A 72089-nucleotide genomic window follows, 5' to 3' on the forward strand; every position below is an offset into this window, starting at 1 on the left:
CACCAAATGGATATTCTGTGGCTTGAAAGGATCTTTTTCTTCCTTCCTCCTCCTTCAACATGACTCATCTATTTCTTCTTGCCTGTAGGACACTTCCTTTGTTCCTTCGCCAAAACATTCTTGTAAAGAAGGCAGTGAGAATATAAAAATAAACCACTGGGCGTAGAAATGATGAGAGCCTGTCCTCTTGTAGTAGCCCAACAGCACGGCTCTGGCTGGAGGGTTGCATACAATGAACGACTCTAATGAAAGCAGACAGCCACAGTTCACAGCCTTGCTTTACATGAGAGAGATAAACTGTTATCCAGGGAATGTTGTTTCTTCTCTGCTTTTGTTTTCTTCCATGTAAGCTGATGCTAAGACTGCTATCTCTTAGTGTTTGGTAAAGAATGGAGGTGCAAACACAGAAAAAGCTGTTTGAGTCATGAGAACTACCCAGGATGCTTATTTCTGAGGTCACAATCAGTTCTGAGCTCGGAGCTGCATGCATGCGTGGATGAAGAGAGCTCAGGGACTCAGATGGAGAGCAAAGATGCATGGTATCTATAGACACTTACCCCACTGTCTTAGCTCCTTCTTCCCTCCCCACTACTATGTCAAAATTCATGGCTAATTTGAAGAAGAAACTTCTACATTTCTCTCCCAATCCCTTCTCTCTTTGACGCACAAAGCAACTTCTCTCAAGTGAAGTGGAATACTCTTTTTTTCCCCACTATTGACTCTAAAACCTATGAGTTGATTTTGGTGAAGGAGGCTTCAGAGAGAGAATAGTGTGACAAATTAATTCCAGTTTTAGTCTGTGTCCTTATTCACTCAAAGCCTTTGCTTTTTCCTTGACACCATAGAGTTGAAGGGCACAGAGCTACGTTGCTGGAGAGAGTAAGGCTGTCAGCGGGTCAATGTGGTATGAGCCATGGTCATCCCTTCCCCATTTTAGTTACTTAGTTGCCAAGGAAGTAAATTTTTGGAAAGTATTCATCATGTATTGAAATCTGTGGATGGAGATATGAAAGAAACAAAAGGCAGAATAGTCATCATCCACTGTGTACAGTACAATGAGTGATTGGAGATTTTCCAGGAGAGAGAGCATCACGTTCCATGACTTTGCCCAGATCCTCTGGTTTTACGCATTCTGACTGGCAAACACGTTTCACAATAGGTGATGACTTTGATCGTTTCTGACACCTCCTGATATTTGTGTTTCTCCAGGCCAGAGTGGCTGAAGTGACAGCCTGCATTTTCCTCGTTCCTGATGCCCAAGTGCCAAAGAGCAAGAGCTGATTCTGCAGCTGAACTGCTCAAACAGCAGCTGGGGCAGAGAAGAGAACAGAGATGTCTCTGGCCAATTTCTCTTGGGATGGCCTGATACATTGGATTCACTCAGGTCACATGGAGATGCCGGGGAAGACGAATTGAGGCTTTTTCTATGCCATCTCTTCCTTCGTGCCAGAGGAGTACACCATCAAAGAATACAGTATGACTCTCTCCACCCTGAGCAGCTTGGCAGAAGCATTCTGTAAGCAGCTATGGTGCCCGCAGTTTGCAGCAGCCTCTGCCACAGCAAATCAGCTGTGCTTTAAATGAAAAGCAGCCTAGGGTGTGGCAATTACCCCATGCCACAGTGTTCCCCAAAACAAGAGACTTGATTTTTGCCTCCCAAGCATCAGCGACAGAGCTGATGAACCTTTGTTCCAAATGCTACCCTCTGCCATTAAAATTTGGTCACTTACTTTTTAAGCCTCCATACAGAACAAAAACAGTATGACTCCAGCCCAAGAGAAAGCGAGATTTGGCACTGGCTCAGCAACTAAGACAGCCAAGCTAAGACAAGAAGAAATGGGTCACACCAGGTAAAGCAATCTATTGTCCTCCAAACTTTCTGGGTTGGTTCACCCAATGAAAGAACCACTTCTTTCTCCTATAATAACTCAAAAGTCATCTGGATTATTTAGCCTGTATGGTCAGCTTGTCAAGATATTTTTGGATTCGACATGAGCACCCCCACCTCCGAGTCTGAATAATCTACATGGTCTAAACTAATGAGCCTGTTGTCAGCTCCTCGATCAATGTGCCAACTCACCCATGGGAGGAGCATCAGGAAAAAGAGGGACAAGGGAAGGGTTTGTGCAGTGACTGAGCCTGTCAGTGGGCCAGCTGGAAAGCTGCTTCGGATGAGGCGACTTCATGTTTTTCTGGAGAACAGTGCAGGAGCTCAGCAAGCACATATGAGCATATGTCCTCTCTACCTCCAGCTGAGGGTCTAAGTTTAACTGCTCAGCGTTGCAGATGCAGAGATGCAAACTCTTTAACCTATGAAATAGAGGCAGGGAATACTGGAAGGACAGGAGCTCACCAAACACCAAGAAGAGGTCAGTGCTCTATGTGACGGCTGGTTGTCTTTGTACATTTGCTGGAATTTTCTAAGTGAGGAAAAATAAACCACGCTGGTGTCATGCCATGCCATGAGATGACTGGATAATTGTGCAGCTTTGGATGCCAACTAACTGTGGAGTTTTTATCAAATTACTTTGCTTCTCCGAGCATCAGTTTCCATACCCACAAAATAAGTATAGGTGTCTAAATAATGGGAATGGTGTGAGAATACAACAAGCTAACATACATAAAAAGTCTAGTGTAACGCTTGGCATAACATTTGGCGAATAATCATGGTAATTGGCAAGTGTTGGGGACTTATTACATTATATGCCAAGCACTTGAAGCTTTACAGTGTAATCTGAAACCCTTATGACAATCCTTTAAAGGAAGTGTTGTTATACCCTTTTGAGCCATGAGCCATGAATAGTAATTAAAGGTCAAATGACTACGGCATGAGTGCCAGTCAGTTAATAAACACCTCTTTGGTACAGTCATTGTAAGGATGAACTGTAGGGCTAGGGAGCCTTGGGTTTAATCTCTGCTCTGGGACATGTAACCTGGGGATGACCCTGACCCTCACATTTGTAAGCGAGAAAGATGGGAGGAGGTGGTATTATGCTATTCCATCAAACAACTGAATGATTGTGCAGCCACTGGGCACTGACTAGCTGTGTGATTTCTACCAAGTTACTTGATGCTTTTGAATGCTTCTGTCCACAACTGATCATATAACATTGGTCTTTGCCTCATGGAGGTTCTGAAGTGAGAATTAGTTAAGCTGACCCAATGAGGCCTCTACAGTTGCTCTCACTGCATGCTGAACTAGTTTGAATTTTAAAGCTATTTTTCATCCCTATATGTTTTTAAATATCAGGCTTCAATGCATTCATGTGATGGGGGAGTCCCCTCGGTATGCTGTCATTACCATTAATGAATAAAGAAACTGTTTGGGACTTGTAGCAAGGCAGAATTTAGGTAGGCAGGGAAAGCTGGGCTGAATTTTGGGAGAAAAAGGGCAGAGTGAGAGATATGCCGTGGAGTCGCTGTCAGAGTCAGACATATTTAAATAATATGGGTTCTGTGTGATTATTTCGGGTCTAAGCTAGCCACGTAGCTAGGAGGAACAGGCATCTCTCTCCTTACTACATTCATGTACTTCTTGTCCTTGATTTTTATAGAGTTTCATCATAAAAAATACTACAAAGAATTTTTCATTTATTATGGAGTTTGCACAGAATGCATGATGACCGAGGCTATGAGACAGTTGAAATTTTCAGTAGGCCACATTGAGGGCTTAACAATACATTGATTTGGACCTCCTAGAACATTTTTCCTGAAGAAAACTCATTTTAGAGCACTTTCATATTATGCAACCGTCAGTACTGACTTGGGTTTTTAGGTCTTGCTCCCCACAACCTCACTTCACTGGACAACAGAGGTGTTTCTCACCCAGGTCTGACTCTTGCATCCTCTGATCTTTAAAAGCCTATGACATTTGTGTCGAGAATTTATATACTTATGATATAATTGAGAATTATTATAGAATCAAGAGTTTCATAGTTATTTCCCTATTGCTGTGATAAAACCCTATAGCCAAGGTGACTTTCAGAAGAAAACTTCATCTGGGATTTATGATTCTGGAGAGGAAGGTCCGTAGGGGTGTGAGGAGCAGGTGCCATATATGGCAACTGGACCGAGAGCTGGGAGCTCATATCTCAAATCACAGGAAGGACACAGAGAAAGCCAACTCAAATTGGTGCAAGTCATTGAGCTTTTAAAACTTGCCTCCAGCGTCATACTTCTTCCAGCTAGACGACATCTCCCCAATCCTGTCCAAACAGGCAGTTTAAGCCCTAGTGTTCAGATGATCCAGCACGTGGGAGAAATATAATTCAAACCACCACATTCCACTCCCTGTCTTTCATATGCAATATGCATCTAGTTCAGTTTTGAAATTCCCTGTGGTCTTTAAAAGTCTCAATACTGTTTAAAATTCCAAAGTCTTTTCAGAGACCCAAATCAATCTCTTATTTGTAATCTCCCATAAAAGAATCAAATTGCACACTTTCAACATATGGCACGTAATATATATTGCCATTCCAAAAGGGAAGAATCTGGGCATAGTGAGGACTTATTGCATCAAAGTAATACTGAAAGAAAGCTAGGAAAACTCCATCTCATTTCATCTTATGTCATCTCATTCAAACCACCACATACATTCAATGTGATTTGACTGTATTTATTCCCTAGGCCTCCCCCTTAAATCCCCCAGATCCACTTCCATTTCTCCAACCCTTCCCCTTCTTCCTTCTCCACCTCCTCCTCCTCTCCATTTTCTCCTTCTCCTGTATAATACACTGAGTCCATTTGTGTTTCTCACATATTCATAGGTGTGGGACCATCTACTGGAGGTACCACACTCTTACTAAAGAAAACTGACTCTCCCAGAAGCCATCCCCTTGCAGTAGCTCTTCAGTTCTTGCATAGGTCTTGCAGACAAGCACAGCTGCCGTAAGTTAATGAGCTCAGTGCTCCTTTTGTGCCCAGAGGACAACACTTTTCTCCACTACTTCCTCTGGCTCTTGCAATCTCTCCACCCATATTCTAAGATAGTTCCTGAACCGTGTGGAGAGAATATGGCTTATAGATGTCAAGCTCATGACTGAGCACTTCATAGTCATACTGTATTTTGTTAATTTGTGAATTTCTATGTTAACTGCCATTCACTGAACAACTCCTCTGATGACATCAGAGAGCTAGAAAAATCTACGGTTATAGAAATAGAAATTTAGAGGGCAGTTTTTATTACTATGCCAATTTAGCAGAATAATAGAAGTTAGGATCGCCCCTGGGACCTATGAGCTTCCCAAACATGGGTTTTTGACCAGATTTACAGTACCATACAAAGGTTTCCTCCTGTGAAGCAGGCCTTAAAATCATTCAAACAGTGATTGGCTATTCTCATAGCATTTATGCCATTCTTGCACGTATGGGCACATTATTCTAACACATAGGTTCACAGCTGGGTAGACCTCTTGGTGATTTTTCTCCTAGGAGCTTGAGTAGCAATTTCTATGAAAGCTCCCCAGTATGGAAGAAATCTCTTGTTCAGTACCAACTTGATGTTTCCACGTCCTGTGACCATTGTGTGTGATATCTTCAGCTTGGAGTCTTAACATCAGGTTCTGGTGGAAAACCAAGAACAATGGCAATATGTTACTCAACAAAAACATGTTCTCATGGAGATAAAGACTGTCTCCCCAACAAGACCCCAGATCTGGATAAGAAAACAAACTATACTGAAGCTGACTCCAGGATTTTTCTGTGTGCTCAGCCTTTTCTCCTCTTTAATTAAACTATTTTGGTTCTTCACTGTGGTGCTTTGAAAACAATGGCCCCAAAGGAGTGGCAGTATCAGGACTTGTGGCCTTATTGAAGCAGGTGTTGCCTTGCTGGAGAAAGTGTGTCACTAGAGAGGCAGGCTTTGAGGTTTCTTTTGCTAAAGCTTTCCTCAGTATGACTTTCAGACCATGTCCTGTTGCCTGCAAGATGTAGGACCCTCAGCTACTCTGTCAGCACCATGTCTGCCTGCGCTGCACCATGATGATAATGACTGAACCTCCTAAACTATAAGCCACCACCTCAATTAAATGTTTTCTTTTATAAGAGCTCCTGTGGCCATGGTGCCTCTTCACAGCAATAGAAACCCTACCTATGATATTCATTCCACACATCTCAAAAGTTCAAAAGAAGGACGTTGCACACAATGGAAAGTTTTAAAGAGTGGGACTATAGAGCACACCATATCCTGGGGAGGAGACTCTCACACTAGTGGAGAGAATAGACTGTCTGACCTCTCAAGTTGCCTACAAAGCATGCACGAGGCTTCCAGGATGGCAGCTTTTGTTGCTTTTGCTGGGCTGGGCTTTTGACAATGCAGCTACCTTAAGTGGTTCCTATATCTACAAGTAAGCAATCTCCCAGCCATAGTCTTGTAGGCACTGCACTAAACCCGTTGGTCTGCCAAGCTGGCCTGTGGTAAAATTGTTACTTTGCTCAACAGAATAAAAATTTAAAAAAAATAACAAAACAGGGTAAAAATAGGTTCCCTCAAATTTCACCATCACTGTTCTCTATACAAGAAATGGTTGGAGAGCACAGAAGTCAAACTGAAATAAAAGACTTCAGGAATCCTCCATAGGACATTGTCTAATAGCTCAGAGGTTGTCCTCGTGGTCCATCAGGTGGTCAGAATGATTCTTGATTGTTTAGACCTCTGGCTATGTGGGCTGATACTTCCCCTGGTTCATGACAGTTGCTGAAAGGGCTTTCTAAACCAAAAAGAGTTCTTCCCTGCTCCCTCTCCCAAAGCATACACAAACCCTTCAAATGATTTCTGTAAACAGTATTTTTCATGGACACGCTGCTTGCCCCGGTTCCCCACATTCTCTATGAAAGCTTTCATGTTGCCACCTGGTCACCAAATGTCCTGCATAAAGAAAGTGAAGCTCACACATCTTGTTTGCTAACCATTTTGAAGCTGTACAAACACTGTGTGTGTGTAAACATTAATCCATTTTTTAGGTGAGACTTTGTTCTTTAAATAGCAAATATCTAAGTGGAGTGAGTTAATATTTACATTACAAAAGTCTTCACAAGTTCACGTTCTAGATTTCATGGAAAACAAAATGAAAGTCTACTCAGGCCTCCTGGCTCCAGGGTTTTGGGATCTTGTCTAATTCTGACCTTTATCATGAAAGGCCTCAATAATTCTAGCCACTGAAAGTCACTTACTCAGAATTATTAATTACTTAATGTGGGCCAACATCAATAAAGAATGCTAAGGAAACAAAATTGAATGAGAATCAAGGAACCTGGGGTCAATGTAAAAAGCAGATTTTTAAGATGATATTTAAATTGGTTTATATGTCATACTGGGTTTTTAAGGATATATTTATACACAGACTCGTCAAGCATATTCCCATAACCCCTACTTTCTCAAATTCTTACTCCTCCCATTGATCTTCTTTGTTCCCTAGGCAGATTTGTTTACAATTTATCATAGGTACACATATGATTTTATATATTTGAGTAAAACTAGAATCCACAACTATAATAATACATATTATTTGTGTTTCTGAGACTGATTTCATATGCTTAATGTGATTGGTTCTATTTACATCCAGGTTCCTGCAGTGTACATGATGTCATTCCTCTCTATCTCTGAAATCCCGTTTTGAATATATGCTAAGTTTTCTTTATCCACTCCTCTGATGATGGTTGATTTCAGTGCTTAGTTCCTGTGAAATAGTGTAAATACCATTGTGTAAGTGTATCTGTGATATGATCACCTGGAACCTTTCAGGTAAATACTCAGAGCTGACTATATTTTTGACTTATATTTCATGCTTTGAGAGTTCCCCATACTGTTTCCACAGTGGTTATTTACATTCCCATTAGGGGATTATTAAGGGCACCAACTCTTTTGCTAACATTTTTGCCAGCATTTGTTATTTGTTTTCTTAATGACCTATGTTGTAATGAAGGACCACTTGTTCATCTCAGCTGCTCTGCTGCTCAAACCCGAAATAATCGCAAAGAAACAATATTATTTAAGTCACTGCTTGGCCTATTAGCTCTAGTTTCTTACTTGCTGACTCTTACATCTGAGTTTAACCCATCTCGACTAATCTGTGCATCACCACGAGGTCATGGACTACCAGCAAAGTTTCCGTGTGTTTTCTCTGGTGGAGGCTCCATGGCTTCTCTCTGACTCCGCCTTTCTTTCTCCCCTCATTCAGTTCAGTTTTCCCCACCTACCTCTATTCCCTGTGCAGGCCCAAGACAGTTTCTTTATTAACCAATGGTATTCACAGCATACAGAGAGGAATCCCACATCCCCTCCCCTTTTCTATTTAAATGAAAAGGAAGGTTTTAACTTTAACATATTAAAATTACATAAAACAGTTATCAAACAAAAATTACAGTTACAATATTTATCTTTTATCGTAACTAAGGAAAGCTATAACTATAAATTCTTTAATACCATGGAAAACTACAGAAGGATAATATATTACCTAAGTAAACAGGAAGTACATTGTGAGCAACTTTGACAGAGACTTCTTGCTGCCTGGACAGTCACCCAAAGTTCTTCTGTACTGTTGGAGCATCCATCTTCAGCCTAAAGGCCCATAGTATTCAGCAGACTTTTCCATGAAGCAGGAAATTTCAAAGACAGTTCTGCCTATATTGGCAGTTTGTCAGTCACTTTTTTTCTGTGTTCTGCAGAATGTCTGGCAGATTCTTTCATGAAGCAGGAACCACGAAAGACCATCTCACCTGTACTCAAGTTCAGCAGTCATTTCTTTGCAGGTTCTGCATGTCCAATTAGAAAGTCCAGGCAAGAGCAGTTTCTTACTCAAATGGCTAACGGACTCTATGAGGAGCCTCCTCGGTGCCCAGTTTTTATTCATTTGCCCATTTATTTCGTTATTTCTTGGAATTTTCCTATCTTTATGTAGTCTAGAAGATATCAACCCTCTATCAGATATATATCTGGCAAATTATTCCCTCCCACTCTGCAGACTTCTCACTGTTTCTTTTGAGATGCAGAAGTGGCTTAGTTTCATGAGGGTCCGTCTGCCAATGTCAGCATTATTTCTTATTCAGAAGGCTCTTGCCTATCTGATGATGTTTTTCTTAGCTTTCCGTCTAACTGCTTTAGAGTTGTGGGTCTTGCATTACGACCTTTGACTCATTTGGACTTTATTTTCCTACAGGGTGAGAAATGGGGGTTTAGTTTCACTCTCCTAGGTGTGGATGCCCAGTTTTCCTAGCATCCTTCACTGAAGCTGTTCTTCCCTTAAGTGTATAGCTTAGCATCTTTCTAAAAAAAAATAATAAGGTAGCTGTGGCTATGGAGATTTGTAACTGGACCCTGTATTCTATTCCATCTCTCTGTGTTTCTAGTCTGGTACCAATGCCAAAATATTTTGTTGTTAAGGCTCCGTAGTATAACTTGAAGTCATATATGGTGATACCTCTAGAACTGTTGTTCTTGTCTGCATTGTTTTGTCTGTCTAGGACATTTTGTATTTTCACATGAATTTTAAGATTGCTTTCTCTATTCCTGTGAAATACAGCATTAGACTTTTCAGGAATTGTAATCTTAAAACATTAAGTTTTTTGATCCATGATCATGGGTGATCGTTCCACTTTCTAGTACCTTCTTGAATTTCTTTTTTATGTGTTTTAATGTTTTTAGGTTTAGAGGCCTTTCAGTTCCTTGATTATGTTTAATTCAGAGGTTCTTTTCTGAAACAATTACGAATGAGATTTACCTTATTTCTTTCTCAAGGTGTTTGTTTTTGGTATATAGGAAAGCTACCTGATCTTTGTACATTAATTTTGCATCCAGCCATTTTCTGAAAGTACTTATTAATTCTAAGAACTTTGTGGTGAAGCGTCTAGGGACTCTTAGGCATATAATCATGACATGAAAGAGCAGGTATTTTTAACTCACTGTGGTTGTATTTTGTGGTGCACAAAGGGTGATATCCAAAGACGGGAAGGACCAGCTTTGGATGGGAGGCATGTTTCAGTTACAAGTCTCAGAAAAGAATATGCCTTAGCCTGTAGACTGGAGAATAGGAAGGGAAGTGAGGGGCCAGCATTCCAGGCAGAGAGACAATCATGTGTATCTGAGATATAAAAGAAGATAAAGGCCAAGCTGAAGTGTGTAGAAAGAGGAATGAGAGTCAAGTATTGCCTGTCCAATCTATCAACATTGTGGAACTATGAGGGCATTCTGTCAGAACAGAAACTTGTCCTTGTCTATCTCTGTAAAGATTCAGTTCTGGGTTTAGTGTAGAGAACAAAAAAAGATATTAGACTTATTTCCTATGTCAGATAAGAAGTGGTTGGTGAGCTTCCTTCCTAGTATACCCAAAGATGGCAAAGACAGTTGCATGAAGGGTTACTAATCAAGGCAAACATCTTCCTATGTGAGCCTAGATGTAATACTAACTCTTCAACTCTTCATACAACCCTAACACTCAGGGATGTCACAGTACCTAGTGGGAGCTTGATGGAGGAAGGTCATTGGTTAATAAAGAAACTGCCTTGGCCCTTTTGATAGGACAGTAGCTTAGATAGGCAGAGTAGACAGAACAGAATGCTGGGAGAAAAAAGCTGAGTCAGTGAGTCGCCATGATTCTCCCACTCCAGACAGATGCAGGTTAAGATCTTTTCTGGTAAGCCAGCTCGTGGTGCTACACAGAATATTAGAAACGGGTTAGATCAATTTGTAAGAGCTAGCCAGTAAGAGGTTAAAACTAATGGGCCAGACAGTGTTTAAAAGAATACAATTTCTGTGTAATTATTTTGGGTAAAGCTAACCATGCGGGTGGCCAGGCGCTGGAAACGCAGCCCACCGCAGTTCTTCACAACAGGATCTGACTAGACTGAAATGTGTATGTGATTCCTGGCTGTGGCTTTAGGAATAGATCACCCTGAGTCCTGGTCTGGCAACTTCCTGCTGTGTTTGTCTGTCCTTAGGGTCCTGAGTTCAGTGGGAAGGCCAAGTCACCCGATGAGGTCTGTTATTCCTTTCATGGGCTTTGCCACATCTGATCCTTAGCTCTCTCCAGCATAGTGGACTTGAGACCAAATCTGGGAGATACCCATGACTGCTCCCCATTCCTGGAGCTTCCTGAGTGCCCTTGGGAGAAGCTTCATCACAGGGAACTTCATTTCTCTTTCTGTACATGTAATCATTGTTCCAGTCTTTGGGGTTCCCGGAGTTCTTGGGTTAACTAAAGCAAATCAGTGTTTTGTTAACTTCCTCAAGTGAATTTCTAGCCAGAATTCTTGGCTCTCACAGAGGTCCCAAGAAACATCTTTTAAGATTGGGCTATTGGCTTCCAATGGAGGGACTAGGACCCCAAACAAGACACATAACCTCTGACCTACAGTTTGCCCTGCCTATGAGGCACCAAAGGTGGCACAGAAATTATGGGAGAGGTCAAGCAATGACTCGTTCAGCTTGAGACCCGTGAGACTGTGAGAGGGAGCCCACCCCTGGCAATGCCTGAAGGGTCAGGAACAGTAACTGGACAGTTCAGAGACCTAAGATAGAACCAACTGTGACTGACAAAAAAGAAAAACAAAGTCAATGAAATGATTTCTAATGATATTCTGTCATACTCATACATCATTGCCTAGCTCAGGTTTTTTTTTTTTTCAGAGAGTCTTCACCCAGCAATTGATGGAAGCAGATTCAGAGACCCACAGCCACAAATTAGGTAGATTCAGGAAATCCTGTGGGAGAGGGGGAGGAAGGATTATCAGAGCCAGAGGACCCAAGGACAACTAGAGAAAACACACAGTCAACTGACCAGTGTTCCTGGGAACTCATGAAGACTAAAATGCCAACCAGAGAACTTGTATGGGACCGACCTGGGTCTTCTGCACGTGTGTGGCTTGGTCTTCTTGTGGGACTCCTAACAGTGGGAGCAGGGGCTGCCTCTGATTCTGGTGCCTGCTGTTGGGACTCTTTCCTCCTGCTGGGTTGACTTGTCCAGCCATAATAGGAGAGGAAGTACCTAGACTTGCTTTAACTTAATATCCCATGGCTGGCTGATATACATGGAAGGCCTGCACTTTTCTGAAGGGAAGGGAAATGGAATGGATAGGAGTAGGGGTAAGGATGAGGAGAGGAACTGGGAGGAGAGGAGGGAGGAAAGGAGGAATGGGAAACTGTAATTGGCCTGGGAAAAATTAATTAGTTGATTAGTTTGTTTTTTTTTTTTTAAAAGAAAAAGATTGGATCTTTGGTGCTGTCCTTTTTCAGCTCATGTTTGAGTAGTTGTGTTGGTGAGACTTTATGGAGATAGCTTCTGAGGCTGCTAGGAAATAAAATCTCACAGCAAAGTCCCTGATCCTCTGCCTGCTTCCACAGTGTTTCCTGAGGCTTAGAGGCAGGGATGAATGTTGTCCTTAGCCAACAGGGGGCGCTGTGAGAGAAAAGTAGAAAGAAGCTATGCCTGCGGAGACTGCTTGACCAACTTAGTACTGTGGAGAGACTGGAATACTATAGGTCCAGAGGCAAATCACCTTACTTTGGCTAATTACAGCCCTTCAGAACAACCATTGCTTATCCCCTTCTGTTTAGGAACTTACGCTTTCTGATTAATAAATATAAACCATTTGGAATCTACTAACTTAGCAAGCTACCACACATTCAAAAGCTAAGAATGCCATCAGATAGCATCTTGAGACAAAAGCCAAACCAAACTAAAACAAAACCAAAAAAAAAAAAAAAAAAAAAAAACCCGTCCAGTTTCCCTCATCTCATGGACTCACAAATGTATTTCAATTTTGCCTTGATTTGTGACTTTCTTTTTCCTGTAAAACTATGAAAACTTGGTGAAATTGCTTCCATGTAGGAACATGGAATTTGGGGTAATCTAAATCTGGGTCATAGTCACTCAAACTGGCTCCAGAATAAGCTATCTCTTATTCCCTTTAAGACAAAGTTAAATGATTATTGCATCCAACTGTACAGAAGAAAAGCTCTTGAGGCCACAACCTTACACGAAGACCTACAGGCACCCGAGGAAAGCTTGGAGCAGAAGAGGTGGTCTTTCCTAAGAAAGAGCACACCTATTGATTGTCTAGTGTCAAATGGTTAACACTGAAAATGTACAGTCAAGTAACATTGTATGGACTCAACAGATTATATTTAGGAACATATATCCATATACAAATACATATATGCATGCAATAATGATTACTGAAAAAAGAAGCTGTGCATCTGAAAAAGAGTGGGGGGGAGTATGGGGGAGGGATTGGAGGGAGGAAAGGGAAAGGAGAAATGTAATTAAATTGTAATCTAAAAATAAATATGATTAATTAACTGATTAAAAAGATTGGATCTACTTTATCGTTGTGAGTCACTGAGCCAAAAAGAAAAAAAAAACTTAGTAAATAAAAAGAAACTTATCTGGAAATTGAGGATTGCTGATCCTTAGGAAACTGAATTAAGAAGTCACTCTCTGGTTCCACCTTTGAGGCAATGTTAGATATCTTTGTTGCAAAATATTATTTTAACTAGGCAAAGATGTGTTACATTTGTTTATATGGAAGAATATTACTTTAACTAGGTAAAGGTGTGTTACATTTGTTTATGCTTCATTTGTTTAACTGTGTAAGAATATGTTATATTTGTGCTGTATTTTTTAATTATGTAAATATGTGTTCATTTGTGTCACCATGCCCACCTAAGGCACCTGATTAGTTTAATATGGAGATGAACAGCCCATGGCTAGGCAGAGAAAGGATAGGCGGGGCTGGCAGACAAAATAAATAGGAGGAGAAATCTAGGCTTAGGAGAGAACAAAAGAAAGGAGAGAATGAGAGAGATGCCTGGGGCCAGAAGCCAGGTAGTCACCCACTAGATGGAGAAGCAGTGAAAGTAAGATATACAGAGGGAAAGGAAAGGTAAAAAGGCCCGAGGCAAAAGGTAGATAAAGAGGAACAAGTTAATTTAAGTTCAAAGATCGAGCCAGAAATGAGTCTAAGCTAGGCTGAGCATTCATAACTAATAAGAAGTCTCCGTGTCATGATTTGAGAGCTGGTTGGTGGCCCCCAAAAGAAAGCCTGGTACACATCTCCCTCACTCTGTGCTTTTGCTACTAACAAGATGGGCATGGGCATCAGCAGGCGTTTGATTGACTTTGTTTTCTGCTGCCTCTCTGCTCCTCCCAAAAGCTTCTCACTGAGAACAGAAAGGGGACAGGAAGTAGAAGAAAAGGAGCCAGAGATATAATGAAGTTGTCACCCAATTTGCAGAAGCCATTCTGGGGGTTTCTACCCCTCCCAGATTCCTCCAGGCCAATTTGAAATCCTAATCTAGATAATTTTTCACTACCGCGGCTGCCTTGAACATAATCTTGATGTTCTTATAGCTGCATACTGCTTGCCGGGGAGGCAGGCCAGCAGCCTCTCTCTGAAAGTACCTGGTCTGAGGCTCTCAAAACCATAAACCCAGTTAGAATGGAAAATTCTCAAACTGTGTGGAGAAGAAGTGCTCTCTCAAGCCAGTGTTTTATAAAGGTTTTTATAAGGCTGAAAACAATTGACATTTTGCCAGTCTCCTAGGACCACCACTTCAAAAAAAAAGTACTTTGATGAATATGTATTTGGCTTGAATAGGAAAAAGAAAAATCAAAAACAGAGAAAACCTCCTGAGGTCAGGAATGAAAGATAGCATTGTAAACTTTGCTGACTGCTTCAGGAGAATGAGACCCAAAGATGAGGCAGAGAGAAGACGGGAAGCTGGATGGAGGAAGCTCAACCCCTTATTACTAGATTTCTTTTCTTCTTCTTTGAATGAAATGCTTCAAGTCTTTACTTTGAGTTTTCAATTGATGCAACATGAAACCAAATGTTATCACGCCACAGGAACAATGTTTCCATCTAAGACCCAATGAGAGACTTCCTAGGGTCATTGAGCAGCCATCTTAACGTAGCCGAAACTTTTAGTGTTTGTGAATACACACGTGCAAACACTAGTGAGAGTCAGCATCATGAGGCATAGTAATCAGAGAGAAATGAATGGCTCCCCCTCTTAGCTGACTATCCTTAATGCCTATTTCTTAGGAAAAATGTAGTTTTAAGGAAGAATGGCCTTAACTTTGCTAATGACCACTTCATATTCACAGGTATACAGATCATATCTGTTATAGTTATAATTATGTTGGCCTGCCCTGTCACCTGGGTACCCTTTCCCTTTAAGAGAGAAACTCCACCCACTCCCAATCACCCCCTTTCTGCTGAGGCAAGCTGGTCTCTGCCCTCTTCCCCTTGTCTCTCTGCCTGCCTGCTGTTCATTTGAAGAGGCAGCTCCCTGCCTCCCTCCTTTTTCCCTTCTCCTCTCCTCTTCCCTCTCTCTCTGTCCCTCTATATCCTGCCTACATTTATACCCTCCCAATACCAACTAAATAAACTCTCCATACCCATGCTCTCTCAGCATGGCATATCTGCCCATTCCCTTACCCGCCACAGTCTCCCACAAAAGCCATGTGATCTGCCAGGGTCACTCATGCCATAAATTATAACAATATTCACATTGAGCCTCCCCTATTTACCTTCTGCTGCATGAAAACACACCATCTTACCTAAAACTAGCACGAACCGTTCTATTTCAACTTCTTCAGTGATTTTCTACAACATTGACCTTTCATTCCCTAGATTCTGTAATCTCTTCTTTCTCTATTTGATGCCATCAGATCCACATTCTCTCCAGCTCTTTTCTTCAGTTCAGTAGTGGAGAAGGTATGACTCCACACCCCATGCTACCTTGCATGCTGTAGCTCAAGGCTTTCTTCCTCTCCTTCCTTTTCACAACAGTCTCTTGCCAAATTGTCTTCTCATTTCTCCAGTTGACTTCTGTTTTGTCAGGGATCTCAGAATCCTTTCCTAATGACCATTGAATAGACTATCTGCTCAAGTCAACAGTGGCTTCAAAATTACTAAGTATGGTGAACATTTTCAGCCCTTCCTGAAATCCCATCTGTCATTAGACTCCAGGCAAAATCCTCTCTTAACAGCCTCCCCTCTTTTAGTCCAGTGTCACAAGAATCTCGGGTTTGCCTCCTATTCTTACAATTCTCAGTCCCTCTACAGATGCCTCTTTCCCCTTGAGGATATCCCAGTCCCTCCTTTCTTTGTGAATCCTTTCTCTCAGTAGCATTCCACACTTGATTATGCCTATGACTGGCAGTCTCCACTTGAACATCTCAGAGACTATCTAAACACACTACATCCAAACCAGTCTCTGTTATCTCCTCAGCATGGCATGCTTCTCCCACAGAATCACTTGCATTCTGTTAAATGGCACCTTTTGTTCCCAAGATCCTGTATCCAGAAACCTGGGAATCATCCTCGGTACCTTCTCTCTCGTCTTCCTTATCCTATTGCTTGTTCCTTAATTGGTGCTCATTTAACCGGCCCACTTCCAACCTGTAAATAGGTTTCCAATCCATCCTTTTTCTTATTCTTACAACCACTGTGTTTCTCCTGGACTACTCTAGCAAACTACTCAATCTCAGTTTTGCTCCCCAGTAGTCATGGCAACGCATAACACAGCAGAAGCCCTTGAAAATGTGTACTTTGTCTGGAAATCCATCCTCAATTCAGACCACTCATCTCCTCTATTCAATGATTATAAAAATTTCAAGTCTTTCCTCTTCTATAGTCCTCTTATATAAGAGCAACTGTAGCCTCATATCTTAACCCTAACCCAATTCCAGCCTGACCCTAATCCTAACACTATCCCTGATCCTTACTCTCATCCAGCTCTGACCTTCACCCTCACCATGCCTCCAAAGATAGTCCTGACTTGACTTCCTTCAGGGTCAATGGAGCTGTCCTGAAGGAATATTTGAAAGAGGCAATGAAACAGGAGCCAAGAAAAGAAAACTAGAGAGAGATTGGAGGAGTCATTGAAATACTGACACAAAATGTAGTGAGAGTGGATGGGACACAATGTCTCCTCTGCTAGAACATAAGCTTAGAAGAGGCAAAATAAATAACAAACTTGTGTTCCATGGGATCCCTTCAGACTAGGACAGTGTCGTATGCTTTGAAATTGATCACTTGGTTTGTTTTATAATGAGTACATGAACGTGTTGTATGGGAAAAGACCGCTTGTTCATCTTGGCTGCCAGGCTAACTTACACCTGAAATAACCACATAGAAACTGTATTAATTAAAACACTGCGTGGCCATTAGCTCTAATTTCTTATTGGCTAACTCTTACATATAGTTTAACCCATCTTCATTAATCTGTGTATTACCATGTGGCAGTGGCTTACTGGGGATTCTAACCGGCATCCATCTCCAGTGGAGGATCTATGGCTTCTCCCTCTCTGTCCTTCTTTCCCCCAGCATTCAGTTCTGTTGCCTAAGTCCCGTCTTATCCACTAGGCCAAGGCAGTTTCTTTATTCATTAACCAATGAAAGCAACACACAAACAGAAGGAACTCCTACACCATAAAGGTGCTGACAAATTTACGTGTAACATAATTGATTTTGATCTAATATATTCTGCTACTAAAATACTGTATGGAAATACTCACTCATTTTAAATAAATAAAACTTGGGTCTAAAATTGTCTTAGGCTCCAAGAAACATGAAACAAACCTTGCACAGTTACCAGTGATTGTGCTGTATTAATGCTGGACAGGGCTCATCGAAGTTTACACGAGACTGAGCACTTCAGTTTATACTTGTTCCCCTTTTTTCCTCCATCTAGGATGTCTTCTCTCTCTGCCTGGATCCACCTTTGTAACATCTCTAACATTACAGCCCTGCTTAAAATGCTGGACACAAAGGTTCCAACTGGAGAGTCAGAGAATGAAGAAATATAGCCTGAAGACCTGGTCAAGGTGTGAGGCTACAGAAGACCCAGATGCTGTAGAGAATGCAGAAGTGGAGGTACTTTTGTAATCTGTGTGCCCAGGGGTAATGCCTCTTTACAGTTTGTATAAGGACTCCCCTGAGTGTTAGCTATAGGCATGTGCCATCTTCAAACTTATTCAACCCCCAGTTTAAAACTTGAGTCATGGAAAGAAATAGCAAGGGCTCTTCCTAATATGAATACTCAGAAACATGGATATAGTTGGCCACCAAGGAATCTATCTGAGCAACTTTAAATCCAATCATTTCAGTAGAGATTGGAGTTTGTTTTATGTGGGCCCTTTTGGGTTTTGTTTATTTGTCCTCTTGCTTGTTTTGATCTTTATTTTTCTCTTTTGGGGTGCTGAAATGCATTGCATGGAGAAATAGGAGTGTAAAGTAGATTTGAAAAAACACATTTGCATAGGATTCTTAATAGCAAGATTTACTGAAAGCAAAATATGAATCTCCAAAGATGGGGAGTATTATAAACCATGTTCCAAATCATAGAAAAGAAACCTCTTCAGAATGCATTTCAAGGTCCATGTTCTACAGACCTTCCCTGGAAAAAAAAATGTTGTTCAAAAAATCCCCTTCAGAATTGCCCCTAAACTATTCACCCATATATCTAGAGAACTGTCATTCTGTCCTAAGACTTCCTTCTCCATGATAGTATGAAACCAAACCAAATGGTATTTTGAAAGTTTGATTTGCTAAAAGGTATTTATTAGTGCTTTGTGATAGACAGTGGCAGTGATCTTCAGGCATGATGCAGTTTAGAATCCAGCTGAATTTAGGAGGATGGAGAAAAGTACCGGGTTTGATACCATGTTCCACCTTTCTCTTGATTAGGATAGTTTGTTGCTGCTGCTGCTGCTGCTCCCCTGCCTGCTCTGCTCACTTGCTTTCAATTTGGGGATTTTCTTTTGTTGTGCCTTAAAGCTCTCCATGTTGATTGTGATCATCTTCCCTTCTCCATTTTCCAGCGTTAGAACTAATTTATAATCTCCAGATGTCTGGGCATATGTTTTCCAGTGTCTCTGTAAACTGCTCCATCTTATCTTAGAATGTATGGGAAGCATATTCAGAGACCCCCCCTCGGGGGAACCATGAAGCCACAGGTAGTGCTAACCCTTAGAATTAATACCCTTTTCTTAAGTCTTCATTATGTACTACAATACTAACTTTTAAAGTCTGAGACGTAATAGAAAAACTAACTCAGTTCATTTTTCCTTCTCCATAATTTCACAGATAGAAGGTTTATTCTCAGCCATATCAGCAGATGATTTTTCTTTCTTTGCTTAAGTTGAAAGCTTTCATCCTTTGCCTTAAAACAGCTCCTCAGGGCTTCTCTCTGGCTCATCTGCACTGCAGTATCATCATTACTGCTGTGCTCTGGAGTCATTAGTTAGATAAGGGTTCTTAAACACAACACTGAGCCAATCTGATACTCAAGAAGACAGATATTGTGGACTGACAGGCAGGTAGCGTATACAATGTAGATGCATGGGCATTGTGGAATATATGTTGAAGGTTTGTTACATTTGTTTATGCTGCAGAAAATTTGCTTAATGATGCTGAGATGTGTTGCATACTTTTATGTTGCATTTGTTTAACTTTGTGAAGCTGGGTTACTTTACCTGTCTAAAACACCTGATTGGTCTAACAAAGACCTGAATGACCAATAGCTTAGGTACAAGAAAGGATACGTGGGGCTGGCAGGCAGAGAGGATAAATAGGAGGAGAAATTTGAGAAGAGAGATCTGGGAACAAGGAAAAGGAGGAGAGGATGACATCAGGGGTGGCCACCCGGCATGCAACCAGCCATGGAGGAAGGAGGAAAGAAAGATACACAGAAAGATAAAAGCCCAGAGGCAAAAGATCTGCGAGATAATTAGTTAAGGAAAGCGGGTTAGAAGCAAGCCAAGCTAAGGCTGGGCCGTCATAAGAAAGAATAAGGTTCCATGTGTTTCTTTGGGAGCTGGGTGGTGGGTGGGCCCACAAAGAGTAGAGAGTAGGAAAAAAAACACAAGGGGCAAAGGACTCACTCACCTCCCACAGAACAGGACCCTTTGCTGGATTTCATCTCACTGCTCAGAACAGAATGCAGTTCAAAATTTGTGAATTGTATACGTCTGGAAGTTTGCATTTAATATTTCTGAAGATAGATGAGCATAGGTAACTGAAGCAGCAGACTGTTAGATCACTGATAAAAGGTGGCTACTGTCTGAAAGAATTATGGGTCAGACTGGGGAGGAGGGTGGAGAGGGTGCTTAGCTGAAATGGGTACTTAAACTTCTCAGGCCTCCTCAGCATCATGGACTGATTACATCAGAATCTGGGCATGAGGATAATGAGTCTCCCTTCAGCCTTTACTCCCTTAGGTCTCTGTCAAATTCCTCAGGCCATAATACCCAGGTATAGACAATCATTATTCTAATGTCATGTGATTAACACTGAAACAACAACACATTTTTAGTAAAATGGTTACCCTCCACAATATGGGTGGGGCCTCACCCCATCAGTGACGACAGAGTGTGTGTTGGGGGCAGGAGGGTGTCCATGATTATATGGAGTCTAGAAGAGTGCATCAAGCTCCTGTTTTTTTCATCCTCAAGTTCCCTCCTCTATCCTTCTTTGCCTTATTCCTTTGAAGCAGAGTTTCTCACTGAACTTTGAGGTGGCTGGCAGCCAGGAGATAGTTGAAACACTGTCTCCACTCTCTCCATAGCACTGGGGTTACAGGGAGTCCTGAGCCATGCCCGGATTTTAAAATACATGCTGGGGAGATTTGAACTCAGTCCCTCAGACTTCCCAGGGAACGCTTTTGCCCACTGAACCAGCATCTCCCCCGTGTCATCACAGATGTACAAAATTATGCCTGACTTTTTACAGCAGTATTAGTATTTTTAGGTTCTTGTGTTTGTGTGGCAAGCATTTTACCAATATTTCCCAAACACTCAAACTGACAGTTTTATGAGAAAAGATGGTGGTTGCCAGACAAATAAGGAATTTTGCCTTTAAACTGCCTTAGATTGTCATTGCCATTCCATGGCTCCCCAGCTGCTAGCCTGCCCTGAAGCTGCAAGAGTCGCCAACCTCCACTATCATGTGGGCGAATTCCTTAAAATGAACCTCCCAGAGTAAGCATGGATAAGCAAATAGACAAACAGGCAGGCAGGCAGGCAGACAGACAGACAGACACACACACACACACACACACACACACACATACACACCACTCACTCAACCCTATTGCTTCTGTTTTCCCAAGCCTGAATAACAGTTTTATACTCAGTCTTTCACACTTTTATCAGAATTATGTTTCTTTAATCTGTTAGTCCCAGTCTTCATTATAGTTTGAGAATAGAATAACTTTTATTTTTGCAGAGCTGTACACCGAATTCAAGCCATACAACCCTTATAATTGAACAAGAAGACTAATACACTTTCACTTGACCAAATTAGCCCCTTAATTGCCCTTGCTCTTCCAGTTAAATGTCTCATCTTGATCCTGAACATTTTTAATTAGGAGATTTATATTAGAGAGCAAGTGTTAAAATTGTTTTAACTGGAAAGGCTCCGTTTGCAATGGATTGGAATAGATTCTGGTGGGTGTTTCTGAACTACCAATAAGGATTAATTGAGACTCAAATGTTGTTTATTTTTTTTAATTATGTAATTGCTATTCATCCAGCTGTCTTGACTTTCTATGTTAAATAATCATGCTTGTGTCTCACCCCAGCCTCTCTGTTTAGTTAACCAATTCATTAAGAATTGGGGGATATTCTGCATTCGTTAGCATTCTAATGAGCAGATTGATTCCCAGTAGCCCAAATATCTACACGTGTTAAATGTTTGGGCTCATCTTTATTCCCTTGTAAGTGATTATCGGTCTTAATTGCGGGTGCTAGAAGTGGAAAAACCATGCCCAGAAACATGCAATCCAGTCCACCTTATTAAAACTGCTCTTGAAAGCGAGGTTTGATGTTGGTACAAGCACCTCAAAGGATGGCACGAGCTCAAGGCTAGAGATCAAGGTTGAAGTCGCCAGGGATTCCTGGGCTCTGGGCAGTTTCCATCAGGTGACTGCAGCAGAACTGGAGGTCTAACTGTCATGCAAAGTTTCTCTCCTCTTCTTTTTCAAGAGGCTTCAAAATCAAAGCCATCATCACCATTCACTAAATTGAAATGTATCAGATATTTTGAATTCAAGGAGCATATTATGCGAAGGTTTTGTTGTTGTTGTTGTTGTTGCTGTTGTTTAAAGATGTGAGCACACAGGACACAACGGGATAGTTAGCTTTGCAAAGTAGGGAAAGGAAAAAGAATGTCAAATATTTGAAGTGGTTTGCTTATCTGTAACCTTTGGATTACTTTCTTTGGATTGAAAAAGCCTATTTTTTCATTTTGTTTTATTTAAATGTTTTATTTAAATGTTCTTATGGGCTAATATTTTTCAGTTGAGCACATTCCCTTTTCAACGCCTCATCCCCACCTTCCTTCCTTTTTTCCAACCCTCTGCCCACTAAGCCAGGCTTCTCATCATGCCAGTGTATAATAACCTCTTGATGCTACGACGCCATAATTTTTCTAGATGGAGTGGGTATCAACAGAAGATAAGAGAGAAGGAAAACACAGAAACTAGAAACGGGGTATTTTTTTTATTTATTTATTTATTTTTATTCTTTTTTACTTAAAATTTCCAACTGCTCCCCGTTTCCCATTTCCCTCCCCCTCCTCCCACATATTGCCCCCTCCCCCCGCTCCCCTCCCCCTATCCCCACTCCACTTCTCCTCCCCCTAGTCCACTCCCCTTCCCTCTCGATACTGAAGAGCAGTCCAAATTCCCTGCTCTACAGGAAGACCAAGGTCCTCACACTTCTATCTAGGTCCAGGAAGGTGAGCATCCAAACAGGCTCCGCTCCCACAAAGCCAGTTCATGTATTAGGATCGAAGTATTTCTACAGCAGCACAGAGGAATTCTGATAAGGAAATTGCCTCCCCATGGATTCTTAGCTGATTCTCTCTAGCTCCCTCTACTGGGAAGGTTAGGGCTGCCCCACTGGGGCTAGCCTAATGCCTTGTGCCTTATTCATTTCTCTAGCAGTATCTACAAATTTTGTAAATGACCTCACCTGTCTTTTATAAGAACCCCAGTTCTGCTATTAAACTCTTTTTTTCCTGGTCTATCAAAAGCATATAGTTCTTTTAGGATGGAAGACCCTCTGTAAACTGGAAGGGGTTTAGCACAGCCATTTACTAAATCTTATAAATCATGGGAGGAGCAGGGAAAGTCATGGCTTTCCAAAGATCAGAGAGCCACAGAAATGACACAAACAGTAGCCAACTGTATCTAATGGAAGAACTCACATTTTAGTTCACCAAAGCCAAGGCCATGAAACTGGAGTCCAGACACCTCCCTGCACTGAGCCTGTTTACTATTGCTTAAAAGGGCTAAGAATTCCCCCTCACTTGTGGCAATAGCTCTTGGGTGCTTTTCTTGATAGGACCTTTCCTGGAGCCCTGCTTTCCAGGGGACAGAAGAAATTATTAACCCCCAGCCTTTCTTCTAGGGGTGCAGAAAGAAGAGATAGAGAAAAGCGGTGCTGATCTGACAACAAAGAATTCACAATGAGCACTCACTCAATAGCACATTTGCCCTGGAAAATGCCCTCAAATTGTGATGTCTCCTTTTCTCTCACTTTGGGCAGAGTAAACAATACCAGCTCTTGTTCTGCCCCAAGTAACAGACTACAGGTTAAGCGATGATACTTGTAAAATATTTCTAAATCAGGCAGCTGCCCATTCCATTTCTTTTTCTTCTTTTGAGTTTTGTTAGCCTTTTTGTTTTATTTTTAAATTTTTGTTTTGTTTTAATGTATGCATTTCTTTGAGTCTCTGGTTATGCCTACTAACCTCTTTTCAATAAAGGGTGTGTGTGTGTCTGGTGTGTGTGATGAAATTAAGGATAATGTTTTGAAAGGAAACCAATTATATTTAAACACAATTATACAAATATTTTTATTGTTGTAATAACACAATGAAACAAATTAGATCTGTGCACATAAAATCTAATAGTGGTTCTGGTGATTATCATAAAGTCTGGGTAGCAGACATCACAAATAATTTTCATATTTTAAATTTAAAAGAACCAATATTTTAAAGATGGTCTGAAAATGTGAGATTCCTTTGGTGGCAAAGATGAAGACACTGCTTATAAAACTGTGATTTATTGCCCATTTCTGTAATTAAACAGAATGCTAAATTAAACCAGGTAAGTGTGTGTGATGTAATAGTAATTGTTGATTTAAAATTAATAATCATGTGAAAGACAAATTTTGGGGCAAGACTGTGATGGATGATCTAGAAAAAAAATTATTAAAATGGAAAAACCCACTATAACTGTGGGCGGCGCTGTAGCATACCATGCCCGTCTGCGCTCTATACGCTACCCTACAATTCGTGAGTGGGGCAAGGGGCTAGAGATTGAAACACACAAAGACTCACAGAGACACAGGTCATCCTTGAAACAGGAATGTCCCAAGAATGTCCCCTTTATTGTGTTCAGGGGCAACTTATATAGGGATCTTTAACTGATAGCCACGCCCCAGCCAAACCCACCAGAAATCACACTCCTGCCATCAGGGTCTCGTGCTTAGAGCAGCTGCAGGCTGTTCAGAGCTGAGGAAAACAAGTTGTTTACAAGTAATTCAGGATCTGGGGGTTCACAGCTCCCAACACAGCACTGCTCCATGGGATGGAGTCCCTAGCCTAAATTTAAAAGGAGAAAGCCAGCCAGACATAAGAATTCATCACCCTCTACTTCAGACTACAGATTCAATTTATTTTCTTTTATTTCATTTATTTATTTTGATTTTTTGAGGCAGAATTTCTCTGTGTAGCTCTTACTGTCCTGGAACTCACTCTGTAGACCAGGCTGACTCTGAACTCACAGAGATCCACCTGCCTCTGCCTCAGAGTGCAGGGATTAAAGGCGTGCGCCACCACTGCCTGGCTTCAGATGCAACTGCCTGTAGCTTCTGCCACGTGACATCACTGACACGAGGGACTGTAACCTCAAACTGTAAGCCAAAATGCCCCTCTCCTTCCTTGGGTCTTGTGCCATGTTATTCTTGTCGCAGCATGAGGTAAGGAACTAATACAACACGAAACTCAAAGTCTATATTTTCCCTGCCTTTATGTCTAAGACAAAAGGAAAATCAATGAACCTAAAGAAATTGAGGGAGTTTCATTGTTAGACATTTGGTCCCTACTTATGGAAGGGAGAGTAGAATGGTATTTCCATTGGCTTCATCCTCTCCATCAGGCACACGACACTAGTTGTTCTCCTAAGATAAGGGAAGGGAAATTGGCCATTCTTCTTTTCCCCCTTCTGTGAATTATTTTACTCCACAAGCAGTTTCCCACAGTCATTACTAACAAACTCTAAGGGGCCCAACTACCGGAGAGAACAATGGAAACCATGACAATCTACACACCACTTGGCAGCAAATGAGATCAAGGTAGCTATCACTGAGACCATGGGCCAAACTACCCAAAGCAAGAATTGGGTGCAGAGATTCCAGAGCTTCTGAGCTGTATGAGGCTAATGCAGACGGTAGACCTTGGAGGAGGTTGGGCTGGCAGGCTGGGCTTAGTCATGCTGCAGACTTGGCTCCGTTACTTACTAATTATGTTTCGGGGCAGATGATTTCACGTCCCCAAGCCTCAGTTTGCCCACTTGTAAAAGAGAGAAAGAGAGGATTATAGAATCAGCCACAGGGAGTTCTGGAGAGGATTACGTAGGATGAACCAATGGAAGATTTAGCATAGTACTTGATAGAATAAGTACTCATTCCAGGTAGAAAGAGCACCACTATGTAAAGCCTTTTCTCTCCCCCGTGAGCCCTCTCTCTATTCACACTGTGTGTGTGTAAGTGATCAGATGTAGCACGGCACCTGCCCAATGATGCTGCTAAATTAGATGTCCGACTATACTAAACAACTACAAGCTCACACTACCTCCAGTGCCACGTTGTGAAAGGAGAGCCAGCAGCTGTCTCCTCCGTGACAGCAGTGTCTAACAAAAGCCATGGTCCATTGAAAGACTTCTGCCCTTGGGCTGAACAGACTACATTTTTGTTCCACGTTGGACCTGTAAAATCCTGTCATAGCTGTCTGCTTCACAAATAGAGGCCAGTCCACTGCCAAACTCCAAAATAAGATGCTCAGTAGCTTTACCCAGCTGCTCACTTCAGCTAGCGCATGCCAATACAAGTGAGGTCTATTATGGTTCAGTGATTTTCCATCACTTGTCAGTCAGCACAGTGTTTCCCCCATTCTCTCACCCTCCCTGAACTTCTTAAAGAATTTCTTACCACTCTGCTCAGCTTCTGTTTCCCTTCTTTTGCATTTGAATGTTTTATGAAAAAAAGCAGCAACACATCTGAACATTGGCCAGAAGAAGAAAGGCACACGAACTTAGAAATAGAAAAGTACATATGGTCCCCTCAAAACAGAGGCTGGAGCCAGAAACATCAGTTCCCTGAGAAACTTCTGTTTACTTTCCCCCATGTTAAGCTAATATGTCCACCAGCCTGTGAGCCAATGATCTTTAAGTAAGAACCAGTTCAGAGCAACATCCAGAATAAAGCAAGTCATTTGAACAATAGCATCCAGGATCCACTGTGTGTGTTTCAGGGAATGGTCTCTGTGGGCTGTGCCTTCCTCATTGCTTTGAGCCCACTTCACCATGAGTGCCTATGCAAAGGAGCCAAGGGTCCACAGGATACAACCCCAAACCTGCCAGATATAAATCCAAGAAGATTTAGAATTCACAGGAAATTCTCATATGGTCTGGAGGCTGAGAGATTCCCATAAACAACCATGTATGACATAAGTAAGTGGGTTTTGATTAGACATTATAATGTGATCCTTAATGGTCTCAGTTACTTTAAGGATGAGAGAACCAAATCCTGGAGATGTTATGCTCTGTTCCAAGTCACGTGCTAAAAATGGCAGTGCCATCTCCACATTATTTTTTTATTGTTGCACAGAGGAGAAAGTGGCCATCCTGTCTAACCTAGATGGTTACATATTCAACTGAACCATCCGAGGGTGTCAATCTACAGCATTTAGCTTTTATTTTTTTCTCAGAATTAAGAAGGGCTGGAAATTATTGTTGCATAGCCACTCCCCAAGCACAGCCAGAGCTGACATGGTGAATTTATTCTTGGAGTACCTCTAAGGAGGGGCTCCCTGCAGCCATCAATCACCTCTCTAAGTCACCCACATGGTGTGAAATCATTCGTTATTTCTGTTCATTGTTTTATGTGTGCTGTTGATGCATCTAAATGTAAACCGAACTTTCTTTTAAAAATAGTCTGTTTCACCTGTTCCCACCTGGAACTTCAGCATTCAGGATGCTGATGCTGGGGGAATCTCAGGTTCAAGGACAGTCAAGGGTACACAGGGAGACTCTATCTTAAAAACAAAAATAGGGGTGTATATTTCAAGCTCTGAATAAAATTTTCCTATCACCACTTTCAAAGTAGCAGTGAGACTGAAAGACACAAGTAATTAGCCACCAGTTTACCCTTCCCTTTGCCTTGTGGGGGTAGCTTTCCTGGTTACAGAATCTCATTTGAGAAACTAGCTATCTCTTCTCTTTCTCTGTTAAAAAAAAAGTAACTATTTATGGGATACCCATCATGTCCTAGGTCATCTTCTAGGACCTGAACACAATAACGAACACGATCGGATCCGTAGTTTCATATAGCATGTAGTTCAAATCACATAAAAGTAAATATTCAAGATAACTGCAGGTGTTGAAAGGTGCTGTGAAATAAATCAAACACGGTGAATATGATAGGGTATGCTTTGCAGATGCCTCATAAAAAAGAAAAAATCATTACTGGCAGATATTGGAACAAACGCTTTCAGAAGGTGCAGCAAGCAGGGGATTTTGAGGAAGCAATGAATATGTAAGGACCAGGCAGAAGGCAGAGAGGAGAGTGTGTAGGGAAATGAAGTAAGGCAATGCAAAGGAGTGAGCAGGGACAAATCACTCAGGGATAAAGAGTTTACATTCCTAATTTTCCATTGGTATCCATGGATGTCTGGATTCAGAACCCACACAGATTCCAAAACCCATATGCACACAAAACTCCTGCAGGACATAGCATCATGTTTGCAAAGATCCTGCATACATGACCTTCTATTCCCTAAATCATGTATATATTGTCTATAATATCTAGTTCAGTATGAGAGCCATGCAAAAGATTATGCTCTAATGTTTAAAGAAAGATAAAGGAAAATGTCTTTATGTGCCCAGTGCAGATACAATTGTTTTCAAGTCATTTCAGTCCATAGCTGATTGAATTCATGAATATAGACTCTATGCAATATGGAAATCTAATTGTATTTGAATTTATATTAAAGCTGCCAGAGGATTTTGAGTAGAAGAAGGATCTAGAATGATTTAATATCTAGAAAATCAGCAACAAGAAGGCCCACGTGACTAATGCAGTGCGGAACAGGATCCGAGGAGTGACTGAAGGCTGTACTTAACTCTCCACATCCCTCGGCATCCAGCCAGTGATGGTATTTGTAGATATACCATCATATTCATGGCCTACCTCAGGAGGTCAAGAGCACAATTAGCTGAACTTAAAAAGAAATGGTTGTCTGTTTTCTTTTTGGTGTGCAATACTGCCTTTCAGAGAGCATGTTTTCAGTCCCTTCAGCAAGGGCTGGAACAAGTCCCGACAACCAGTCTTTCATCTGTTTGATCTGTGGGGAAAGGAAAGAAACCCTCCCAGCGTCACACACTCAATGCAAACTCTCTTTTGTATTTGCTGATGGGGGGTTTGAAAAGGAATATTTAAAAACTTAACTCCAGTTAATGAAAAGTCATCGTCGATGTATGACTCTCATGCAGGGGCCGGGCATGCCTGCAGAAGCAATGTTCCTGGGATCAGGATTTCTGGGTTCTTGCAGTTTCTCAGCAACCTTGAATAAACATTTTGTCATTAGGAGTTGGCCGTGGTTTCTTATAGCCACACTGAAGGGCTTGATTTTAAACCATCCCTAAGTTTTTCCACGTCAGCTTTTACTTACAGTGATCGGCTAATCCTCCTGCACTGTGTTGATATTGAAGAGCATCATGCTGGCAACGGTCCTGTGCACTGAGCAATGACTGGGATAATTGATTTGGGGCACTCTAGCTCCCCTCTGCTGTAAAGGGAGGGTGTGTAATATCCTCATCAGGGCAACCCTTATAAGGAGGAGACAGACAACAACGTCTGTGCCAAGTGTTTGTGGTGTCCATGAAGGCTGTCATTAACTTTTAAACATTTGAATACTGAAAGGCATATGAAAGCATCCAAGAAATCATGGCCCATCTTAGGAGGTAAAATGTAAACACATGAGAGTTAAAATAACACAGAGCAGCCCCAGTAAGCCCTAGTAAAGATACTCCATGAGGAGTCACACCATCAACTCTATGAAATGAAAAACTATGGAGCAAAATAAACTTAGGAAAATTTGAGCTCATAACTTGTTGGTTGTTTTTTATTCATTTTACTCTTTGGGGGTCTCACACCTAGCTCCCACAGAGATACACATGGAGACTTATTATTATAAATTCCTGGCCTTAGATAGATTTGTTTCTTGCCATCTTTTCTTAACTTTAATTATTCCACCTATCTTTTGCCTCTGGGCTTTTATCTTCCTCTATTTCTGTATATCTTTCTTTCCATGACTTGTTGTGTAGCTGGTTGACTGTCACCCGAGTATTCCTCTCCTCCTCTATCTCATTGCTTGATCCATTCTTCCCAGATTTCTTCTATTTATTTGTTCTACCTGCCATCCCCACCTATCCTTTCTCCTGCCTACCTATTGACCATTAAGCTCTTTATTAGACCAATCAGGTGTTTTAGACAGGCAAAGCAACACAGCTTCACAGAGTTAAAGAAATGCAACATCAAGAAATGCAACAATTCTTTTGCATCATTAAGCAAACATTCCCAACATAAATAAATGTAACACGTTTTTAACTAATATTTACAACACATACCCTCAGACAGATGTGTCCACTGATATACCCAATTGATTCAGTTGTCTAAGAGCTAATGGCATAATCCCTTTGCCAACTGATCTACTAGCCCTGGAAAAGAGGTGGCAAGCCAAGGTAGTCATAGTGCTGGAGAGTTGTGCATCAATTGTTGGAATTTTTGGAAGGGGCTAATTCCTGCTGAGATTCTGGAATTTTCCTCCCACACTTGCACCAGAAAGACGTGGATAGATCAGACTGTGAACCAAAGCTTCCCCCACTATCACTTACCAATTACTCCTTTTATTTTAATGTTCCCTCCAAGGAGCACATATCCTCAACTCTAGGGAGAAAATGTCCATTTCTAGTAATACATTTTAAAAGGGTAACTTAAAGATAATAATTGAGACTTCATTTCCCTTTTAACATAAATGATGGCATGCCGGGCAGAATAAAGGTAGACCACAATAAGACCTCTTTAACTCCATTTGTCCCTCCAACAGAGACTGCTACTGCGTTCTTCATGTCACACCCTCCATGTCGCTTTGATCAAGGGAACATGTAGCTATTTCCCTGAGGTTTATCTCAGTTCTTGCTTTGCCCGTTGGCATGAACTGGTATTCTGGTGAACCACGTTTCCTAGTTGCTAATGACTTCTAGGACTCTGAAGGATATCTGAAAACAGAGAAAGTGATTTGCATATTTTTGGAAACCCATCGTTTTGCTCCACTTATTTCTTATAGTAACTTCCATAACAGAGTTCACTTTTACTCATTAAGTCAATGTCTACTACATGGCAGGCACTCTGTTGTACAGCAGGAATACAGTGGTGTATACTCCCTGTTCACTCACTTAATTACAAGACCCACCCACACCAGTAGGTTCCTGCCTGTCACTGGCTCTTAGGCACTGGCACAGTGCTTAGTCATAGCCTGCAGACACAGTTGCTCATCGTCAGGAATTCATCCATGTGCCCAGGACTGGGATCTATCATACCATACAGCTGACACTCTTCTGTATTAACTCTGTCTTCACCACATGGAGGCCAGGTGACTACCAGCCCCTCTGAGGCCAGCTCTTCCAGCAGTGGCAGAGGACAGAATCACAATCCCTAAAAGCCCATGGAAGACCTGTGATCCAATTTCCTGGGCCCACATTGGGCCACATATGGTGCAGGAGAATTGTCTGTATTTTGTCAATCATGTTTTAAATAAACACTGATTGGCCAGGCAGGAAGTATAGGTGGGTCAACCAGACAAAAAGTCGAGGTGGGGTGGCGAGAACAGAAGAATGCTAGGAAGGAGGAAGCCCATTCCTCCCATTCCTGCGCAGACCACTGAAAGACAAGGTGTAACCTGCCCGGCTGTGAAAGGTACTGAGCCACATGGCTAACATAGATTAGAATAATGGGTTAATATAAGCTACAAGAGCTAATAAGAAGACTGAGCTAATGGGCCAATCAGTTTATAATTAATGAAGACTCTCTTTGTGATTTTCTTTGGGGCTTGCCAGCTGTGGGGTACTGGGTGGGACAGAAATCCCAGCAAGCCGGCCCTCATGTTACACACATACACATTTCTGGATCAGTTCCAGTCTAGTTGAAGAATAAAAACATATACTAGACCAGGCCTTACCCACACCCTTTATTAGGGTAGAAGGTGAAGTAGGTCCATTCTATAAATCTAGAAACCAAGTGGACAGAATTAGTAGGAATCTGGAAGTAAATTGGGGAATGGATATTGGCAGGCAGCACTAGCAGATGTCCTCTCTAGGAGGAAATCCTTTTCTAAAGTAGGTTTACAGGTTTATAGCACTTTGAAAGAGCAGTTTCTCAGGTGAGGGAAAATCATCATATTTAGTTGTTTGTTTGCTTTTTTTTCTGCACCAGGCCCTTGTGAGATCTGGTACTGAATGAAATGCAGGCTCCATATTAAGATATATATTGAGACGTTCAGCAAGTTCAGAAGTTCAGCAGAATACCACGCAAGTGCACAGATAACATTCAAATGAAGCGGGCCTTCCTCAGTCACCTTTTCTTCTGTAGAATGCATGGTATTTACCAGAGGATAGCATTACCAAGGAGTATAGCAGGAGATGTTGCCTTCAGTTCTGCTTAGCTTTCAGTCTGGGGTAGAAATGGAAGAATGACAGCAGATGCCAAAAAAGAGGTGACTTTGGAGAGACACCTAACAGAAGATGCTTTTGTGCCATCAATCCTAACAAGCAAGTGGTTTCTGGGGATGAATAGATAAGAGTATGGATTAGAGAAAAAAGGGATGCAATCCTGTCTATTTAGTGTTGGTTAAGCCTAATGAATGAATGGTACTACATTAAGTTCTAGACCCCAGTTGCCTTGATAACATTCTTTAAGGTTTGAGTTCAGAAGCTAATCCTTCTGGTGCCAGGGTGTTGGACTACCAGCTTTCAGGACAGTGGGGAAATAAATTTCTGCTGAAGCCACCCAGGCTATGGTATTTTGTTATAGCAATACTGAGAAATAATCATAGCATTCAGTCAATGTATGTCTAAAGAATTAAAGAGTCTTTTGAGGACTTGGTGAATCCAGATGAGAGATTATAAGTAAGTATTAGAATTGTCAGCAGTCCAGATGTGCTCTGTGATCCCTAGAAGACTCGAGAACAGACAAATTGTGAGAAGCTTCAGTCAACAACTAAGCATTATTGTAATTCTTTAGGATAAACTTTATAAACCTTTAGAGTCTAAAGAGCAGTTTAAAGAGCCCAGTTGCAGGGCAAAGCCAGTTGGTAGTCTGATCTCATCAAAGCTAAATCCAAGTGTTCTGGGGAAACAAAATGGAGGCAAGATCTGCCTCTAAGACGTGTGCATGCAGAGGAAAGGCTATGTGGGGACATGGCCAAGGCAGATGCAGCAAGCCGAAGAGAGGGGCCTCTGTGAGAAGGCCTCCTTTCTGAGACTTGGAAGAAATGTGAAGATTATATATTCCTTAAAATAGTGGGCAGTAAATCAATTTGCAAAGGAAATGACTTGAGCTAAGACAGGACTACACAGAATTATATAGAGCTTAAAATTAGAGAGCTATAATATAAGTTTTCAAAAAAAGCACAGCTTAAATATTTGGCACAATTTCTCTGTGCTCTATCCTGGTACAGTCTTATTAATAGTAGAGAGACACAATACATTTCATTGATATGAATAGACTTCCAGAAACACACACATACAATTGGGGCTTTTATCTGTTAATCCAAAACCTCTGTTTTAATTTCTTTTCCTAATGCTGTAATAATATACTCTGATGATGGAGGAAGGTCATTGGTTAACTAATAAAGAAACTGCCTTGGCCCATTTTGATAAACAGAACAAAATGCTGGGAGAAAGAGGAAGTGAGCTCATACGCTTTAGCTCTCCTCTCTGGGGCAGACGCCATGCCGCTGCACTCCAGAGCAGATGCGATGAAGCTCGGACCCAGGATGGACGTAGGCTAGAATCTTCCTGGTAAGCGCACCTCAAGGTGCTACACACATGAATAGAAATGGGCCAGGCAGTGTTTAAAAGAATACAGTTTGTGTGTAATTATTTTGGGGCATAAGCTAGCCAGGCAACCAGGAGCTGGGGCGGCAGGAACACAGCCCTCAGCTCCCACTACACTCTGACAGAAGAAACTTAGTGTTGATGTGTTTATCTCATGGTTCCATGATGCAGTCATCACAATGGGGAAGCTACTCTCATTGGATCCAGAGTCGAGTGTAGAGAACAATGAACTATTGATCAGGGCTTGTGCTCAGCTCCCTTTACACCCCGCCCCCCCAGGTCTGGCCCACAGTTAAGATGGTCCGTCCTGCATCAACTAACACACTAAGACAATCCATCTCACAGGTGCTTCTAGATGTTGTCAAGTTGACAATTAAAAGTACCCTTCATACCATGTCAGAGGAAGTACAACTAGCTGCCTGGCAATATGAGGAAACTAGAAAGTACCATCAAAGGGGTAGTGACTTCAACCTTTTACCATTTACTCCAACTCTTTATGAGATTTAAAATATCTTGTCTTTCCCTATTGATGAATAAAGGAAGAAACAGTCTGAGGGGTCAAGGCAGGAAGGGGAGGAAGGTCTGGTGAGGCCACATCCTACCCACACATCATTTGAATTAATTCCATCATCACCTAGTCCAAAAAAGACAAATAACTAATCTATCTTTTTTTCTTCCTAACATTCTGCCAATCCACCAAGACAGCTCCATACAATAAATAAAATATGAGTCACATGACTAACTTTAATTTTTAGCAGCCACATAGAAATCTTTGAAAAAAGAAACAGGTGAAATTCATTCTGATATTGTATCTCATTGAGTTCATGTGCAATCAATACAAGTTCTCTAGTATGATATTTCACACTCCTTTGAATCCGGAAAGTCTAGAGGATGTTTTGGAAGGATGTCACATCTCCTTCTGGACATGTCCCTAGTGTTTATGGCACTAGACAGGGTGTCGTGAAAACAGAAGGAAGTTAGTGACGTCAACTCTGTAACACAGGGCAATTAGAAAACAAAAGTACGTATGCATTCCCAATACTACATATGCATATGGGCTCCTTCAAAACTGTGCACAGGGGATTATATACAGATAAATGTACAGACACAGCTCCAGCTGAGAAGTGAACAAAACATACCAATCCCTTGAACTTTTCACTCACTACCTTAAAACTTGCCTCACTGTTATTAACAAATACAATGGGACAAAATTGCACTGTTCTCCTTGAACATCTTGATTTAACACTCCCATATAATTAAGTGAAACGAAGTTCTGACACTGTTTTTCATCTATTTCTAGTCTTTGTTTTAATGTCTGTCACAACTGAAAACTAGATCTCTCCCCAAGATAAAGCAACATAAACTGAGTGCAGTACTGGGTGCACTTGAAATCATGATATCCATTTTTCATTCTTCGTACTCTAAAAGCCTCTGTAACAAACCCACAAGTACATTTCCATTGGCATGCTGTCTGTCCCCGGGGCTTGTAGTTTTCTTCTTACATTTCTCAGGTGTGTATTCACAGTCTGTGTGAGTCTGCATCATGAAGACTAACAAAGAGGTTGGAAAAGTCTGTTGGGTTACGAAGGCATTGGCCCAGCACACTGCAGGGAGAGATGCTTCTCAGCATGGAGGAAGTATTGGCATGCTGGAGATGCTGCTGAGCAGGTGGAGGACCATGAGAAGCTGGGGGCAGAGATCTTGCTTATATGCTGCAGGCAGTGGTAGTGATCAATAGCACCGGCTTGGTAGAATTATTTGAAACTTTAAATGAGAAAATCGACTTAAACTGTAGAGCCTAGCTTCTACCACAAAGTAAATTCTCTACAACTGTTGATTCAGAACAAATGAGCATGCCACTCAGCACCATTGTCACCAGCACTGAGGTGAGCTGGCTGTGTATCATTTTGCTAAATGGAAGTTGAGAGAATGGTCAGACCCTCTCAGGTGATTATGAGGCCCTGGGTGCAAAGGAACATTGGGAATTTCCATTCCAGTTCCTGACAGTGTAGGTTAGATCCCTAAATAACTTCCACTTTTGTTTCAAAAAGATGGTATTCATCAGTTGTTTTGTTTTGGGCTTTGACTAAATACTGACATTCACGATAGTGTGGAGGGAAATGCAGTCCATGTTGCTGTGGGGTTTCCTTTACCTCACGAAGACTCATGAAGGACTCAAGTAAGAGGCTGGAATGGAGGTTGTGGATTTTGCCTAAGGAAGAGTGGCCCGGAAAGGCTTCTTCGAGAAGGCAGCTTTTAAACTGAAACCTAAGAGAAGACAAATGACTGAGAGAAGTAAAGCTTTAGGGAAGAGCGTAGGCAAAACCATATGGTTGAGGAGAGCTTGGCATTTTTGAAGTCCTCTTACCAGCATGGTCGTGGCACAGTAGCTGAGGAGGGAAGTTTTATAAGATGCCTGGAAGAAGAGAGTGGATAAAATCTGTGACTTTTGTTGCTTGAAACTGGATGGTTTTATTTTAAGGTTGATTTTTATGCTGCATGGAAAATGATGAAAGAAAGATCCAATGAATGAAGTTATCCAAATGAGAATTTATGTTATTAAACTGAATAATGTCAACTGAGATGGCCTTGGTGGACAGATGAAAGTTTTTCTGAGAGATGAAATTGTCCAGACTTCAAATGGGCTTGGTATGTGAAGGGAAGATGATCACCTTGATACTGGTTAAAATCATGCATGTAGATGATCGTACAATCTGATGACGTGTTGATGACCAAGTGAGGATAGAAACAAATGAAAAATGAAAAGAATGAAAAATTCCATCTGGCTAATTAAATCCAAAATTCCTGTGAGACATAAAAGTGAATAAAAATAACGAAGTCAAGATGAGTATTTAGAATGAATATATACATTTGGATATAATTTGCATAAACATGGTATTTAAATCAAATCAATGGTAACTAATAAAGACATGAGACAGAGAGAGAGAGAGAGAGAGAGAGAGAGAGAGAGAGAGAGAGAGAGAGAGAGAAGTTGAACATATAGACATAGAGGACCAAGCCCTAGGGACTATGAGCTTATGCACGCAATAAGAGTCAATTGCAATGAAAGCTGAGAAAGAACAGCTTATGGAGAAGAAGGCAAGCCAAGAAATGACAGCATCATGAAAGCCAAGAGGAGAAAGCATATTTAAATAGAAACAATGTCATGCTGAATGACATTGTTTGACAATGTTAACATCAACTGTGATAAAGATACTGTTTTGGTCAAATGAAAGTCGCCAAAAATTTTGGTAAACAGCTTAAGTGGCATGTTATCAATTAATAAGAGGGAGCTGAAAGTCAGGAAGTGTTAGCAGATAATGTACACAATTCTTTTGGGGAACCTAGCATGAAAGAAAATGGATAAGATCATATCTAGAAGAATACATGGGCCAAGAAAAGGTTTTGGTTCTTTTGATTTTAGGGTGGGATATATTGGAACTTGATGGTGGTGGTTTCTGATTTTTCAATGCAGCGTGAAGGAGCCCTTTGATAGTACAAGAACGAGTGAGGCATGAGGTGATGGGATGAAGTCCAACACAGTATTCTGAACATACACGTTAGGGGAAGTCAAACCTCCTGGAGAAGCAGGATGGGTGCTGGATGGCACTGTGGGCCTAGTGGAAGAATAATATGCATTAAAGGGAAAACATGTTCTCTTGCAGGCTTAGCTGGCAACAAACATCAGCTCACTTGTAAGCCTGGAGAAGGCAGGTGAGATTCATCTGAGTTCATGTGTTTCCGGAAGGTGGAGAAAGGAATGAGAAGCAGTGGTGCTAAGTGTATTGAAGGGAATCTAGGAAAGGTTATTTAGGGAAATAGGGTTGACTCAATTATAGTCTACTGTGTGTCTGAAATAGGCAGACACTGCCTTCAATTGGAGGTTAACCATCAGACAGTACGTTTGCCTGTTCTGTACCTTGTGCCTACATTTGAGTTTCCTTTGGCTTGTTTGCTTACTGCCTCACACAATGACATCAGGACTTAGTTGCCAACAACTTAACAATTTATCATTTGCTTCCCATCACTCACGTCAAGGTGAAGTCTTCACTGTTGATAAATGAGCAATGCCTCATAATTCAGACTTCCCCTTTGCTTATAGAAAGCATTGAAATTCAAAGGAACCACAAGGCCATCTGTTCTTACCTTTCTGCTTAATGTTTACTGTGGGCAACAAGCTGAAGAGCTCCCATGAGCCAGGGTACACAGATGCCCTGGGTATCTGAACTTCATTTTCCCATTTGTAATTTCTGTCAGCAAACAGGGTTCAAGGAAAGACAATGACCATGCCCACCTGTGACTTGAAACTAAATTAAACATTCTAATGCCATTTGACTGCTACCTTACATGAAACTTTGCCTCCCACACTTTTTCTCTAAAGGTCAACAATTTTAGACCAAGTTATCCTGCAGGAAGCAGTTGAAAATAAGGATGACTTGGTAATCAATTATTCCTTCAAACTTGTTTTCCAAGCCTCCAGTAACTGAACTTGGACCTCATTCAAAAGAGTGGGAGCCACAAATCTTATGGGAAAAGCACATTGTTTGAGTTGGGTCCTACCCAATTGCTTGAAACCAGATGGACAAACTAGCACCATGCATTGGTATTGCATAAAAAGTAACTCCCCGACATTCACTCTAACTAGGGTCATCATCCCGACCTGGTCCAGGTTGTGTTGACCCATTAACTTGGGTTTTCCATGACTACATGTATGGACAGACAGCATGTACTTTGTTGTAGTAGGGAGCTGCGGGCTGCATTCCTGCCACCCAGCTCCCGGCCGCCTGGCTAGCTTATGCCCCTGAATAACAACACACAAATTGTATTTTGCTAAATGAACAACTTGTCAAACTTTCTCCTAAATATTTGTTTATACCCAAAGACAAATGCTTCCTTCAGCCTAGGTCAAAGAAATTACTCTTTTCAGCAAATGGTAGTTAATACAGAGACTTTTGACTGATCAAGAGATGAGAAAAGGCGATTCTTGAATGTTTAGCATTAAATAGAACACCTATCCTACCCTTCCCAAGGCTTGGAACATCATGAGGAAGAAGAAAAAATATAAGACTTGCACAATATGGAGGAGGATTGTGAAACACTGTCTTTTGGGCATGTGGGGCATGATATTATGACATGGCATAGCCATAGGATGCATGAACTCACAGCATCTCAGGGTGCATGCATAGGGCCCACATAAAGCTGATCCTGAAAACATCTGATCATTCAACCAGGAGAGCTTTTGGCAGCCTAGGTCTGCTGGGCAAGAGGAAGCGACTTTCTTCAGTCATGTACTGAGTTACTCCAGTTTCAGTGGATAACTTTCTGCCTACAGCTAAGCAGTCTGTCTTAGTTAAATCCAGTGGGTCACAAGGCAAAAACAAAAGCAAAATAAGAAGATGTGAGAGTGAGATGGAGAATTGGTAGAAGGAAGGAGAGAGGTTGGCGGGAAGAGGATAAGAAACTATGGAGGAGTTATGGGGACCTTAATATATATGATATCTTAAGTTGTCACAAATTATGTTAAAATGGACAATATTGCATAGAGTAAAGCGGTAATGACTACCACTATTTGTGCACTCGCATTTCCATGACGATCCACCATACTCTAGCACTTGGCAGCAGAAAACTTGAACATAATGCCGAATCTTTAGAAAAGACAGTCTAATTTCTGTTAACCCCTGGATGCCAAAACATCGAAGTAGTGTTTTCTTATGCTGAAAAGCCAAGGATCTGGTCATTGTTTAGACTAAGAGTCTGGATGGTTTCCTCAGTCCCAATCTAGTGCTGGAGTCATAGAGGAGTCCGAGAAAATTGTTGGCCTGTACTCTGTGTGATAATGCTGAAGACAAGACAAGAAAGAGCTCGGCATGAGGATAGATGGATTTGCTTAGCTGGAGTAAGGTCACCCAGGCAAAAAGCAAAAGCTTCCTTCTTCCATGCCCTTTATGTGACCTGCCACCAGAAGGTGTGGCCCAGATTTAAAGTGGGTCTTCGCACCTCAAATGATCTGATCAAGAAGACCCTTCATAGGCACATCCACCCGACAACTTCGGTTGGAGATGATCTCAGATGTAGTCAAGATTGTCTATCAGATTTGTTTAAAATATAAAAGCTATGAAATGCTACCCTCCGGCCATGTCATAACTATTATGCAGATGAACTTACAGCAACTGTGGGACACTGGCAAAAGACCTGCACGAGATCAAGTTAGTTGAAAATTCCAGCATGGAGTGGGAGGGGATTCCAAGGCCACACCTCTAGCTGAGGAGCTAGTAGCAGTTACATGGTTGCTGAGGGAGGGAAGAGTCACTTTTCTTTGGGGTTGAGGCCATTGATAGATTCCCCATGCTCCAGTAGACTACCCTACTGGACTCAGTGTGTGTGTGTGTGTGTGTGTGTATCATCATGGAGGACATGAAGTTGAGAGAAAGATGGGAAGATGTGATATGAAGTTGAAGGGAAGTGAGGGGTGGATATGTCAAGATACATTTACACAAACATGAGAAATTCAAAGAATAAAAATAAAAATAAATTATAAAATTATTCCAAAGAGATAAAATTACTTTAGAGTTTGAGAATGAGGTTGTCTTACTAGGTGCTAACACAGAGAATAGATACCTAAGGGCCATGAAAGTATATAGATTTTCTTCCTGTTTTCTCCCACATGTTAGAAGAAATGACATTATTCCAACTGACACAGCTTTCCTAAATCCTGGGAATATTATTACTCTAACCAGTTTTTAGTTCACCCACCAAACTATGATGTAGAGTCTCAGGACAGGTTTTATTGAGTGTTTATTGTGTGTCAACTCTCTTCTAAGCCTTTTCCACTTTTGTTCCCCTTGTTACCAATGAGCAGAGAAGCTCAAGGAAATTTGGAATCCAGATAGGAGAAGGGAAGGTGACTGAGTGGAAATTAAACACATCTAACTGGCTCAGAATCCTTCCCTCTGCTCTTTACAGTATCACAGTGGGGTGCACAGAAGAAAGACACCTTAAAATAAAGCAGGTTCTTGCAAAGAACCTTAGGCACGCATGGGTTCCTACAGCATTTACAGTGTACATGAGTGCTCCACCGAGAGGAAATCAGATGATTAGAACCAGATGGCCTCATAAGAGAGAGGTTTATATGCAGCCCTGCAGGGGGTGGAAAAGCCAGCTCTATAGACAGCAGTATTGCCTGCAAAAATATCCTTGCTCTTTATTGCTGTGACCTGCACTGGTTCCTTAGCAAAATATTTACCCAGAGCACACTGAGGTAGGAATGAAGTTGATATCTTTTTGATACACTCAAATGTATCCAAGAAACAATAGGTCCTTGGTGCTCTTATGAATACCCTATGAGAAATAAGCAGGCTTATCTGACAAACATTTGTTCTTAAGAAAGATGGACATGAAATCATCTCTTTTCTTCACCTCTAGGATCTGAAAAATAGATCACTGGGAAATGGGGAACTTCACAGGGAATAGCTAAATAGATTTGAGGCAGATCATTTCTTGGTTGCCTTACCTACCAATTAAGAGGCATGGTAAATTAATAAGTGCAAAGATGCTGGTAATGTAATATCATGATCGTGCTGTTTTTCAGTCAACTTGCATTTGAAATAATTTTATTAAAAAAAATGCTGTTGGAGACTTGCTTCAGCTTCTCTATCCAGCCAGCAGGCAAGTTTCTGCAGGCAGACTTCTCCAACACCCCATCTTCATTGATTGGATCCTGCAAGCTATAAGTCCCACTCTGCTCCCAAACCCTCCTATCCCCTATGACCTCAGAGGAACTCTGAAACACAAGCTGCATCTACACAGAGAGGACCAAGAGGTAAGGGATCACCTGCTCAGCAGGTCAACCCACTCTCTAGGCCCTCCATGTCAGGGCAAAATCCAGGACCCCTCCCCCACCTGCCTCAGTTTCTCTATCCAGCCAGCAGGCAAGCCTTCTGCAGGTAGGCTACTCCAACACCCCCACCCCATGGATCGAACCCCATAAGCTACAAGTCCCACTCTGCTCCCAAGCCCTGCTATCCACAACCACCTCAGAGAAACGCTGAAGCACAGGCTGTGACGACAAAGAGAGGACAGAGAGAGGAGCTGTGCAGCACATGCTGGGATTGCACAGAGTGGAAGGTACACAGATAAACTCACAGCCATGGTGACAGTGTAAACAAAATGTGTCCAAACTACATCCACAGGAAATTCCAGCATAGAGGGCTAGAAGGTAGACATGTAATCGCACCATTTGATGAGAAGTTGTTAGCATTTAATGAGGCTGGGAAAGGAGGAGTGGAGTCTTTTCCTTTCAAATAATATGACCCCTTGGCAGCTTATCGCAAGAGGCCCCAAGCCCATGACTTGCTGGGCATCACAAACTGAATTAATGGGAAAAGAAGAACCCATGCCCTTGGGTCTTCAGTCTTATATTTTTATAAAGTTAAAGATGCCAAGTGATGCTACAGCATTAGGCCTCCTCTTGTAATCATCTCTTCCAGAAAAAAAAAATGAGCTGGGTGGTGGTGGTGCATACCTTTAATTCCAGCACTCGGGAGGCAGAGGTAGGCAGATCTATGAGTTCAAGGCCAGACAGGTCTAAAGAACAAGTTCCAGGACATCCAAAGCCACACAGAGAAATTCTTTCTCAGGGAGAGAGAGAGAGAGAGAGAGAGAGAGAGAGAGAGAGAGAGAGAGAGAGAGAGAGAGAGAGAGAGAGAGAGAGAGAGGGGAAAACCAAAGCATGAACACCAGCAGGAAAAACCTTCTAGTTCCTACCCCACCTTGCACAACCCACCATGTTTTTCCATTAGCATCATACAGTCCACTTGCAAAATATTTATGAAAACAGTTACTCAAACTGCAGCTCAGCCCATTCCTTAAGAGTGGTTTTTGTGCCTACTACAGGCTGAGGACACAAAAAGTGCCCATGGATCACATTTTCAGTTAGCATAATACAACTCAATCCTACAACAACCTTTGGAGGTAGTCATGGTGTGCGCAGAAGTTCTTTTCTAGAGGAGGCAACTGAAGCTCAGAGAACTGGGTTAGTGACTTCAAAGTGATGGCATCAGGGGTAGTGGACCTGGAACTAGAATTGGGTCTGAGAGTCCGCAGCATATACCCCCACAACAACTGTGCTTTGGGGCTTATCGTGTATACTTCACACACCTGACTGTGTTTAGTTACCACTAGGCTACAACAATGTCCCCTAAGTTAAAGAAAAGGATACTCCGTGATAAATGAGTAATTGGACCCTGCATAGGTCTGACCCCAAAGTCATTCTCATACTACATAACACGTTCAGACATTTGTATCTCCAAGACGTGTTTGGCAGAAGGCTGTATTACTTGCTGGTTCCTGTAAGATCTGATTTCCACAGGAAATGTGTGGTCCATCTAAAGGCCAGTACCTCAACAAAGAACAGTTAAATAGTAACTGCTTTTTCTGAGACCTAAAGACGATGTTTGACTCTCCACACTCAAGAATAAAAGGTTCATTTATTTCTAGTGAAGTCCAATAAGTACCAAACTGGGTCATAGTGACTTTATCTTATTTTCCTACATGGCAAAAAAAAAAAAAAAAAAAAAAAAATCAACTGTTTTCTCCACCGCAAATCAGCAAACAACCTAAGACAAACATATTTCCTTGAGTTCTTGTGACACAAAATCAAGAGAAGCACTTGGGAAACTTGAGGGCTGACAGTATGCTATCAATCTTCATGTCTTGGAGGATGAACTCATAACATTTTATTAGATGCTCCCACACAGAAAGCAAGCCTGCTCTCCATCACCCACCAGCTCCAGTACAGGGGTGTAAGCAGACACTGTTGTTACCCTCACCCCACTGTATTTCCCCCTCCATCAGGGCTGTTATGGGTTGTTCTTATTATGGGCTGGGCCCCGAATATCCCAGAGCTGACTTCCAAGGAGAACCGATAAACACTGCTTCTAGAAGATTCTCCTCATGGAGTTTAGGAATAAAAAACAAAAACACATTGTGATACCAAATGAAAAGACAGACTCCCCTCTCCACCATTACCACCAAGTTTTGGATATATATATACCCAAAGAAAACATTGCAGAAGTCAGAGCAAAGGACTGCATGAGATGCCCTGTATAGCTTCCCCAACTGCTAGAACCTCGTTACTTTCACATTTCATGTAAAAATGGTCTCCAGTGCGTTGTCCCTACACTCAGCAAATTTCCTTTCTGTAACTGCAAGAATATCTGGGACAAGTGTCATGGTTCATCTCAAATGCTATATTTTTTGGCATTTAGAAGTACCATGGAGACAAAACTCCAAGTGAGGGGTTCTCTGGATTGGAGTACTTGGGGTGGGAAGACTCACCCTAAATGTGGGTGGCACCATTTCATGGGCTGAGGTTCCAGACTGAATAGCAATGAGAAAGGTAGCTAAAAGCCAGCACTTTTCACTCCTTGTCTCCTGACCACAGACACAATGTGATGTCATGTTCTTCACACGCCATGTCCTCCGTGAGGAACTGTATTTTCAGAATGCAAGCAGAAATAAACCCTTTTCTCCCGAAGTTCTTCCTGCAGCAATGAGAAATTTAGCGCAATAATCAGTATGCTAAAAAAGAAGTTGTTGGAACTCATGATTTTAAGGTGTCTGCCTGTCATCAGTCAGACAGGGTTATCGTTTTCAGGTTTCTAGAGAGGTGACACATCACCGCTGTTGTGCACGGTGTAGTGAAACATTATTTACCTAATGGCCAGGAAGTGAAAAGAGAAAGAGGCTGGGGATCTGTCCTGCTATCTCCTTCAGGGGCATGCCTTCAATGACCCAGAAGTTCTCCCTGCAGGACTCACCCCTTAAAGGTTCCACAACTTCTAACAATGAGGCTACGATGGGCATTCCATATCCAAACCATAGCTCATCTCTTAATTAACCACATTCGAGATCCCTACTGCAGAAAGCAGGGTTTAAAGCAGCAGTGGTATACAGCAATTGGTATAATCAAATAGAATTATTGAGGAATCATGTATTTGTCTAATAGTGTATCTGCCCAACAACAGTGCACACTAGTCCTAGACAAGACATTATTTGAAAAAGCATCAAACCCCTGTACTCAATGAAAATACCTCTATCCAATAAAGGCCCTATGTAGATTGCAAAGATTTTTTTTATTAATATTCCCTAAGTATCCTTTCTTAAACTAGGTAGAATTTTATGTTATTTTTCTAGCAGCCCAAAGCTCCCATTGTACTGTAAGTTATACAATGTAGACCAACGAAAACTATTTAAACAGAAGGAAATACTACCCATTGGAAGTAAACACGGCTCTTGGACGAGCCATTTGTTCCTAACGCATATTGGTAATATGTGCCTATTGTACCCTTTCCTAATAAGAGCCCAGAAAGCAGGCCTTCACTGTTTCCCTGAGCTTAGCCCATATTTACTATACTAACCATCCCACATTGCACATTCACGGGCAATTACCCAGATTCTCACAATGTCCACCCATTCTCCGGGGGAAAGAAAATCCAAACACAACACTAGGCGCAGAGTAATCATTCAACAAACACTGCCAATTGGCTGCTTAATTGACGGGAAACTGCTTTCCTCCGATCCAGCAAAGAAGGTACTCATTAGCACACTGGGCCAAGGAATCACTCAACTTCAGTAAGGCTGGGATTCACTTTACATGCACTTTCATGGGCTTACCTGCCTGCTGGAAACTGGCTTAGGTAGGAAAAACACTGTATGTCTCAACTTGTGTTAAATAGTAAGAAGAATTGGACATATAACATTTGGTCTTCTGTTAACTGTGTGGTAATTGGAACACCATGGAATAAATTAGGAACTTTTATCTCAAGATAAAGGGGTCGTGTTTTTCACTTGGGTTTACCTTCAACTGTTCCATAGCAAACCAGCACCTCGTTCAGGCCTAGCATATGATATTTAATAGGTAATTGTCGAATGAATCTGTTGTTAGTGAATGAACCAGGCAACAAAACAAAGTGTTGAGCACGGTTTGTTCTTCAATAGTGTCTTCACTCATACACAAATCTCCTCAGTGGTTAGTCACGTGATTTTGCCATTGTGTTGGTGCCCAGAGGGAAAAAAGAGTTTCACACCTAAAGCAGATATGACTTGTGATCTACAAATGAAATGCAAACACACCAGAAAAACAAGTACAGCTATCACATTCTGCAGACAGGATAGGATGAACTGAATTTTTTATTTATGTGTAAGAGATTTTTACCACTGATGTTAGGCCTTCTTTACAGGTAAAACAAAAGAGATTAATGCCTGTCAAACCGGTATATGAGTCTTTAGACTTTTGGTAAACATTAGCACAGTGTTCCTAAAGTTTCTTTGCTTCTCTGTAAATGCCTCAGAAAATAAAAGTACATTATTGTTTTATAAATCATGAGAAACATTAAATTTACCATAATTTTTAATCTCTCTGGATGTGTGATTCTGGAACTGATGAGATAAGCCTGACTTTTTTTTTTTTTTTTTTTTTTTGAGCTGGTTTCCAAGAATAATCACAGCCTGTCACACTCGCTGTGAGCATACAGGGATCAGAGAGAAGTGCCACCAGGAAGATTTTGTCATTGTAAACACAGAGGGACATCTCAGAGGTGGAGTCAAAAGTGGTTTGCATGGTTAATCTTTGCAGGGCCTGATTTCAAAGACTGTGCCTGCCCATGTGCAGTGCATTGGTTTTGCTGGGAAACTGCTTTTATTTTCAACTATCAACACAGCTTCCTAATTGTCTTGCTATTAATTAGCTAATGATGCAGTGTAAGTGAGATCAAAGTATTCAAGATGAAAGGCAGATTTTTTTTTTAAGAGGAAAGAGGCTAATTAGCTTCCTACAGTCCATTATTTCATTTCTTCTTAGTGGATATAGCAAGGCAGAAATCAGAGTTGATCAAATAATCAGACAGAGGGAATTAGAAACCCCTTTTAGATTGTCAAATGGCAACTATAGAGTCTAAAGGGCACATGCATTGAGGGTGGGGGAAACCTACACACAGAGAGCAGTGACAAAGTCAGTCATTAATCACATTTCAAAAAGATGATGATGTGTGTGTGCGTGTGCGTGCACATGTGCATGCATGAGAGAGAGAGAGAGAGAGAGAGAGAGAGAGAGAGAGAGAGAGAGAGAGGCCTCACAATCAGTTAATCAGTTCCTGGATCTGAAGGATCTCTGGAAAGCCCACTCCTCTTTGGTCCATTCAACAGGTCTTCAATAATTTGTCTTTTCTTTAACTCTCACATACAATCACAAGCAAGTATTAAAGACACCAATTAACGTAGACAACCCTGTTTGCTTGTTTGTAAATGAGAAAGCATTGCTTCCACATCAAGTATATACCCATGTAAACAGAGGGACTCACAGGCATTGAGTTTCGATGTGTGGAATAAGTGGATTTGCCTACTCACCTGAAACAGGTCCTCTTGGAGGGAGTTCCTCAACCATCCTACTGTCTGGCCAATTTCAGTTCCTAGAAACATGGGTGCCCCACAAGACCCAGCCTAACTGGAGGGACTGAGGCAACGCTTCTTGTCGTGATCTTAGCTGACTCCACACTGTGTCTGTAACATGAACGGGGGCCTGCTTGTTGTTGTTTCTGTCCTTCCCAGTACCCCACAACTGTTTAGCCCCAAAGAAAATCACACATAGGTCTCTATAAATTATAAGCTGATTGGCCCATTAGCTCTAGCCTCTCATTGGCTAACTCTCACATCTTGATTAACCCATTTTTCTGATCTATGTTAGCCATATGGCTCAGTGCCTTTTTCAGTGGAGCAGATCACATCCTGCTGCTTCGGTGGTCTGGGCAGGAGTGGAAGGAATCAACTTCCTCCTTCCCAGAATTCTCTTGTTCTCCTTATATCATTTCTACTTCCTGTCTTGTTTTCCCACCTATATTTCCTGCCTGGGCAATCAGCGTTTATTTATAACATGATTGACAGAATGCAGACAATTCTCCCACACCAGTATCTGTTTGGGAGCTTTTTAGACCCCCATTTCCCAGTCATGTCTGCCTTGGTAGCACCTTGAGAATTTCCTATGACCCTAACCTTGGCCCAGATGTACAACTAAAACATCTGTCAAATAGGCAACACCATGTTATCATGTTCCCCAGACCTGAGCCTGACAAGGATGTCACTATTGATGGGATGTTTTGCCTTTAGACATGCTGCTCTCCAGAGATGCAGTACCAAGACTATTTTTGCCTCATTATTCTGTACTTGATCACAGGCTTAAATAACGGACTCTACTTTGGGGAACTCTAATTTGGCCACATGTGCCTGGCGACCTGTAATTTTCTTGTCTGGACTATAACAAAACACTTTATGAGGAAAGGATGAATAAGAAAAGTAATTGTTTGAAGTTGAAGTGAAGAATTCAAATCACTCATTTTTAGCAGTTAAAAAAAACTGAATTCTTATCATTGACTCTGGAAGATACTAAAAGCTTTGCCTCCACTGTCTCTCAAGTATATTAAATTCTCAACAAAATATTACCTGGAAATTATTGACAGTAGAGGCCATAAGAGCTAGAAGGAACAGAAAAGGACAATGAAGCAGTCGAGGACATAAGAAGTAGTGACCAAACTCTCCCAGACGTGAGCTCTCTCTTCTGAGGAGGATTTGCTCAGCGACGTCCACACTCTGCCCTTCCTCTCCTTCTGAGATTTCCTTGACATCCCAGAAGTTTGACAGACCCAAGAAAGTGGAACAGCCAAATGGGATACAATTCGGCCATTTGGTGGCCTTAGTCACTTTTTGATTTAATTGCTCCTCCCCGCCCCCAAAAAGTGTCACGTGCCTGTCATATGTCAAACATGGCATTAGGGATTCAATAGTTTACCAGAGGCACCTTGTTTTGTGCCGTGGGGTATCCCCCAAAAGGACAGCTAGACCTGTGGGTTGGTAAAGGGTACAGAGATAAACCACTCTGGAAATGGTTTCAGGAAACAGTGTCTGCACTGAGCAATGAGCAACTACGTAGGCAGAGCAACTGCACATGCGCAGTCACTTATACAGTGCAACCTCACATGCGCAGTCACATAGAGGAAGCTACAGACTGTGATCAGTCAGCACATCATCTCGAACTGGACAGTGAGCACTCATACCCACCATACTGCTCTATGCAGGAGAAACACACGAAAGGAGATAGGAGAATACGCACTCATATGCAAGCCAGCTTTCAGCTGCTCAGGCTGCTTCAGAATCCAGTGCTCTTATTTCAGGAGCATGACCTGTCGTGCTTTTTATGTAGAAGTGCAGTGTGCCAAGTAGACTGACCTGCAGGGCACACCTGCATTTTCTACTACATTTCTGCCCATGGGATGTTCTGGGAAGGGGAAGTACACAAAGTTTGTAAGTTGTCTCGCAACAGGGAAGCTATAACGGTAAACTCAACAGTGTGATCATGGAAAAATGTGACCACACAGACCAAAGGTGCAAAGCGGGGAGCCCAGAAGGTATAGAAAATGTGGCTGATTATTTTCTAAAACAAAACCTTGACGTTTTGGAATAATTATAGATTTATAGGAATGTTACAAAAATAGTAGACATTGCCTATGCTTCCCTGAGCCACTTGTCCCCATTGTTAACATGGCCATGGTACTTTGTAAAAACTAGGGAATTCACACTGGTACAACACTTTAAGTTTTAATCATTTATATTTCATCGTTTTTAAACACCTGCTTTCTATTCTAGGACCAATTTCATATATTATATTATACGTGGTTATTAATTTTGACGAAGGTGTAAACATGATTAAATCATGAAGAATAATAATCTCCCCTCTCTCTTCCCAGATGGTAATGGAACAATGGAAACCCACAAAGAAGAGCAGACCTAGACGGAGTGCCCCAGCTTACGTGGAGAACTTGGTGCGGGGCATAGATACGAATGTAAGCTGTGAGCCCTCTGAACTCTGATGAAAGCAGATCTTGGCGTCCTGAGATTAGGAGGATCTTCTGAGCAACCTATAAATGAAATCATTGATGCATTGCAGTTCATCAACATTAAAAATAGTTATTTTCAAAATGCATTGCTAAGAAAATGAAAGAAATATTTTATTTTATTATTTTTATTAATTAATTTTATCATTTATTTTACATATCCACTACAGTTTTCCCTCCTGTCTCTCCTCCCCCTCCCATCTACCTACCTTCCCATCCACTCCTCCTCCATCTCTGTTTCCTTTCAAAAAGGGCAGACCTCCCATGAGTGTCAACAAAGCATGACACATCAAGCTGAGGCAGGAAGAAGGAATATTTTAATTGGCCTACCCCACAAAAGGGCATATCTAAAATACAGGCAGAAATCTCGAGTGTTTAAAGTAAGAAAACCAATTACCCAAATTAAAACAAAAACATACACATAAAACGATGAATTGCTCGGATAGTTCAATAAAGAGAGTATAGACTTAGAAAATACGATGTTCAACATCCCTAGCCATCAGGGGAATGCACACTAATGTCATGGGTTACCTAGCAGAGCGATTAAACTTAACAACGGTGACATTTACAAGGACCAACAAAGAGGAAGGTGTAAACACACAGTGGAGAACCCAGAAAGACAGCCTCCTCTTTTTACAAAGTTAAAATGAATGCACTATGTGAGCTGGCAGGCCCATTCCTGGGCATTTACTACAGATTATGACTCAGCAAACAATGGACAACAGACCAGGTCTAACCCACTGCCTCTTTTGTACATAAACGTTATTGGAGCACAGCCATGCATGGCACATACGTTTGACCTGTTTAGTGCCTACGCCGCTTTCACACTGCTTAGTCCCTGCCTTACTAACTTTATGATTGCAGAAACTGTGCTTCTACAGACCACACACACACACACACACACACACACGTGCACACGTGCACACACACGCACATAGGACTTTGAATTTTGTATCTTTTCCCAGTCTCTTCATTTGTAGCAAGTGCTCTTTGAGGCTGAATGGCAGCCTCAGGCTAAAGTTCCAGTTAACAACCAATATTCCACTGTACAGTGTGCTGCTAAATTAGCATATTTGGAAAATTAAGTGCAGTAAACACTGTTGTGGTTACAATATAAAATGTTCTCCCCCACGGGCTGGTATGTTTGAACTCTTAGTTCCCAGCTGATGGTGCTGTTTTGAAAAGTTGTGGAACCTTTAGAAAATGGAACTGGCCCTACTTCCTGTCTGCAGGAAGAAGGAGAGGTCCAGTCTCCAACTGCCTACCACCACAGAGCGGCCTGAGGCCCTGCCTTCCCCTCCAAGATTAGCAGGGTGCCCTCAAACTGTCTGACAAATCAACTCAACCCTCCCTTCAATTGGCTCCTGTTGGGGATTTGATCCCACACACCAACAGAGAAGACACCAATACAAATGCATTTCTAGCTGTTCAAAGCTTTAACTGCTGGTAGCTCCGAGTCCATAGTGCAGTAAGGCATAGCTGTGGTAGCAACACAGTCTGCGCGCTCCACAGTTATTGTTTGCCTGCTACAGAGCTGACTTCTTGCTTCAAAGAAATGATCACACACACACACACACAATGCATACAAGTAATCATCAAAAATGCACCAAACACCCTTTATGGTATGGCTAATCAGAACATGGCATATATGTTTGATGAATATATTTAAAAGAAACTTTTTGAAAGATAGTAAATATTAATATAGACAAAACCTTGGGGAGCTTCAAAAGAATTTTACTAAGAGGAAGAAGCGAGTTTCAAAAGGTTACATGCTATCTATAAATGCAGGTTTAGAAAAGATGAAAATTCAGTAACAGGTGATCACCAAGGGTTCTGGGTGGTGAAAGGATATGCTTATCAAACAGAGAGCATAGGAGACATTTATGAAGCCATAGAGCTATTCTGTATCCTAACTGTAGCAATGACTTCATGACTCTATATGTATAGAGCACTCACCTGTAATATATCATGTGCACTCTAGGCTCAGGCACAGGTGTGGTTTTTGGCAAAGCCTAGAGTGCACATAATATATATCAGATGAGTTCTCCACATTTCCACACAGACAGACTTATACTTTACTTGAACATTAGTTACTATCACTACCAAAAAGTGGGATACATAAGACAGGAAATTGTTTGCCCATATTTTGTAACCAAGAAAACAGAAGCAAAGAAGGCTAGTTTGATCAATTTCCCCAGAGTTACAGGAGACTGCTTAGAACTTACAGAACGAGATTCTAGAGCATTCTCCTCTTTCCAATACTCTTGGCCTTGTTAAGATAAGGAACAGAGGCATTTGCAAAGTTGATGTATAAAGGGTAGCTGAGAAGGAGACCTCATTGATAACTGCCGCTTTGCTGAGTACACAGTGTAAACCCACCTGCTAATTTGCTGAGCTCTGCAGGGTCAAAGGGCACAGGCTTTACCCATCAACTCAAGGTCATTTGAGAAGTCCATCATCTTATAGACCACAGCAAATCAACTCTTGAGGGCTCATTGTTCTTAAAGAAGAAAGTTGGGTCATCTAGATAATCAGTTCTGACTTACTTAGTATGACTTTTGATTTTTAAAGAAAATGCTCTCAAACTGCCCATTAAATTTAGTCAGCATGCCCTTACTAACCTTGAGTTTCATTGTCAGTCCCCTACCCTTCTTCGCAGACTGACTTCTGAACGAGTTTTTTACAGAATATTTAAATCTTGAATTAGTGTGAGTTCCTCACACATGAAGCAGCAGACATTTATACAAATAGTCAATTCTGTTTGAAGACATGAAAGAGTCGTATATTGTCACCTAACAAACCTAGATGCTTTTAATTTGATCAGAAAATTAAAAGAGAATGAAGTGCAAGTGTAATTAAAAGACTACATAGAATAATGAAAGCATCTAGGAGACTTTTATTAATCACTGCTCCCTCCTTCTGGACTCCTCTCTGTCCACTTCTCCCATCCCACTCAGAAAGGCTAACAGATAGATGGGAAACAGTCTGGGAAGGGTAATTTGTCACGTGCTTAAGAGAGAGCAGGTTCGCTCCACAAGCTAGCTGCACAATCAAGAGATGTGTGCACCGTGAGCCAGACTGACTGTAATTCTTCTAGCTCACTGCCACTCTGAGGGTGCTGAATGTCTGTAACTTCCCCTGGGCGAATGATTCAGCACCTTCCACATCAAAAGGCAGCGATGATTGAAACTTCATTCTGTGTGATCAGATTATTGCTGCTGAGTCAAAAGGAGATAGGGTGCTGTGTATGTCTGTCAGAGTGCCTCTGCCTGGTTTTTCTTTTTTTCAGTGGGACACTCATTTTTTGCAAGTGCACATTTTCCTTTACCTTCTTATGTAGAGACTATGCAAGATACTGGTTCATTATTTCTCATTCTGACAAGATATTGGTTCGTTATTTTTGACTCTTGTGACATCTGTTCATTTAATTCACCCTTGAGGGCCTCTTTCCAGTCATTGCTAGAGGTAGAAGCAGAGAAGAATAACACAGAGAGAATGATTTCTGGTTTTAATTTTAATGGCAACTGCCAGCTCTTTCCCTACTCAATTATTTTTCTTGGAAATAATTCCTGAGTGCCTAGTTTCAGGAAGAAGCTATCAGCAAATAAACAGAGTATCAAGTTTGTGTGCATGTGATGAGATGGTATTTATTAATGAGTCTTGTTACCCAGACTTACAATGTATAAGGAAAAGAGTTAAAATTTACTGCTATAAGTTCCCTGGTGAGCTTAGATTTAACATAGATATGTAAAGTTGTGTGTGTGTGTGTATGTATGTCTGTCTGTCTCTGTGTGTGTATGTACCCAAGGGAAAATGAGATGAGTTCCCTGTATATGATATGGTATGCTACTCAGCCAACCAACATAAGACCATGGTTTACTTGATGGTTATATCTAGTCAGATGTGGCAGGAATAATAGATGCAGATGAGGCTAGGTTATGAAAAGTTAACAAATGTCATGATATATAAGCTGCTGCTCTTTTCCCCATGAAGGATTTTTGGAACATCTACAATATAGTAGGTGCCAAGACTCCAATAACAGAAAGGCCAAACTCCCACCTTCCCACAAGACTTATTCTCATATACAAAGAAACAAGATAATGACAGTGATTGCTGCCATCAAGGGAATTAATAGGAAAATATAAAGAAGAAAAAAGAAGAATGAATGATGTTGTGGGTGGGGCTCTTTTAGATAGGGTGGTTATTCTGAGATGTCTCTACTGATATGAAGATGGGAGAGCTGGCTATGCAGGAAGACTATTTACAGACACGGAGACCCGAGCAGGCAAACCCAAAGCACAGCTTTGCTGGGGCCACAAAAGTGGGATGAAGCTGATTGAAATGTGGAGAACCAGAGACATGGGTATGCAGCGAGACCGATGCCACCCAGAGATGTGTTGACCAAAGGAGGGGCTGGGTTACTGAAAGAGCAATGAGAAAGGTTTTAACTGAAATGGATCTGTGCTCTGCCATCAGCTCATTTTGACTGCTGGAACTAGAGAGAATCTGAAGAATTTTGCAGGAGAGAGGAAGCAGGGACAGCTATTAGGAGACAACTGAGTCATCTGAGAAAGATAGGTGGCAGTTGAGAGGGAATGTGGTGGGTAGAAACATGATATAGAACCCTAAAGAACCCATGTGCTTGCTGGATGTGAAGGCAAGGGGGATTGAAAGATGGCTCCTGGCTCCATTATGAATTACTTTCAGCTGATGCTGTAAGCAGTGAGGGTGCCTTCTTAGGATAATTTGAATTTTATGGTAAGTACAATGACTGTTCTCGCTGAAGAGAAACGGTCTCAGGATGATTGCAATGTAAGTGTTATGAAGCCAAAGTCAGTGTTTGGCTGTGCAATCTCAAGCCTGAACCTGCCCCTCTGAGAGCCTCTGACCACTGTCATCTGAGCTCCAGCTTCCTTGGGGATGGTGAGTTGTGTTGATGGAAATGGCCATTCCCAAGGACGAGGACACAAGAGGAAATGAGTCAGATGCCATCAGTGGAGTACTCTCACTCTCTCTCTCTCTGCTCCCTCGTCTTCAGAGTCCCTCCTGACTGGAGTTCTTTCTCCATCAATTCTTTGTACCTTAATGTCAGGACTACAGAAGGGCCCATGCAGGAAAGGGGCAGCCAAAGTTGCTACCAGCAGAGGGCAGCATGGAGCCACACACTCATGGCCCAATACCTGAGGTCCTTAGTCCCTTGGGGAGCAGGCAAACCAACCCACTAGTGAAGTAAAGCTGTGTGGGGAGCCAGTGGAGATCATTGCTACCTAAGCAAGCCATGAAAGGAAATGCCCTTTTCAGTCAAGATACCAAGAAAAGCACACACCATTGTTACTGCCAAAAGCAATGACGAGCCCTCAGTACAAGTGTGGACTGCCCTGTCCAGAGAGAAGATAAAGCTTCGTTCTGCTCTCCAGTTACCACAGATGAAGTACTGTGACCCTGGCTCTGACATATGGCTGTATAAATCATCTCACCTCCGCTTCACAGCTGCCCTGTGAACTCTGTCCTTGGTCTTGTCCTTGTCATACGCATGAGTAGGTAATTACTGAAGATCATTGGTGCAGGGTACTAGCTACAAAAGCTTATTTAATCAGAAAACCTCCCCGGAGGCTGCTTATGACTTTCCCCCTGTTTTTCTGGATCCTTCAAGCACTCAAAGGGAGGATTGCATATGTTTTATATACAGAACTTGGCTCTTATCCCTTAACTATATTCTTTCAGAGGGGACAGCATAAATTAAACAGTGAAGGAAGCGTGTAAACACGTGTGTATGACCCAGAGCACAACAGCGTGAGAAAACCGTCTTTACAACTCTCCACTATCAGGACTTTTCACTTGTGCCACACAATTACTGTGAGCAGAGTGGCCTTCCAGGGTAAAAAAGATACATGAGAAACAGGGGCAGTCACATATCTGTCATTCGCTTGTTCGTTCATTCATTCACCACTCCTAAGTACTCTACCTGTCACAGGCATGGGATTTCACACAGAATATTATAGTTCCTGCCCACGGAAAGGGTGTAGTCTAGTTTGGGGTGGTGAAAACATTAACAACAACAACAAAAATAAAGACACGTATGAGGGAGTGCTATTTTATGTTCGGCAAAAGATGGGTCCAGTGGTTACCTAATATCCCCTGCATCCTCTGCTCTAAGCTAATAGGTTTTTTGTTTGTTTGTTTGTTTGTTTGTTTTTTATCTTGAGCCTTGTGGCCTCCATCTCCAGTTCAGCCACCAGAGAATTCTATGTCCCTTCTGTGTCACTGACATTTTCAAATTCCCCAGTCCCACCCTTGAGTACATGGGTTCTTAGCTCCTAGCCAGCTCTTCTCTGCTCAGACTAGATTCTTTCTTCTAGACTCCATGGCATGTCAAGTTTTCTGCCATGAAATCCTGGTCTGTCTATGCCTGTTCTGACAAATCTCAACTCCCCTGCTCTCCTCCCTCTTCCCCAGCACTGGCTTAGTGGTCAGTGATCCTCTGCCATGGGCCCTGAAAGACGTTCCACAGACACTTTAGGGAGACCTCACTCTGTTTCATTCTCCATGGGCCAAGGTCAAGTGTTTTCTACAGATTTCAAACCCTAAACCTGATGTTTCCTCTCCATCAATTCATAGCATACTAAAAATTAGAACATCATCACCTTCTATTGTCTTCATCTCCAAATAAAACATTTTCCACCCTCCCCTCTCTTCCCCTTCCGTTCCCTCTTTTCTGTTCCCCTCCTATCCTTTTCTTCCCCTTCCCTTCCGCTCTCTAAGTAATGAGCACAGTTTCTTGTCCTTTGTAGGCATTCCTTGACAAAGCTGAAAGACCATGAGAAGGATCTTGTAGAGCTGGCCCACTCCTTTATGCCTGCCAGCCTGTAACCCCAAGGCATCCAACAGGTATGTATTGAGCACCAAATCCAGCTTTATAGCTGGCACCAAGATGTATTACAGCACTCTACGAACAAGAGAAGCATGTCAGTAAGACTGGAGCATCACAAGAGAAAGGACTGTCTTGGTACAAGGTAAGACCAGAGAGACATGATCCCTACTCTGCATGGATGTGGCCATTTTGAACATGTTCCAAAAGATAAAGAGTGAGGCTAAGCAGAAGAGTAGTCAGATCTGAAATTTCCCCCAAACCTGCTTGGTTCTTGTGTGGGGACTGGGTAAGAATGGTCCAGGGTGGGGCGGCAAATAACAGTTAATACAGAGCCCTGGAATGACCCTGGAGACAAGGAATGACTTCCTGAGCATGTAGCTCCTCCCTGAGTTCCAAATCCCCTTCTTCCTCAGCAGTCACTGGACCTGGTGACTCTATACATGCTCAGAAGCAGCCCACAGCTCCGGCTGAGGCTCCTGCTACAATCTATCTCATGCTGAGAGCCTCGTGCCCCTGCTGCCTGCCATGCTCTAGATGCGATGAACTGCCCTCTGTACCCTGGATGTTCTGACATGTTCCCCTTCCAGGCTTTTGTTCAAGCTGTTCTCTCAGCCCGAGTGTCCCTCTCATTTCTCGGTTTGCTAAACTATTCTAGAAAGTCCACACCAATAAACAGATGGACTAGCTCTTCTCAAAACTTTGTGAATATAACTTCTTCTATCATGCTATCATGATTACTGTGTTTCCAGTTATCAGTTCCCACTTTCCCCTCTACTGTGTCTTGTAAGAAAGACGACATGTTTCATCTGAATTTTTATTCTCCTCTTCAACCCCGTACTGCCTGTGCAGTGGGAAAGATATCTTAGTGGAAGTTAAATGTTCATTGTATCATCACACAGAATCCAGTTCAGTCCAGATTAATCTATTCTAGTCCAAACCAACTCATTTTAATACCTGTATATTAGTTAATTCCTTTACAGGTTGTGAAAACTATTGCTTACAGTTTTATTTCATTGTGACCTGCCCCCACGACATAGTGGGCGCTTGAAATATGTGGAATGGTTGTTTAACATAAAATAAAGACAGTCCTTGATTCTCGTTTTTCCCTCATTTAAAAAAGGTGCTGGAGAAACGGCCCAGTGGTTAAGAGCATGTGTTCCTCTTCTAGAGGACCTGGGTCTGATTCTCAGCACTCACATGGTAGGTAACTACCATCTGTAATTCCAATTCCGGGGGAACCAGCATCATCTTCTGGTCTCTGGAGGCACCAGGGACTCTTGTGGTATGCATGCAAGCAAAATACTCATATGTATAAAGTGAAAAAATTTCAAATCTCTAAAAAACTGATTTAATAGAGGGCATTAAGTGTTTCTTGAGTCAAATATGTAATATATGTGGAACCTTAACATTATAATGTTATACAATTAAATTTTCAGAAAATGTAATGTGGACTTGTAAGGAAATCTAGTCCGTGTCTGTTAGGATAAGGGGGCTGAGGCGAGTATGCATACAAGCACCAATATACTGCCTATGCTATTGCTGACAGACAGCTTGCTGACAGGCAGCTTTCAGAAGGAACAAAGTTAATCCTAACTGGGAGGGAGGCTGCAGGAAAAATGACAGAGACTGAGAAACCATAGAAGACCTCCTTCCAAATCTCTGCATCCCAAGGGAACCTCCAGGGAGACTCCCAGCAGAAAGTGGCCTCCGTGAGCTCCATCACTCGCAGGCATCACTGTAACTCTAGATGTGTTAGAGGCCCTAACACACTGACTTCATGGGCACTGCATTCTGGGGTTCTGTAGCATGGCTCAGTCTGCCCCAGCACTCTTACCTTTCAGGCTATTTCTTATATAATGGAACTATCCTTTTAAAGAGCATCAAATATGTGTCTTGTAATCGAATGTGTATAACATAAAGCTTATCTTTTAACCATTTTGAATGTAATTCGGTTCATTAGATATATTCCAAAGGCTGTGCCATCAACACTGCCCTTCATCTTCAGCATATTCTCATCACCCTCCAATTAAACTAGGTGACCCATTGTACTATTTTTTAAATAGTAACAGATATCTTCTAGCAGCGTGAAGGGTTTTTAAAGCTCTAAGAAGGATGTAAAACAAACAGCATAATCTCTCTGTTCTAATCTATAGCTACTTTTTACTAATAACTGCTGAGTAATTACTGGGAATTTTTTGTGTGCCTAAAGCATTCATATCACATTGATAAGTTCATAGAAATATTTTAGTCTACAAAAATCATGCCACAAAATGCATTGTTTCTTCTTTTTTTCCTTTTAACCATACATCACAGACATTCTCCCCTGTTCAGTTTATGACCTGCTCCTTTTGCTATCTGCATAGTACTCTCTGGTATGGATATCCTCTACTTTAACTAATGCCCTAATGATAGACATTTCTCTGTTTTTATGTTTTTTTTTTCACTTTCAGAAGCAGAGTTACAATAAAAATCCTGGTGCTCTCAAGTAAACATTCCTGTGGGACACGCTTCTAAAGATTAAATTCTTAAGTATAAATATTTGTACAGTTTTTAAAAGTTGATATGTACTGACTCCCACGTCAGTCTGTGCAAATTAGCAGCTGCTTGTTTCCCAGTAGGCTGATGTGAAGAAAGGCTCCAGGCTTGGCTATCAGGAGCCCACATGCTGGTGTGGAAAGGTGAAGTTACTTCCCTCTCGGAGAGGATGCTTGATGCTCTCAGAGGCAATGCAAACAGAAAATAAAGGAAACATCCAGGAAAACAGTCGACTCATCAGCCTTGGCAGGTTGCCTCTGTTTGGAAAGAATGGAAGAAGCAGGGGTCCAACTGTGGGTGTCTCACTTCCTATGAGGCACGAGGTGTGAGTTCTAATCGCTGACATCGCCTTCCTCAAGTTGAGCCTCATCCTCCCCCATTCCCACAAAATGGTGGCTGTCCAGGCTGATCCCAGCTGCAGTGTTAATGCCCCTGAGAGAAGAGATGGACCTCAGACACACATCATGTGCAGCTTCTTCAAATTCAGACTCTTCCAAATCTGCAGAGGGATAACTGAGAAGGATGGCCTAGAGCTGGGAGTGTAACTCAGTACTAATTTTCAATACTCATACAGCCCTAGTATGGGTCCCAAGCACGCGCGTGCACACACACAAACACACACACACACACACACACACACCAGAGAGAGACTGAGAGTTAAGAACTAAACTTAAAACTTCTCAGCATACTCTGTGCTTAGTGTTCACAAACTAGAAAGAAAAGAACTGTCATTGTGTGAGGCAAAGCAGATTTGTGGTGTTGCTAGAGATTAGTACCTGTAGCAAGGCACATTGCCTTGATGTTTACATAATGTAAATTTATATTTATTATAAAAACATAATTTCATAATTTGGACCTGAGAGATGGCTTAACAGGATGGGCAGGGGCTGGCCTTCCAGAGGACACAGGTTCAGTTCCTAACCATATGGGAGCTCACAACCATCTATAACTCCAGTTCCAGGAGACCCAATGCCCTTTTCTGGTTTCTGTGGACATCAAGCACATATGTGGTATACAGACCTACATGCAGGCAAAACACCTATATGCATAAAAATAATTTAAAAATGAAGAAATCGTGTAATCCACTTAATTTCCCAGTAAAATAAGTTGGTTTTAAGGAAGAAAGTAAGAATTTCTAAGACTTAGGGAGGCATATTTTGTCAATAAAAGACCATGCTGGGTCCTGTGTAAATCTAATCACACAGGCTTCATTAAACAGACGGCAATCAATTTTATATAAAAGAGGAAGCCAGACTGCTAAACTAGAGAGACCCAAATAACACAGCTCTGAAAATAATTGTTGAAAAACAGAAAGGCACCAAGCCAGTATTCCTCCTGGTAGAGTATATTCCATGGCAGATCTCCATAGCAACACCATGAAAAGGGTCTTTTATTTTAATGCCAACCCTAGCTAAAGCATGATGATTCTGTTAAGAACGGGTTTCCAGTGGCCCAGGCTAAAGGGACAGACTTTCTGATCTCACATTCATCCTAACTAATTCAAGGAAAGGGTCTTGAGAAAGCTTGTTCTGCAGCTGTGAGTCTGGGTGCCTAGAGTCAACAGAAAGCTTCAGAACTGGTAAACACAAATGCCCACATACGGACGTTGGCATGTGGGTGTTTCCACTGTCGCTCCTCACAGAGCTATCGGAGGCTTTTCAAACAGGGACAAGGATTTTCCTCAGGTGCCCACAGAGAGACCTGCAGCATGGTATAGATTCTTACAATTCTCAGCTGCACCCAGGACTGCTGCTTTGAGTTCTACCTCTGGATCCCTGGTAGCCAGGTTTTTATATTGTGTAGTTCTGGTGGCCAAATGGCAAAGAGAAAAAAAGAGGTATGGGCGAGACAGGGGTCCCTGGTGCTGGTGCATCCCTGAAGACTGGTGGATGGCCCTCTGTCCTGACCATGAGCACCACTTTGTATGATGACAACCTGAATAGAATTCGGTTATTTGCAGCAAAAGTTCTAGCTAATGGATATCTAATATCATGTATAAAGGGGAGAGCACACAGATGTGGAGGTCAAGAAGGAAAACAATGTGAAAAAAACAATCACACGGCCTGCCTATGCCACAAATTTGTTAATGGCTTCTAAATTACCCTTATTACTCCTCCAAGGATGTAAAAATAGATGATATTTCCCCACTGCCACCCCTGCATGGTTCCTGGTAAGAGATCAGGAAGCGGGGTTTTCACCTTGAGTCACATTTAGCTGGTGTCACATATGGACTTTGCATTGAAACCTGGGCCATTAGGATGGGCTTGATCTGATAATGCTTCGTAACAGTCATTTGGATACTTATGTGTGCTTGTGTTAGCTGATTTGCCCTATTGAACGGATATTAATGTCCTCTATGTCCCCTGCAGATGCTTTAGTGGGTGGGCTGAGGATGTGTTATACCCAAGCTCCCTTAGATGCTTTTCCAAACTATGCCCACCTTCATCCCTGTCCTGCCATTTCCTGGAAGATTCTAATAAACTAAGGTGTGTGGGTAGGAGGGGTATGCGACAGAGCTAGGATTTGAATCCAGAATCATGAAACCACTGTATCACTACTATGCCGCTGTTTCCTGTCTTACTGATCAACTGGAACTCAGTATCAGAAGCTCAATTGTTTCTCTAAAAGGCCCGTATCTTAACTGTGTCTCACTCTGAATGTTTTGTACATCTTAAGTCTGGCTTGCCCGTGTCTAATAGAGATGTCACTGAGACATCAGCCAGAGCAGGGTGGTGACAGCTCTGAGAGACCAGGCACCCATACATCCCCGCTGCTCTTCCTGACATGCCCAAGGACAAGGGCAGCTTGGCTGAAGGGCAGGCAAAGAAGGGGTCCAGGCACAGATGGGCAAGGCTGCTGACTAAACTCTGCTGCAAAAGTAAAAGTGACCCCCCCCCAAAAAAAGCTCAAAGAGCAAACAAAAGGAAAAGGGAAGCAAAGGGGACAGAAATGTTGGCAGCTGCCCATGAAACCTGAAGTAAACAGACGTGAATGAGAATCCAGTCTCTGATAAGTCAGAGGGGAAAGAAGCTAAGAAAGTCCAGCTAATAAATATCATCCCGTAGACGTGGAGCTAGAGTCATATCCTATAATACATTATACATATATATATGCATATATATCAGTGCTTCCTGAATGGTGGAGTCTTCATTGTGTATTGAATGGCTTTTGTTTTTGTTTTTGCTTGTTTATTTGGTTAGTTTTTCAAGACAGGATTTCTTTGTGTAGCTCTGGGACTCACTCTCTATCACTTTTCTGGTCCTGGTCATCCAGTTTTCCTAAAAGTTTTGACTATAATATGTGAACAATTAGAATATTGAATGTAAGGAATATGATACAAAAATTGTGACTCGGGGGAGTCCAGTCAAAATGATTGACATTTGGTGATGTTGGTAAGTGAGATCCTCACTAGGAAAGATCTCATCATCACATCTGAAGTCAATGCATTATTAGATCAACTCTCTTTAAAAGCATGATATGTGGCTCTTCCGGTTATGAATTCTTGTGTTAAGAATTGTGTGTGAACTGAAATGTTAGTGCACTGCTCCTCAACCAACTGAGTTTCAATTGTGAAAGAAAAACAAATTATCATGCCGGTAGTTTTAAACTGAAATTGCATCATATTCGTCTGGGAAGATTGCCTTTAACAATATTTGGCTTTCTAATCAATGAACATAGTATACTTTTCTGTTGTTTCAAAAGTTTTTTAGTTTATGTTTTAGCACTGCTTTATAGCTTGCAAAATAGAATTTTTGCTAAGGGTTGAATATCCATATATCTTTATTCAAATGGTATTATGCTAAGGTTTAATAGTATGGTCTTGTATATATAAATGGAATGCATTTTCACAAAATAACATTATTTCCTGAGAACTTTTTATAGTATTTATTTATTAATTAATGCTTGGGGAGACTCTTGGACCCAAGAAATATTACTTTGATGTCCAAGTGACTCAGGGTACTTGGTAGGGAGGACAACACTAGCATTACCAGTCACACCAGTGCCCACAGCCACAGGACGTGTGAATATGTTAGGGTGTATGTTATCTGATACTATTCCTGAAACTGGCAATATATGGTACGCTGTCATGGGCTAAGGTAGGAGAACGCTTGCTTCCCCCAATGAAAATTCCTTGACAGGGCAGACTTCCGCTTGCTGCTAGAAAGCATGCTGCTGGTTTTGTTTGTTTTTGTTTTGTTTTGGGTTTTTTGTTTGTTTTTATTTTTTAATTCTTGGGTTTTTGGGGGGCCTGCTACCCAGCTCCCAAATATTCACGTGGAGACTTATTATTTCCTATAAATGTGCGACCTTAGCTTGTCTTGTTTCCAGCCAGCCTTTCCAAACTTAAATTATCCCATCTACCTTTTACCTTCGGGCTCCCATCTTTTTCCACTCTATACATCTTTCTCTACCTCTCACTCCGTGCTAGCCCCGATATCCTCCTCTCTTCCTTTTCTTGTTCCTTCCCCCCATATTTCTCCTCCTATTTATTCTTTCTGCCTGCCAGCCCCACCTATCCTTTCTCCTGCCTTGCTGCTGGCTATTCAGCTCTTTATTAGATGGTTCAGGTGTTTTAGACAGGCAAAGTAACACATCTTCACAGAGTTAAGCAAATGCAGCGTAAAAGGCGCAACATGTCTTTGCATCATTAAAACAAATGTTCTACAGCATAAACAAATGTAACACATCTTAAAGTAATATTCTACAACATACCACAAAGTTGGCAGCTTAAGCCAGCTCAAGTCATTGCTCCACATTCCCGAAAGTCGGAGGGGCTGAAAGAGACCTCTGCCAGCCAAGTGAGCATGGGGCTATGGTTTCACCTGGAGGTTCTAGAGAAGCATCAATTTTTTTCCTTTTCCAGATATTAGTTGTTTGTTTATTTGTGGTAATGCGTGTGTGGTGCGTTCTCACATGTGCACATGAGGAAAATGTCAATGCTGTACTTTTATCTTGTATGCCTGTCAGTGAGAATTATGCTTTGAAGTTCCAGTGAAAATGGAATTGGAACTGTAAAGACCAAATCATAAAGTGAATTTTCAATGTTACCCGTAGCAACATGTGCCATCCAATATTTGCCTTTAAAACCTTATATCTGTGCTTATTCAGTACTGTGGTTGGCCACCATTTCTATTGCTTACAGAGCAAAGCCTGAGGTTCAAAAGATTAACATAAAAACCACAGACACCCGTGTATGCTTACTTACATTATATACCCTTAAAGAATGAGATGTTGGAGTTCACAGAAGCTAATCTTATAACTCATATCTTTGCAAAATTCTTCTGGTTGTTACCTCAAAAGAAATTTATAAGTTGCATGGGCATAATGTGGCCCCGTGACTATGAGGATATGAGTTCTGATTCCCAGAACCACATAATAAAGAGCAGAGCATGGAGTACTGGGTACTGTATCTGCCGCCGCAGCCTTGAGAGAGATATGGGAGAAGCCCCAAAGCTCTTTGGCCAGCCAGGCTAGGAGAATCTATCAGCCCTGTGTTAGTGAGATATGCTACCTCAAGAAGTAAAGATGAAGAGCAATTAAGGAAAGATACTCCGTGTGGATTTAGACTTCTGCAGAGGTGCACACACATGTGCACATGCACATACACCACACCTACATTAGCACATGAAAAAGAGAAATCTGTTCTTTGGTCCAACAGAAAATGTGTATATGTGCTCAAGAGATTGACCATATCTTTCTTTGCTGGAGTTTTAGAGTTGGGGTAATAAAGTCACAAGAAGTCCATTTATCCTGACTCTGGAGCTTTCCTCAGCTCAGTTAGCAGTGACTGGGGGCTTCCACGGTGGAGGAGTGCTGCAGACCCAAATTCAAGACCACGAGGCACCAAAGAAGGAGTAATTTATATTGTTCGGAAAGAAAGAAAATCTTTTCTAGAAGAGATGTTATTTGAAAAGGACCTTGGAGGAAAAGGAGAGGGGTTGATAATTCTATATTTTTAACAATGCAACAGCACAAAACCAAAAGAAGTCTGTGAGCTATCATTGTAGTTGGGAGACTATGACTTGCCTGGGGCAAAATGTCAGCTAGACAGAGTAAAGTTGTTCTGAGCCTCACTGCCTAGGTTAAGCACCTAGCATCCTCAGGGAGTGTGAGTACATCATGTCTACCAGGAATGTGGCATCAACAACTCTTAAAAAGTCTGCCAAGACGCTGGGTTGTCTTCTTAGGAGTGACAACAGAGACTTTTGGCCACTTTCTGGCTCTGAAAGATGTTAGCAAGTTAATCCCAGGGAGAATGTGAAGTGGGGGAAGTCACAGGACCCTCCAGTGTTTTGTGAGGATAAAATAGAGGAATACAGGAAAGAGCCCAGCTCATGATCCAGAGACATGGCAGCACGCTGACGGTGGTGCTGGTGATAGTAGGGATAAACAGTGTGCCCGTCCCAGGATTGCCCTAGGATGGCAGGGTCTCCCGAGAGGTGTACGAGAACAATGTGGTCTCAACTAACCTGGCTCTGACTCAGGGGACTTCCTGCACATCTGCACTTCCCCTGCCGTTGTTCCTTTGACTCAGGTGGTGCTGGCAGCTGCTCCAACTGCTGCCCTGGGTGCCCAGAGTGCTGCCTGCGGTGAACCAGGCAATGGTCTACTAAACCAAACCTCAACTAGAAAACATCAGCCCAGCTAACCCAGCAACAGGGCTCCCTCCATCCTCCCCCTCATCTCTCAGCCCGATCCCATTCTTCTTCATCTCTCATCATTTTCCTCTCTTCGCACTTTGGTTTCTTTTGACTATTTCTGCCTCTGTCCTCACTCCTCCCTGATCTGTCTTTCTTGCCTTACAGTCTTCCTCCTCCCCTGGTCACTGTAAGAGATGTTACCAGACCAGAAAGTTTAGACACTGCCCAGTTTCTAGGCAAGCCACTTTCTCCCCTGGGACCTGGTTTCCTCATCTGCAGAATTAAAGGGGTTGAACCAGAATGCGCCTACAGTGTTCTTTCTGCCTCAAAGTCCCATCCCTTGGTTATATTCGTCTTTTATGCCTACTTTTCCCATTCTGTCTGACTCATTGTCCGCCTGCCTCTCTCATCAGCACCCCTATCTCCAACTGTTCAGTCCATAACGCCAGCATCTCTTCTGATATTCATGTATTAGTTTCTCTGCTGCTCATTTCCCCCTTCTGTTTTATCCTTACCCAACACCCTGCCCACACAGCAGGCAAAGTGACTTTGGAAAATATAGATGAGACTGCTCAGTCTCCAGTTAAATTTCCCCACATGCCCGAACAGTCATATCACCCTGCTTATTTTCTTCAGAGCAACCACTGTTTGCACAAACTTATCTTTATTTACCTGGCCATTGCTTCATGCGAGCACCCTTTATGGTTTCCCTTCCCTACCAGATGGGGCTCCATGAGGGAGGGGCTTCGACCTCTGGCTCACACAGTGTTCTAGTCGAATAGACCAGGCTTCGCATGTAAATAGTCTTTCAATAGACCTGGGACAAACATCACTTCAGCCTAGGACCCATCTTTGCCCTTTGGGAAACCATTCTCTTCTGACTGAAAAGCTCCTCGTCCATCAATTCTGAGATACTTCCTTTCCATTTTATCCCACCCCAGTGCCCTACCTTCTCACGGGATGTAGCACAGAGCAGTGGCATCTAGGACACTAGCTTTACTCTCCTTTTAACTTCAGCCCTTACAGAGATGGATAATGAGTAACAGCTTTTGCATTGGAGTCTAAAGAGCTGATGGACAATGTCAAGGAATAAGCTTCTTCAAGAACGCTATTAAAATCTTCGACAGGCTGGGCTTGTTTCTGAGGACTGCATTAGGAATGCTTGCTTTCTTAAAAAGCAAATCTTCTCAATCAATGATGCTATGCTTGGGGTGAGGTCACAGAGATAGCAGGGCCCGAACGGAAGCAGCGCCACGTTAAAAGCAAACAACTCATCACCATGCTGCCCTTTCATTGTCTAGCTTAGAATATCGCCCCGACTAAGCTTCATCGTGTGAGATTTATAAGTCTCATGTTATCTAGCATCAATTTCCCGAAGGTTCTGTGTCTGCTTCCATCCATTAAAACACCAACATCACCTTCCACAGGTCTGCCTCGGACAGAGCCGACGCTCATCTGTGCTGGCTAAATGCATGGATGGTTTTCTGGTAGGTTCTGAGCTGTACTGGAAAGCCGATCATTCTGGGCACAGAGCTCTAGTTTCGTGATGGAGGCACCAAAAGTACATCTGGCTTTGGCATAACTTCACCTTTTGAAAGAATTTTTGATTTTTGCAATTAGCAAAACCCGTTCAAGATGGCGTCTTTGTAAAAAAAAAATATGGTTGGGGAGAGATGGATCAGCAGTTAAGAACATTTGTTCTCACAGAGGACCTTGGTTTTATTCCCAGCATCTACGTGGAAGTTCACAAGTGTCTATAACTCCAGGGTCAAGGACTGTGATGCCCTCTTCTCACCTTCTGGGTACCAGGCAAGCATATGGTGCACAGATATACATGAGCAAAGCACACACATACAATAATATAAACAAATCTAAAAATATGGTTGTAAAGCACTATCGTTGTTTTCCCTCTGCTAGAATTGGGCCTGTTTGCTGATGAGCTAAACTCCCATGTTTGTGAAGCATTCACATTCAGAAAAGCACCTAAATGCCATCTCAAAATAAATTTTAAGACCATCTAAGAAAATGTACAGGGCTGTAAAGGAGTCAATTACACTGAACATATTTGTCAGAATATCAAACTTGTCATACGGGAAATCGCTTGCTTCTTTAATACACTAAGCAGAAAGAGCTAATCCTAAAATCCCAACTCAAAAACATGATAAGGAAATGACCAAATAGGAAAAGGCTTGGAATTTCTGTTGGGTATGAAATCATAAGCATTACTGACACCTTTATAACTGAAGAGAAAATGAAAGTTCATGTAGACATTGCTAGTAATTTGTTTTTCCTCCAAGTCTGTGGTGTTGTAGGAGGCCGCTTGTTTGTTTCCCAGTGGCCTGGCAGCTCAGATCAGAAATAACCACACAGAAACTGCGTTAATTAAATCACTGCTTGGCCAATATGTTAAGCATATTGCTAGCTAGCTCTTACATCTAGAATTAACCCATCTCCATTTTTTTTTTTTTATATTTTACCCTGAGGCTTGTGACCTACTAGCAAGATTTCAGCCTGTCTATCTCTGACAGTGGCTCCATGGCTTCTCTTTTACTCCTCCTCCTTTCTCCCAGCACTCAGTTTAGTTTTCCCCACCTAGCTCTACTTTACCCTATCACAGGCTTAAGACAGTTTCTTTATTAACCAATGGTATTTACTGGGGGAATCTCACATCACTCTGAATTTTACCCACAATCTCCCTGAACCCCAATATTAAATCCTCTGTTGGAAAACCCCTAGTAGGGTCATCAGTAGCACCTGCTCCCAGAGGGGGCCGCTGTGGGGGTCATGTTTATCTGCTGCACACGTTCTGATGCTTGTTTTGAAGTTAAGGCTCCTATTTTCCATAGCCTCAGCCACATTTTAGCTATTATTAATGAGCCTGGTTGTTCTTTTCATATTGATGATTTTTTACAAAAAAGTGAGACTTCTGAACAAGGCCTAACTCTTTAGCACATGACTAGTTTTTAATATGCTGATGCCCAAGATTAAAGCAGTCAATACATTCAAAAAATCTTAATCTTTAAAAATATGAGGGAATGGTGTCTTTTAACACAAATTTCAGCAAATGACTTCCTATTTTCTTGTCTGATTTTTTTTTTTTTTACTTAATGGTATGTCTAGATGATAATACAATACTAGCAATTAAGAACTGTATTTCTTTCTGTGGCTGCACAGTCTATTGTTAAGTATGAATTCCAGATATTTGATCATTCCTTTGTTGATAGATCTTAAGTTTCTTCTAGATGATTTGATAGTTGGAAAATAAATAAGAAACAAAAACATGTTTGTTTATTATGGTCATCACAGACATTCATATAGTCAGAGCCTGAAATCATACAATCCAAACAAAAGCATACATCATGAGATTTATACTGTACAAAGGTTAATATGTCATCAATCATAGGATAATAAACACTTCCCCATGAGATTAAGAGGAAAAACAAAACACCATCATTTTTCTTCCAGTGTTCTAGCATATATTAAGTGTGTTTTAGGATTCCAAGAAGGAATAATTGGAAGTAAGGAAGACAGTTATTCCCTGTTTGAGAACCCATTTTGAGAATTAAACAACTTATTTATTCATTTATTTGTGATAGATTTGGGACAGATATTTGAATTAGTAACACTCTGATTCATGGTACAATATTACCACTAGTCCTTGGAAAATTGCTTTTTCTGTGATGTATGTATTTCTACTTAGTCCTGTTTCTAATTGCTAGTCTCTTCCAATTATTCTAACTGAATGTGCTTAATTCGCATATTTTCTTCATATGTAAAATGATATGTATGTGTGGTGGTATTAAACTTACACAGATTGTCTTGGATTATAACTTTTTATTTATTATTTTATTGATCCAAATAAACATCTAATCCATTTTCTGTAATTGCTGTGTGATCACATTTCTGCCATTGTATCCCTCATCCTTTTCAATAACGGACAACCAGGGTTCCTTCAGATCATTGCCACCACAAATAAGACTATCTTCCCATCTTTATATACAAATATTTATAGATCTATTTGAGAATATGTTTTTCCATGTGCATCTTTAATAGATTTACTTAATAACAGAATTATATAGACTTGGTTTGACCAAATTGTGCTATGTGATTTCCCTGACTGTCTTGTCAGTCAGCAATACCAGAAGTCAGGATTTCCCACACCACCAGCTTTGAAAGTCCTCTGAGTTAAATTTTTTCCAGTTAACTAATACATCATAACCAAAGCAAGACTGAGCATGTTTTCCATGCTATGGTCTTTTCAGTACCTTTCTGAGGTGGTCTAATTCATATTTTTGTTCTTTGGGGGGTCTGGGATTGTTATCTTGATGATATGTAAGTTTTCTTGATAACATAAGTCAGAAATATCTTGCCAATTTCAGTTTGACAAATACTTTCCCACTTATCATCTAAGTATTCATGTTGCTCTTCACTAAACAGAAATTATCATTTTTAAGATAAATGCAGTAATCTTTTTTAGAAATTTCTCATTATGCCTTTGACATTTTGTTCAATAAGCACTTTCTTACCCTAGGCAACAAAACTATTTTTTTTACATTTTCTTCCATTGCATTGTCAGAGCTAGGGTTTCTATTGCTGGAATAAAAGCTATGACCGAAAGCAACTTGAGTAGGAAAGCAGTTATCCTAGCTATAGTTCTACATCTCAGTCCATCAGTCAGGGCAAGAATTCAAAAGGAGCAGAACCCTGGAGGCAGGAACTTAAGTTGAGGCCATGGAAGGGTGCTACTTCTGGTTTGTGACTGTAAAATCAAACAATAGGTTAAATATTTTCTTATTTCAAGAGAGAAGTAGGACACAGTCAAAATCAAGTCAAAGAAAAATCACTGTCACAAAGTATCAAGCCTCAACTTCTCTCCATGATTCCTTCAATCCTAGTTGGGCTTTATTTCCCCCTATATCTTCAGGACCAGTACAACCTGGGAGACTCTTACACATTATAAAGATCAGCTACCCACACAATGTACAGATGTAGCCCCATCTGGACCATAGCTTCCATGCCCTTACCCTGAGAAAATATTTCCCCAAAAAATTTACCTTCATAAAGCTTGTACTTTGTTGTTATGTTTTGGGTTTTTTAATTTTATATTTTGAAACAAAGTTTCTCTGTGTATCCCTGGCTGTCCTAGGTTTAGCTCTATAAACTAAGCTGGCCTTGAAATCACAGAAATCCTCCTGCCTCTGTCTCCCTAGTGCTGGGATTAAAGGCGTGGGTTACCACTGCCCGGCAATAATTTTTTTTTAATTTTTATTTCATTAGTGATTTGCCTGCACGTTTATCTGTGTAGAGTATTGGATTCCCTAGAACTAGAGTTATAGACAGTTGTGAGCTGTCATGTAGGTGCTGGGAATTGAACCTAGGTCCTCTAATAAAGCAGTCAGTGCTTTCAACTGTTGAGCCATCTCTCCAGTGCTGGTGGTCTCTTCTTAATCACCACTACCTCTTAGTCCTAGCTAACCAGTATATACGGTCACAGAAAAGCAAAGGTTTCACTTTAGTGTCTTTTAGTTCAAAATATCACACAAAGGCCCTAGTAAAATCTTTGCCTCCCTCTGAAATTTCACAAGCCAGGCCACCATTATCCACATTGCTCTCAACATTCTTACCTCCTAAGCTTTTTGTATCAGCTCATTGAGCTCTGAGCACTCATTGGTTTTTCCAGCACAAAGTTCAAATGCTATTGCACTTCTCCAAAGAACCCGTGGTTATATCTACCACATCCATGAGCCTGGTACCAGTTTCTGCCTTAGGGTTCCCATTGCTGTGATAAAACACCATGACTAAAAAGAACTTGTAGAGGAAAGGGTTTCTTTCAGCTGGCACTTCCGTGTCACAGTCAAGACAGAAACTCAAACAGGACAAGAATCTGAAGGCAGAAATGGAAGCAGAGGCCATAGAAGAATGCTGCTGACTGCTTTGTTTCTCATGACTTGCTCATCTTGCTTTCTTATAGCAGCCAGGGTGGGTTCTGATAGCACCAGAATGGACTGGGCCTAGTGCATCCATCATTAATCAAGAAAATCTCCAAAAACTTGCCCACAGGCCAACCTGGTGGGGAATCCTTCACAACGGAGGTCCCCTCTTCCTAAAGGACCCTACCTTGTGAAAGTTGATGAAACTCTAGCCAGCACATAGTGCTCATCATTTCCTCCCACGAATTTAAATCTGTCTAAACTCTATTTAAGAACAGCATTAGGAAGAAATTCAGTTTCATTTTTCTCTAGACATGATAGAAGGTTTGGGCACATACATATAAGATAAGCAGAATATGCCTCCTGGAAGAGACAGCAAAGAAGCAAGAAACAGACCCCCTGAGATGCAAAGGAAAGGCAGATTCCAAAGGTCCCATCTTTTATCGACTTCTCTCTCCCCTTACAATGTACTTGCCTACCAGAAGCCTTTAAGGCATATGGAAAATTCTGCTGTGAAGTATACTTCTGAAGAAGGAATACTCCAGCAAAACTTAAGTTCTCCTATTTGACTTTAAAAGATAGTGCATATTCAACCAAAATACCTTCCCAAGTGGAAGAGAGTTTTGTTGTTACAGAGGTTTCTGTTCCACCTGGTCCTGCAGCCATTCAGCCCCAAAGAAATGCACAAATGTTGTAATATGAGCGGCAGGGCTGCTTCCCACCGCCACCCGGCTAGCTTTACCCGAAATAATTACACGGAAACTGTATTCT

The sequence above is a fragment of the Chionomys nivalis genome, chromosome 14 (assembly GCF_950005125.1).
Source record: "Chionomys nivalis chromosome 14, mChiNiv1.1, whole genome shotgun sequence".
NCBI classification, from domain to species: domain Eukaryota; kingdom Metazoa; phylum Chordata; class Mammalia; order Rodentia; family Cricetidae; genus Chionomys; species Chionomys nivalis.